The following is a 72,089-nucleotide window of genomic DNA, read 5'->3' as shown; positions in this document are numbered from 1 at the left end:
AATGGATTGTTTACTCACATTTCCTTTTCATTTCTGGAGGAAAGTGTCCCCTGGCTAACGATTGTCCTGGTCCTGCTGACCCATTCCTCTGTCCTCCCGCCTCCAGGGTTTCTTGCTGACAACTGCTCTCTTCCTCTCTTGTACCTTTTGTATCTCATTTCAAGCAGCAACTCAGCTCAGCTGCCAAAACCCCCAACCCCTACTTTCTGAAACAGAGTTCCCTGGTACTACCACTCCTTCCATCTAGCTTTTTATCTCATCCCTTTCCTTAATCACAACACTTCTTGAAGGGGGGAGTCCTTGACACTGTCACCTCCTCTGTCATCTGGCTTCTTCTTCCTTGCCTCTCTGCCACTTGCTCTTAGTTGTCATGCCCAAGTGTCTTCCCTGACCTCAACCTACTAAAGTTCCCTACAGCATCAGACACATTGTCATCCTCTTTTTTTGAAATTCCTTTCTAAGCTCCCCTTTCTCCTGATCTTCCCTTATTCCTCTGACTGCTTTTCCATAAATTCTTTCTTTTCCCACAAGTGCCTTGCAGATAGGATCAGTGTATTCTTTAAAAAAAAAATATTTTTAATTGGAGGATAATTGTTTTGTAATATTGTATTGGTTTCTGCCATACATCAAGGACCAGCATATTCTTTTCTAGAACTACTATTGAAAGTGTATTACTGGGTAAGTTGCTTCCACTCTGGCTACTATTTTTTTCTGCACTGTCTATTTCAGGAATAGTTTGATTTCAATGGCTATTTACTGACTAGTTCTTCTGTGCAAAGAATGGCTTTGGGAAATGCACTCAATAAGTTTGAATGACATCAGGAGCCAAAGTTACTCTACCATCTGTAATGTGACAATGACCCAACCAGCTACTGCAAACACTTAGTGGAATGAGACAGGGTTAGGGTTCTACAGAAAAACAGAACCAATAAGATGTGTATAGAAACATATAAGAGGAGATTTGTTATTTGAGTTGGCTCATACAGTCATGGAGGCTCCAAAGCCACCCCACCGCTGCCACCGCCCCAGTCTGCAAACTGAAAAACCAGGACAGCCAGTAATTCAGTCTGAGTCCAAAGGCCTACAGAGCAGGGGACTGATGGTGCAACTCCTGGTTCAAGGGTGAAATTCTAAGGCAAAAGTCCCAGAATCTGAAGGCCAGAGAACCAGGAACTCCTATGTCCAAGGGCAGGGAATTTTCCCCCCTTTACATTTTTGTTCTGTTTGGGCTGTCCAGGGATTGACTTATGCCCATGCACCTTTTTTATCCCCATCTATTTGCTATGAAGTGATGGGGCTGGATGCCATGATCTTAGCTTTTAAAAGCTTCATGGCAAACAGATGGGGGAAAAATGACAGACTTTATTTTCTTGGGCTCCAGAATCATTGTGGACCATGACTGCAGCCATAAAATTAAAAGACGCTTGCTCCTTGGAAGAAGCTATGACAAACCTATTAAAAAGCAGAGACATCACTTTGCTGACAAAGGTCCGTATAGTCAAAGCTATGGTTTTTCCAATAGTCATGTACAGATGTGAGAATTGGACCATAAAGGAAGCTGAGTGCTGAAGAATTGATGCTTTTGATCTGTGGTGTTGGAGAAGACGTTTGAGAGTCCCTTAGACAGCAAGGAGATCAATCCCAGTTAATTCTAAAGGAAGTAAATCCTGAATATTCATTGGAAGGACTGATGATGAAGCTGAAGCTCCAGTACTTCAGGTACCTGATGTGAAGAGCTGACTCATTGGAAAAGACCCTGATCCTGGGGAAGACTGAGGGCAGGAGGAGAAGGGGCGACAGAGGATGAGATGATTGGATAACATCATCGACTCTATGGATATGAGTTTGAGCAGACTCCGGGAGATAGCGAAGGACAGGGAAGCCTGGCGGGCTGCAGTCCGTGGGGTCACAAAGAGTTGTGACTGACCAGCATGCACATTGGTGAGGGTGTCTTCTTCACTGTGATGATTCAAATGCTCATCTCTCCAGGAACACCCTCATAGACCTCACATAGAAATAATGCTTCACCAGAGCTGTTTACTTAACATAGAAACAGGCAGCATATAAATAAGCAAACAAATACATGTGACCAGCATTGCTCACCTTTATTTAGCCAGCCAGCAACTGTTCATTGAACACTTATTCTGTGCCAGACATTATGCTAGCTATACAAATATAATCATTGTTTATAATCCTTACAAAACCTCAGAAAGCATTGTTATTATTTCTATTCCAAAAATTAAACTGAGGCTCAGAAAGGGAAATGAATAGTCATAGAAGGAAAAAAAAAAAAAAAAGGAGAAGTTGGGACGGTATTTTGTAATCTGCTTCTTCATGTACTTTTTGACAATGTCTATTTTCTCTTCTAAACTGTAACCTCTTTAGGACAGAGGATATGCTAACTTTGTTCATTCATGAATCCCTAGCATCTAAAAGAGAGGCATGAGGTAGACTATAAGCTAAGTAATAAATTGATCAAATTAAACTTCAGGGTCTCTTGACTCTAAAGCCCATGCCCTTTTTTGTTGAGAAACTTGGTCTTTATGAATGCTCTGTGTCACAGACATGTATGTATGTGCATGTGTCACAGACTTTTGGGGAACACAAAGGAGAGCCCCATTAATGAGTTTGGGGGAGGGTTTCTGTGTCATTTTTGGCTAGGCCTTGCTAGAGAGTATACAGTCTAACAGACAGGGCCCAAGATGGCCAAGCAGCATTGGGATTGACTTTAGAATGCGTGGGCAGGGGCTGAGAGACAATACTACAGGAGAAAGTTCTAAGGAGTTAAGGAGATGGATTCAGTGCCTGGCAAAAAGTGATCAAAGGAATAGGAAACTCACTCCCTTACAAATACCTCTAGGGCCAGCTCTGTTGATCTGGAACAGCATTATCCAATGGAAATGTCATGCTAGCCACATGTGCAAGCAATAGATGTAATTTTAAATTCTCTAGTAACTCTATTTAAAAAATGTAACAAGGAACAGGTGGAAGTAGCTTAATAGTATGTTTTGTTTAATCCCATATTTCTAAAATGTTATTTCAAGATGATCTTAAGATGAAATTATTCATGAGACATTTTGTCTATTTTTCCTATTGAATCTTCAAAATCTAGGCATGCATTTTATATGGACAGTAGGCATTTATTCATTCTAGCCACGTTTCAAGTGCTCAAATAGCCATGTGTGGCTAGTGGCTACCGTATTAGACAGTGTGGGGCTAGATATACAAAGTATGTTCTGTGGACCAGCTACATCAAAGTTTCTGGAAAGTGTGAGGGAATGAAGAGGCTCCAGTATCACCCCTGACCCCATGAGTCAGAATCAGCAGTTTAACAAGATACCCTGGGGAATCTGTGTGTAGTTGAAGCTGGAGAAGCTTTGGTCTAGAGAGCAGGCAGGAGCTTCCAGTCTGCTAGAAGCCAAGGAGGATGAAGCAGAGAGCTGTATATTCACAGTCAAGCACTTCACACATTCCTGATAAAGAGCCAGGAAAACCAAAAACATTAGGCAGCTGCAAAAATACAGTACATTTTTATGTCCCATGCGGTTTTGTGAACTGTGACCTCTTCATTTCGCCAAATCCACTCCTTAGGCCCTTATGCTGAGATCTTGTAATAATTCAACTGTAGGTCGATTAACTTGGGAAAGCAAAACAAGGAATAAATAACTGCAACAAGATGTCACCATTAATTCTGGGATTTAAAATAGCTTTCTTAATGCAGGACAGAACACTGGGAAAGCAATCTGCATTGACTGTGGAAGCTCCTGATGGGCTCAAAATTCAGGATGTTTAGATAAAGATTAAATATGCATTTGTGGGGGAGAGTGAAAATATTCATATCTTTCTTCCTTCAGGCTAAATGGACACAAATCAGAGGCTTAGAAACTTATCTCAGGTTTATTTTTGTATTTTCAATCTCTAGATTGCTTTAGATTTCTAAAACTAGACGCTTTACTGCTTTTTTCTGCTTTCTCCTAATAAATTATAGTGGAGGGGGGGGCGGGGGGGATTTGTTTTCCTTCATTAATAATCATAGCTTAGATTTTCAAATAATTTTTTTTTCTATCCTAGATTTATTTGGTGTGTAGTCATCACCGTTTCAGAGTAGTTTTACACTCTTGGAAATGAAGGCATTCAAAGATGAGGTGCACTCAATTTAGTGTGTCTTCTGTAATACAGGAAAGGAATGGAGCTGTGTTAACACTCAGTAGAATGTTTATTTCCCAGGTCTTGCTCTGCTCTGTCCACAAAAACAAAGAAGGTTGTATTAGTGTATTAGTCAGGGTTTTCCATAGAAACAGAACCACTAGTATGTGTGTTTGTATGTATGAAGCGGTTTTGGGGGGGGGGGGTTGTTTTAAGGAAAAGGCTTCTCTGGTCATTTGCTCAGTCGTGTCTGACTCTGTGACCCCATGGACTGTAGCCCACCAGGCTCCTCCGTCCATGGGATTTCACAGGCAAGGATACTGGAGTGGGTTGCCATTTCCTTCTCCAGGGGATCTTCCCAACCCAGGGATCGAACCCAGGTCTCCCGCCTTGCAGGCAGACAAAGGCAGATGCAGGCTGACGCTTTAACCTCTGAGCCACCAGGGAAGCCCCTCTCTGGTCATAGAGGCTGGCAAGTCCATAATCTGCAGAATGAGCTGTCACTCTGGAGACCTAAGAAGAACCAATGTTGTGTTTTAAGTCCAAAGGCCATCTGCTGGTAGAACTCTTTCTTTTGTTGGCAGAGGGGGAGATTAGTCTTGGTTCTGTTGAGATCTTTAACTGGTTGGATGAGGCCCACCCATATTATGAAGGGCAATCTGCTTGACTCAAAATTCACTGATTTAAACATTGGTCCAAGCCAATGAAAGACCCTCACAGAAATATCCAGAATACTGTTTGATCATCTCTCTGGGCACCATGGCCAAGTCAACTTGACACTTGAAATTAACCATCACAGATGGAGATTGCAGCAGCTCAAAAACACAAGGGAAAAGCTCTGCATCATCATGAGAGAAGAAGGCACAATCTGCTCCTCATACTATGGGATCAGAGAAACTCATCTTTGGGGATCTCCAAGGTTTGAGTACAGTGTCTCTGAGCATGTATTAAAACTCAACATTCAAAAAACTAAAGTCATGGCATCTGGTCCCATTACTTCATGGAAAATAGATGGGGAAACAATGGAAACAGTGAGAGACTTTCTTTTCTTGGGCTCCAAAATCACTGCAGATGGTGACTGCAGTCATGAAATTAAAAGATGCTTGCTCCTTGGAAGAAAGGCTATGACAAACCTAGACAGAATGTTAAAAAGCAGAGATATTACTTTGCTGACAAAGGTTTGTCTAGTCAAAGCTATGGTTTTTCCAGTAGTCATGCATGGATTGAGAGTTGGATCATGAAGAAAGCTGAGTGCCGAAGAGCTGATGCTTTTGAACTGTGGTGTTGGAGAAGACTCTTGAGAGTCCCTTAGACTGCAAAGAGATCCAACCAGTCAATCCTAAAGGAAATCCTAAATATTCATTGGAAGGACTGACGCTGAAGCCGAAGCTCCAGTACTTTCACCACCTGAGGTGAAGAACTGACTCATTGGAAAAGACCCTAATTCTGGGAAAGATTGAAGTCAGGAGGAGAAGGGGACGACAGAGGACAAGATGATTGGATGGCATCACTGACTCAACGGACATGAGTTTGAGCAAGCACTGGGAGCTGGTGATGGACAGGGAAGCCTGGCGTGCTGCAGTCCATGGAGTCGCAAAGAGTTGGAAAAGGCTGAGTGACTGAATTGGGCATGCATTTGAACTCACTAAGCTTCCCCAAGGGCTGCTACCAGATCCTCTCATACTTGATGCCCTCTGCTCTGGCATAAAAACAGTCAGCTTTTGTCTGGGTCAGAGTTGCCCCTCACAGGGATGCAGCAAGACCAGCAGCATGACTGCTTCCCTCCCACCCCATGCGTGCAGGCCCAGCATCTGACAACCAGACTGAGCTTCAATGCTACCTCATTTCTGGCTGCAAAGATTTCAATAACTCCTTTCTGTGGCCAAATTCTGTTCTAGTCTGTTTATCTCATGAAAACAAAAATGTTTGGAATTGGCAACATTTCTCCTGCTTGACCAGTCCTTGCCCCTCTCTGCCCAAATGTACCTTTCCCAATCCCATAATCAAAAGTACAAAGAAATAATTTGTAAACAAAACAAAACCCCTCTCCTTGGCATATGTCCAGAAAAAAAACTCTTATTTGAAAAAATACATGCACCCCAATGTTCACAGCAGCACCTATTTACAATAGTCTCGACATGGAAGCAACCTAAATGTACATTACTGGATGAATGGATAAAGAAGGTGTATACACACCCACACACACACACTACTTGGCCATAAAAAATAATGTCACTTGCAGCAACATGAATGAAATTAGAGATTATCATATTAAGTGAAGTCAGACAAAGAAAACAAATATCATATGAATTCACTTATATGTGGAATCTGAAAAAAGATACAAAAGAATTTATTTACAAACTAGAAGTAGACTCATGGACCTAGAAAACAAAGTGCTGCTTACTAGGGGGATATATTAGGAATTTGTGATTAATATGTATACACCACTATCTACAAAACAGGTAAACAACATGATCTACTGTATAGCATAGGGAATTATACTCAATATCTTTTAATAACCTATAATGGAAAAGAATCAAAAAATTAATGCATATTATATATCATTTTCCATGCACTTGAACTAACACAGCCTTGTAAACTAACTATGCTTCAATAAAAAATTAATATCTAACGTAAAAGCAAAAGAAAACAACAAAAATTTCCAGCCATCTCAGTCTTCCTTTTTTCTTCTTTTCTTCCTCCTTTCTACTTCTCCCTTATTTCTCCCAGAAGTAATCTTAACGATTGGAAGATGGGAAGTGGGAAAGAAAAAATTTGAACTTTAGGGAAAGCTGTAACAAATTCTAGGTAGGCTAGAAACAACAATTTGTAAAATATTCTGGGTCATCTTGGAGAGTGCCTAAGTCTCTAGCTTTTCTAGTTCCTACTTTGGAGAACTCACATAATACATGAGGACTGGGACTGTGCATTGACAGGGAATCAGAATTTTGTTGTCATTTCTGTTCTGTGCGTAATACAGGGAAAATAATTCATTGGCCTGGTTGATGTCATTAATGCAATTTAAAGTTCAGATGAGAAGTTTATCAAGTAGCAGTAGTTTTCCTAGTTTCTGAGAATGGGGGGGAAAAAAGGCAAAGACATTACTTTGCCGACTAAGGTCCCTATAGTCAAAGCTATTGTTCTTCCAGTAGTCACATATGGATGTGAGAGTTGGACCATGAAGAAAGCTGAGCACCGAAGAGTTGATGCTTTTGAACTGGGGTCCTGGAGAAGACTCCTGAGAGTCCCTTGGACTGCAAGGTTATCAAACCAGTCAATCCTAAAGAAAATCAGTCCTGAGTATTCATTGGAAGGGCTGATGCTGAAACTCCAATACTTTGGCCACCTGATGTGAAGAACTGACTCATTGGAAAAGACCCTGATGCTGGGAAATATTGAAGGCGAGAGGAGAAGGGGATGACAGAGGGTGAGATGGTTGGATGGCATCACCGACTCAATGGACATGAGTTTGAGCAAGCTCCAGGAGTTGGTGATGGACAGGGAAGCCTGGTGTGCTGCAGTCCATGGGGTCACATAAAGTCAGACATGACTGAGCAATTGAACTGAACTGACCTGAAAGAGAGGGGAGACAGTTGTTGGTTCATCCATACCCACTACGTCACAGGTTGATCCATACATCAATAGTTGAATGAAATAAGCTCCAGCACTCCATTTGGCCACTCTTTGATCCAATCTCTCTCTCTTAAAATTCTGAATTTTTGTGAGCTGAAAGTTTATGGCATCCATTCATCCATCTTAAAGATTCCAACTTGAACTAAAAATGTCATCAATTCCAATAGAGACTTTTCTCTTACCTGTTTAACACCTTGAAGTGACTTGACCTGACTTGAATTCATTTGAGCACCTACTATGTGCCAGGGGTGGTACTGCAGGCCCACTACTCAGCATACAGAGAATACTTAAATTCACCCATAAAGGGACTCATCCACCACATTTGTACGTTCTTGGCCCTCGCAAGCCAAGAGTGCAATTCTAAAGTGGTTGCTTTAGCAATCACGTAAATCAGGGGACTTCACTGAACATTCCGCCTAGGTAGGAAGTCTAGTGGGCCATGGGACTCCTTCACAGAACAATGGAAACAGGGCTTCTCAGAGTGCTGCTCCCCATCTTGCCCAGAATAGAGAGGAGAGTTTCCTTTCAAAGCATATCACCCAGCTCCCAGGAACATGAAAAACGTAGTTTCCAGGCACAGGTCTTGATGAAATGCCTCTTTCTGGAAAAAGCTGTTTATTGACATCGGTCACATGTTGGACAATAAACACTGGCCAAGCCCTCTGTTGGGCTTCCCTGGTGGCTCAGTGGTGAAGAATCCACCTCTCAGTGCAGGAGACAGAGGTTTGATCCCTGGGTTGGGAAGATACCCTGGAGTAGGAAATGGCAACCTGCTCCAGGATTCTTGCCTGGGAAATCCCATGGACAGAAGAGCTTGGGGGGCTACAGTCCATGAGGTCACAAAAGAGCTGGACATGACTTATTGACTAAACAACAACAACAAAGCCCTCAGTTGGGAAGCTGAACAAAAGGAAACAAGTGCCTCGAATACTCTAAAACAGAAGATGTTAAAAGGGAAAGTGAAGATACCTCCATTCTGTTGGAACAGTGAAAATAATGAGGGATATTTTCCTAAGTGTGGAAGATGAACATAATGTCAATAATGCTGGCAAATGCAAAAATACAACTATTGTGTGGATTATAATGAGAAAGCTGATACTTTCATAGATGCTAGCGGAAAAGAAACTGGATTTAAACTGTAAATGGGATAATATGGCAACAAACAAACAAGAATGATGTGTAAACAACAGGGATCCCCAAAGACAGATGCTTGATTAACATCTGCATGAATCATTCAGGAGAGGATTGAATTTAGGGACTTCAGAGGTCCCTCAAGTTTCAGCTATCTGGGAGAAGGCAAAATGAGTAATGAGAAAAGTGTCAGATGGACCCGGATATGTAGCTAAAAAAACCCAACAATTCATGGCGCATATAAGAAAAATGCTATTCGTTCATTCATTCATTCATTTGCTGACTCACTCATTCATTGATTCAACGGAGCTTCTGCGCTCACCCCGTGCTGGCTCCTGTCCTATGTTAGGGATGGGACAGCAACAAGACGTGGTTGGCAAAAGAGAAGTCATTGGCCCTTCCTTGAATCTGTCAGTCGAGCCTGCAGTGAAACCCTAGCACTGCTAAGTTTACGGCACTGTTAGAGAGGATTCTGGAAATGGAGTAGAAGTTTAATAGGTCCCAAGCATGGAGGATCCAGTGGTGAGAGAGACCACATGAGACATAGTGGACTCTGGGGAGTTCGGGAGAAAGCAGAGGAAAAAAACAGTGAATTCTTCCAAAGAGGTAATTAAAAATAGCCTGGCAGCTGGAGGCTGAGGGGGATATGATAGAAGTTTATAAAACCATAGAGACCGTGAATTAAATGACACAGAATTGTTAAAAGCAGATGCTCTGGGGCCAGATTGTCTGGGTTCAAATGTTGCCTCTGCTGCTTTCCAGCTGTGTGACTGGGGCAGATGACTTAATCCGTCTGTATTTCTGTTTCTTCACCTTTCAAGTAAGGCTAACAAAAGTAACCGACTTATAGCATCCATACGGATATGAAGATTGAAATGAGTTCACGTCTGTGAATCTCTTTCAACAGTGCTTGGGACAAAGCAAAACACTAAGAAATGTTACCCGCTATTACTTTTTTTCTCCTTAGAATCAGTTTAATCAATGTTTAATTGTGAAGGACGTAAAGCTCAAGACACACTCCGTAACCTAAAGGGAACTGTAGGATCCAGAAGTGGTACTGTCTTAATCCACTAGGCGATGCTGAGAAGGTTAGATTAATTCCTTCATGCTAGACCTGCAACAAGTCCTAAGGGGGTTTAAGAATGCTAAAGGTGTCTGTTTATCTCTCATCTTTGCTTCCCACAATATGCACAGCACAGCCTGACACAGCCTCCTGCGGCTGAAGGTCTCTGGGCCTGACGGCATTGCTTAATGAGGAAATGATTGTTCAGTTTGGCAAAGAGGAAAATGGTAAGTTTTTGATGTAGCAACACATAATAATAATAAGCCATCCACTGCACAGCAAGGCATTGCCAGAGACCTAGGGCCAATGAGTTAGTGTTTGTTATTTTCACAAGGAAATAAGTTGGTGTCAAGATCCACACACTTGGCCCTAGTCAGAACCCTCTTGACAAAGAACAGGAGGAATGTGTGAGACCACAGACGGTGGGGGGCGTGGGGGAGGAATAACTAACTGCAGAAAGGGCATTTCTCACTGCAGCTGAGACAATTGTTTAGTCCCTAAGTCTTGCCTGACTCTTTTGCAACCCCATGGGCGGTGGCCCTCCTGGCTCCTCTGTCCATGGGATTGAGAGTTTCTTAACCCCCAAGCCAATAGGTCAGTCACCTTCTCTACTGCCAGACTGGACTTTGAAATGAGGGCTGATGTCAAGCCTGGTGTTGGGCCCTGCCCTCTGCATTCACTGGGTCTCAGATTGGCTTGCAGGTAAAACAATGGACCAGGGTTAAAAAATAAAGAAAGAAAGAACAAATAAAATAGCCAGAATCTGTTGTTTCCTTCCAGTGAAATCTTACTTTGGAGTTTCAGGAGTAATATATGTAGATACATCTTAAGAAAGGAGCATTGGGGGTGGGGTTGGTCTTAGAACTCTACCAGCTCTCTGCTGCCTTGGATTTAGTCACCCCCAGTTGCATCACATCCCTTCTCCCTCTGGCTCATCCTAACACTGTTTGAAAACCACTGGCCTAGATAAGCTCTCAAGTCCCCTCCAGGTCAATGTTCGACCTAGCTCTGTGGTTCTGGTGCCTTTGGCACCAAAGTGACCTCAAATCAAAGGAGCCATTTCAGGTTCTAGAAAAGCACTGTCCAATAGAAATATGTAAATGGCATGTCATTGAACATCTTCTAATAGTCATATTCTAAGAAGAAAAGGAGAAGGCAATGGCACCCCACTCCAGTACTCTTGCCTGGAAAATCCCATGGACGGAGGAGCCTGGTAAGCTGCAGGCCATGGGGTCGCTAAGAGTCGGACACGACTGAACAACTTCACTTTCACTTTTCACTTTCATGCATTGGAGAAGGAAATGGCAACCCACTCCAGTGTTCTTGCCTGGAGAATCCCAGGGACGGGGGAGCCTGGTGGGCTGCCGTCTATGGGGTCTCACAGAGTTGGACACCACTGAAGTGACTTAGCAGCAGCAGCAAGAAGAAAAAAGAAATAGGTAAAATGAATTTTATTAGCATATTTTATTTAACTCATATTCAAACTATAGACAATTCAGTATGTAATGACACAAAAGTAACAGATATTTTACATTTTTTATACAAAGTTTTCAAAATCCAGTGTAAACTTAGAGCACATCTCAAATCAGATTTGTCACATTTCAAGTGTTCAACAGTCACATGCAGCAAGTGGCTATCACACTAGTACAAGCAGATAAAGAAACTTCAGTGCCTCAGAACCTTTTTCTGAGTCCCAAGTGCACTTACTCGTTGTTTTAGTTGCTAGGTCGTATCTGACTCTTTTGGGACCCCACAGACTGTAGCCCGCTAGGCTCCTCTGTCCATGGGATTTCCCAGACAAGAATACTAGACTGGGTTGCCATTTCCTTCTCCAGGGGATCTTCCCAACCCAGTGATCAAACCCAGGTCTCCTGCCTTGTGAGGCGGGTTCTTTACCACCGAGCCACCTGGGAAGCCCCAAATTGCATTTTACCCATGAATTTAACGAGAAAGATCTGCAGGCTTCCTGTGTTCAAAACTCAGAGACAGTGAAAAGCGTAGACGGGCCCTCTCTGTTTCTGTTGCCCCCATAAGCACTGAGGTGGCTCGCTCTTTCAGGGGATCCTTCTCCTTAGCCTTCCTCAAGGCCTAGAAGTGTCACAGGATATTTCAACAGACTGGTCTCAATAGCTTCATCTGCTCATCACCTCACTTTTCTATCCCACTGCTCATCCCCCACTGCTTATTGATTTAACGTCACCTTTATCCTGCAGTTTCCTCTTTCTAAATGTTCTCTAAGCCTTTCTCTGCCTTAATTCTAGTATCTTCAGGAATCCACTTCAACCTTGAGTACTTTGAAAAGCTAACTCTCACCAGTCCCAACACTCTGCCATCATCCCACACACTTAACCGTTTGTGTGCACATAAAAGCAGTCATTTAATTAATACATCCCTTTTTCCTTTTGGTCAAGCCTTACAGCATTTTCGACCTTAGTTCCCCACCAGGGATAAAACTTGTGTTCCCTGCGGTAAAAGTGTGCAGTCTTAACCACTGGACCACCAGGGAAGTCCCTTAATACATTTTTTCGATATTATCCATATTATGTCTTATATGCTGGCTTAAGTTAGCTTCACCTTCTTGCTTTAACACAGTGCTATGCACTGAAGGAAATCATATTTTTCTCACAATGTTTGTTTGTCGGAACAAAGATACAGCTCAGTACAATCATGTTAGAACACTCAAATGCAGTGAAGATGCATCACTATTTCTTTGGGACTAAAATTGAACATTAAGGCTTTGCTGGATATTTGTATACAGATCAGATTCACAGCCACTGGTTGGATGATATTACTAATTTAAATATAAGAGTAGTACTTCAGATACTATTCCCTCATTTATGACTCAAAAAAATGGAACAAAATCAACTCTTTTTTGTACAAAAGAATCTGTTTTTTTTTCCTACCACTATAATTTGAATATAAACTATACACTTAGAGATGCTTAATTTAAAAAATAATTACATCTGTGTATATGTTAATGACATGTTTATTCCAAGTTTTAGGCTTGATAACTGATGAGGAATTTTGCCATCTTTCCCAATTTTTCAGTAGAACTGGCTTAGATTCTTAGCCAACTAAATTATAATAATTCACTAGTTTGAAACTATAATAAAATAATCATCTCATTAAATGAACTGCTTTCCTTTTGAAGTTACTTTCCCCTCTGGGCCTTGTAGAAAGGCTGTTAAGAAGTATTCCTCAATTGCATAAATTCCTGCTTTGTTTGGACTTAGATACTGAGGTGTCAGCAATGAATTCATAACTTATAGATGGTGAGTACCTTTAACTAGAGGCACAGCATTTCCTGAAACAAAGACAATACTTTTTTACTGAACGCCCTTGATCTGCAGAGAACCTCTCCCCCCTCACCTTTCCCCCTACTCCCTCTACCTCCCCACTTCCCACCACCAAAGCACTTACACTGGAACTTTTTCCTTTTCTTTTGAGCTGGAGTTTTGCTATTTTACAGACATATAAATAAACATAGTGTTTCTGAATGAACAGTATAAGAGATGAGAGTCAGAATCAGGACTTATAGTTAGAACTCTCCAACCCTGGATTAGTCAATATTTTTCCAATAATTATCTACAGTTAGGAAAAGGCAAGTTATTAAAGCTGCAAATAGATCCAGGGTTAGAGCCTCTGGGAAGTTCTTTTCTGATTTCTGTGGAAACTACCCAGAACCCACCTTTCTTGGCCAGGATCTGCTGATCCCTAAAAATGTAAGGACTAAATGGTGTCTCCAAGCCAGTCACTGGTTATCATTAAAGGGTAATGTGTATGTGTGTTAGTGTGTGAGTGGAGAGGGGGGGCTACAAAAATCCTTTCCTGTTTAAGATCATTGCATGCATTCACTTCAGTTTGAAACACTGCTGTGAAGCCTAGACTGTGTGCATATGTATATATGGGATCTCTCAGCTCACTGAACATAGCTGGCCAGTAGGCCAAGGTTTGGCATCTTCAAATTTCAGGTCTGTACTTAAAGCAATGACGTGAATATGTCCCCAGGTCACTTAACTCGCCTACCAGGCTTGCAACCTGAAGTACGTCCAGACACCTTCAGTCTGGTAAGAGAAAAAGATCATAACCAAATAGTCTATAGTGCTCAGAACATATTACTCCACTGTAATTATTTCACTCTTTCACCCGTGCCTCTCTCAGACAGGAGATGGAGGAAAACGAAAAAAAGCTCTATTTCTTTAGGGTTCCTTGATGCAAACTCTCTGCAGTTTATCTCATCATCTCCACTTCTTTTCCTACCCCAAGACTTTCCCGCAGTTTCTCTGATATTTCCTGACGATGAACAGGCCAGCTGGCAACACACCCTCCTCCAAATCCCCTCTTTTGCTCAGATGGGCGCCTCTGCCCGCGACCCCTCCGGCGACGAAAATCAGGAGAACCCAGAGAGGCGGCGTCGGCTCCACTCAAGCTGGTTATTTCTTCTCAGCTCCAGCTTCCTTCCTCCAGCAGCTGCTGTTCCAGAACTCCGGGCTGTTGGGTCCTCGGCTCCTAGGGGCCCTACAGGGTGGCGGGCAACTGTGGAGGGGCGAGGGGAAGGCGGGCCTCGGGCCGGCAGCGCGCTGCTCTGCGGAGCGCGGCGCGGGGACCTTACTCGCTGGGTGGAAGAGGGGGCGCTAGCGGGCAGGAGGCCTTGCCCGGGTGCCGGGGCGGGCGCGCGGCGAGCCCCAGGACGCCCCGGCTATGGGGCGGTGTCTGTGCAGCCCCTCGGGGGCGCGCCCTCTGTAGCTTTTGGCTGGGAACCAGGCTGCCGCCTCCGAGCAGCCCTCCGCAGCGCTGCCTTCGAGCTACGGGTGGAGGCCCGGGAGGCAGGCGAGGGAAGCGGGGGCGTGACTGGGGCGCTGAAGTAGGCAAGCCACAGGGCGCCGCGCCACCGCCGCGCCGGGCAGCAGTAGGGCAGTCGGAGGGGCAGCGACATCTGCGGGCGGTCGGTCGATGCTTCCTGGCGGCGCGGAGCAAGCGGGGCGGCCTTGAGGACTCGGGCGGCGGCGAGGCTGGCGGGCCTCACTGCGGGTGGATGGACGGCAGACTTGCCAGTCCCACTGGAGCCCAGGCCTCCAGCGCGTGGCCCCGGGCCTAGACTGTAGAAGAAGCAACGTCCCTGGCCGCGCGCTTACATTCATTCCCCCGCTCGGCTAGCTGGGCGACGTCCGTGAATCTTCGGTTTATCAAGTCACCTCGAGGGACTCAGGGAACCCGTTTTCCCAAATGGGGATAGTGATTATTCTCGTTGCCTCTTGCCTTTGGAAAGTTATTCTAACACGGTTGATCAGCCAGCCAGAGTAAGAAGGAAAAATAAGTAGCGTGGTCTGTCCCTTGGTGAGGGGATGTAGAGGGATCCCGCCAAGTGGGCAGAGCCAGTTTTAGGCGGAGCGGCAAACACAGAACATTGACAATTCAGCCCCGGAAAGGGTTAACTGCATCCTGCAGGTTCGGTTTACATGTAAATAGAGAGCAGCTGCTCCGCGCGGGCCCCAGTTGGCCCTTTTAAGTTTTTGATTGGTTGCCAATGACATCACCGCCCGTATTATAACACAGTGGACCCAAAGCGGCGTCGGATAAACCCTCCTTAAAGAGCCATGGCCACGCCCCGGCTCCGCCCCCTCCAGGTGCCCATTGGCCGCGAGCTGCAGCGAAGTAGCGGTCAGGTTTCTCCGGATTCCTATTGGTTCAACCTGCCGTCGGTCGGCAGCCGGCCCGCCCCCTCAGAACCTTACATTTACAGTGTAGCAAAAGAGAAAGTAACTATGTTGCTGCTGGAGATCAATGAAGCCTAGTGAATGAGGGCTGAATGTGCGAATCCCTTGCTGAAGCGGAGCGCCAGATGGTGGAGGGTTACACTTATTTATGAAGTAAGTGGAAGTCACTGTGGCTACTCCTGAGAGTCCAGGGGTGTGAGGCGGTGTGAGTGTGAGTATGTGTGTGGTGTGTGTCTGCGCGCGTGTGTGTTGCGATGTTTACGGAGGAGCCACAGCAGGTGAGGTTAAAGTGTTCCCGCTGTTGTCTCACGCCGCCCTGTGCGTTTACTCTCTCTGCAGTCTACTTGGATTGGGGGCGAAGGAAAAAATGAGGTTTGTTGGGATGCTTTGCGGCAGTTTTAAAGGCCAGGGACTTGTTAGTGCGCTGTGTTGCGAAGGAGGATGTTAAGTGCCCCGGAGTGGGGAAGCAGCATTCTCTGACCACTTAATTTTCTTTCCAGCCGCTGACTAGAGGTGGAAGAACGACTAGAGTGGGAGGGGGATAGCTCAGTGTTTTTCGGGGAGGTTTCCTAGGCTGTCTGGATGGTTTCACGGGCAATATAAACGCCCGACCCTCTGCTGCAGGGATGCAGGTCTCTTTATACACTCCGTGCGTGCGTGCGTGTGTGTGTGTGTGTGTGAGAGAGAGAGAGAGAGAGAGAGAGAGCGTGTGTGCGCGCCGCGCACTCTGTGTGGAGGTGGGGGTCCCAGCTTGTGTCTCCGTGAGCACGCTTCTGCGTCCCTCTCAAGGGAAATGGACTGTTGATCCTGGGACGTATCCTACCAGGTAACACAATAGCAAAGACTTTTCACCGCTGGGTCCAGCTGGGAAACAGTTATAGCTTCTGGAATAGTACTCGCTCTTCAAAAAATACTACGCAAGGGAGGAAGGGGAGGGGAAGGGAGGGAGGGAAGAAAGGAGAAAGGGAGGGAGAACAGGGGTTGGATTCTTCTTGCCCATTCAAAGGTGGTGAGAGAAAGCTGAGTCTGTGGGGATATGTGGATGTGATAGGTGCGGTGTGTGTGTGTGTGTGTATTCTGCCTGTGATATTTTGGCTCTGTGTCTGAGAATGGTGACAGTCGTGTGTAGACGGATGTTGGATGACATTTTTCCAGACATCTCTTAAAGTTGGTTTAGACGAGCTCCTCTTGCATGGCGTTTGGTTTCTCCTCTGTGTGTATGTCTAGTAGGAGAGGAGCCGGCAGGGCCCAGGAGTGGAGTGCCTCTATGACTATGGGGAGGATGGCACTGTCCCTTTGCAGGTACCCTCTCATGAGACAGGACATAGACCCTGTGGGCAACTCTTTACTTCTCACTGGGAAGTCTTCTTTATGAATCCATCCTCTCGAAGAGGGGGCACATCTGTGTGAGATCAAAAGATTATGCATAGTGGCTGCCTTCCACTGAGAGAAGCTCTAGGATGTTCCTGTAGGGAAAGGTGGAGAATGGAGAGTTGAAGTGGTCCTTTCCTTAAAGGCAGGAGTGGAGGGGGTGGTGTGGCAAGGGAGCCATCTGAGGGATGGATCTGTCAGGATCGGGGTTTTCAGACCTCCCTCCCTAGCTTAAGGCTTTGTTTTAGGGGACCAGTATGTAATGAAAGAGGAAATGCAGATTAATTTATAAATAAGAGGGCAATAGGAAACATGGGAGGTTTTAATATGACTCTGTTGTGGTTTTCAAAGGACTTGGGAGAAAGAAAAGTAAGAATAGCTCAAAATTAAAGAGATTCACTTAGAGGGCTACTTTCATTCTGATATGCAGAAAGTTGACATCTGCCCCTGATGTATATTTAGCTGCTGTATATTCCCATGAGCCTTGCCAGCACTCTTGGTCATTCCTTTGCCTTTGCAGTGGCTGAAGGAATTACATGGAAAGTATGCAAGGGTGGATGTATGGGTCCTTCTCAGATGGTTGCAGTATACTTCTGCCCTGGAGATGAGGCCCAGAAGAGATGCCTCTTAACAACCTTCCCTTCCATCTTGAGCTTTTCTGATCCTTTGTGCTTGTACTTTTTCTAAGGCTGAACTTGGATGTGGGTCCATGAAAGGTTGTTCATCAACATTTGCATAGACTTTACATCTAACCTTAGACTCAGCAAGGACAGGGATTGGGGAGGGGGGTGGTCCTCAGGTGTGCATCCTCTTGGAATCCCTAGTGGTGAGAGTCAAGCTTTGAGTGACAGGATACTGGGCATGTAGGACGACTTCACTAAGAGGGATGCAAAGTCCTTTCCTAGGGATTGGATTCGACTGCTTTTTGTGTCACATGACTTTATTCTTTCTTTCCCCCCCCTCCCCTTCTTTACAGACTGTCTTGAGTTCTTCTTGAATTGCCAGTTTTCAGCCTCCTCATGCCTCCGTCTCCTTTAGACGACAGGGTAGTGGTGGCACTGTCTAGGCCCGTTCGACCTCAGGATCTCAACCTTTGTTTAGACTCTAGCTACCTTGGCTCTGCCACCCCCGGCAGTACCAGCCACCCTCCTGTCATCGCCAACACCGTTGTGTCCCTAAAGGCGGCGAATCTGACGTATATGCCCTCATCCAGCGGCTCTGCCCGCTCCCTGAATTGTGGGTGCAGCAGTGCCAGTTGCTGCACTGTGGCAGCCTACGACAAGGACACTCAGGCCCCGACCCAGGCCACTGCCGCTGGCACCGTCGCCACCGCCGTCGGGAGCTCTGCCGCCTGTCCTGCCAGCCAGATGGTCAACAGCAGTGAGAATGCAGGCTCTCTAAGTCCATCAGGTGGGGTGGGCAGCCCTGTGGCAGGGACCCCCAAACAGCTAGCCAGCATCAAAATAATCTACCCCAATGACTTGGCCAAGAAGATGACCAAATGCAGCAAGAGTCACCTGCCGAGCCAGGGCCCTGTCATCATTGACTGCCGGCCCTTCATGGAGTACAACAAGAGTCACATCCAAGGAGCTGTCCACATTAACTGTGCCGATAAGATCAGCCGGCGGAGACTGCAGCAGGGCAAGATCACTGTCTTAGACTTGATTTCCTGTAGGGAAGGCAAGGACTCTTTCAAGAGGATCTTTTCCAAAGAAATTATAGTTTACGATGAGAATACCAATGAGCCGAGCCGAGTGGTACCCTCCCAGCCACTCCACATAGTCCTCGAGTCTCTGAAGAGAGAAGGCAAAGAACCTCTGGTGTTGAAAGGTAATGCCCCCACCCCTTCCCCAAGCACAGCCCTGGGGTCACCCTGGGTTTTCTCTGAGAAGTACCAGCATCCTCCTTCCGCTGGCTGCAAAAGACCAGAATTGCCTTTCTTCTTCTTATCTTCCCTTCTGTGCCCTCTCTTAATTATTTTGGGGTTGGGAGAGAAACCCAGCAACCTTGAACTGAAAGCCAGAAGATTTGGGCTCTAGTCTTTAATTCACCTTCTCATTTGCATTGTGCAAGTCATTTCCCCCTCTCGGAGATGGTTTTCTCATCTTTCTAAAGAGGGGCTCTATGACACCAGATGGCATCTGCAGTCATGCCTGCTCTGGTACCTCTGTTCCATTCAAACTAGCTGGAAAGTTCTTGTCTCTCAGACTTAACCAAAGCTGATGGAATGGAGAAAACCGCAAGTGTGGTGAACTGCAAGTAAACCTCCAGGTACCCAGTTCTCTCTGTGGGAAATTCTTCCTCTTTCTCACCTCTCTGAAAGTGACCTTCAAAAAGGGCAGAGATCCTTATTTTAGGACCTCTTAGAGAGTTCACCCCAAACATCCGTTCCATTGCCAAAACTCCAAAGGAAAGAGTCATTTTTATGAAATAATCCCCAACACTCTGTTTCTTCTGGTGTCACCTGACAACTGTTGACATCATAGCTCCTTCCAAGATGGGGTGGTGGGTCACTTGCCCCAGGACACTGAGCATGAATAACCGGGATGTCAGTGTCACTGAGCCCTGGCAGGAGGAATTAATTGCCCACCCGTCTCTGGGCTCCTTCTGCACAGCGTTGCCTAACCTAGAGGGAGTCCGCATCCCCTGTCCCTCCCAGATGTGCCTCTTTGCCCTTGGATGCCATCCTTTGGGACACTGTACACCACACTTCATCTTTAGTGTTTTCTGTCAGGTGGTGGCAGTGATGGTGGTAGTGAGAGACAGTCATCTTCTTTCTTCTCTTTCCTTGCGTGTTGGGTCAAGGCACACAGTCTGGGCCATATTGGCAGCCAGTCTCCTGCACTGTGTAGGCCAAAGGCATTGCTGGGTTCCTTTGAACACCTTGCATATTTAAATTGCAACAGGCCATTGGAATGAGCAGGGTAGTTGGTTTTCCGTTGTGGGCTAGTTCTGCCATTCTTCTTCTCTTGCCAATGGTGCGTTCTGCCTTTTGTTGAGGAGTGTTCTTAGAAATCCATTTCTAAATTTCTTGGACATCATCTCCCCTGCCCACCCTCACTGGCCTCAAGCCTACTCTTATTGGGCTCAACTAGCACAAAGGTACAGCTTCCCTTAAGGAAGGGCTGGTAGGCTCTCAGGGGAAGGAGAACATCATGGAAGTTACATCCAGAGTGTTCCAGAAGCACCCAGGCATTTTATATTGTTTTTGATGGGTTTTTTTGTGGTTACTGATATGCTCATATTTCCTCTGTGTATCCTTGTATTTTGTCATTTTGTATTCTTGTTTGGCTGACTTTGCGTGATTCCCAGTAGGTTTACCCAGCTAGCGTTCTGTCTCTGTGATCCTGGCTTGTCTCATCTTTTTCAGATGAGAAAATACACTCTACCAACTTCTCATTTGTAAGAGTTTGTATTGGGGAGCCAAGAAGTGGAGAATCAATGGAGTGATCTTCAGGGTGGTCTCTTGCTCATGTAGAGTAGATGCCGTTGAGGGAAAGCAGGCCTTTTGTGTCCAAATGATCTGAGAACAGGCATCAAATAATCCACATGAAGATGACCCTGGACTTAAATATTGAGAGTGTTAAGGAGGAGCTGTAGATTCTACCCTCTACTTTGGAGTGGGCATTATTGTGTATGGGGGTGGCTTGTCAGTTGCTGGGAAATGAATCTCCTAGGTGTTGCTCATCAAAGTGGGGTTCCTCTCCCCATTTCCTGTGGATGCAGCTGAGAGCCCAGGCAGCCTGGGCTTGTTCCTCGGTGTCAGTAAGGTTGCCTCAATGGGGCGGGGCTAGACATGCTGCTGATGTCACCGCTGGGCGCCTGCCGCCACCACCGCCAACAGGGCTCATCATTTTCGGGTTGGTGAGAGGCAGCGGCAGTCGACCTGGAAGTTGCACTGGTGGTAGAGGTTGTATTATTTGTAGTTTGGGCTCTTTCTTCAAATATCTGGGAATCTCGTTGAAGATATGTAGTTCGGGAGCAGAAGGATCTGTAATGTACTTTATTATTTTTGTCATTGTGATTTTAGTTTCTTTGGGGGGGAATGGCCTAAAATTGGGGCCATGATGGTAAAGAAGGGAACTAGATCAATATTAGAATTCCCCTCTAGCTGCCCTTTCATCTGGGTAAACCAAAGGTTAATACCATAACACCACTGAGGTGAAAATGGGGTGGGTACCTCTGAGAAAGTATGGCCAGCAACTTCTCCTAGGTTCCTGAGTGGGTCTATCAGACCATTCTGATCTGGCTTTTCTGCTGAGGTTTATTTTGGTAATCCCCACCCTTGGTGATGTAAGATTTTATTTTAGCAAGAGTAGTAGAGGTACCATTTTGGAAGGAGTGGTTTTCGCAGGGAAGATGTGGTGGGGGTAGGGGTGGGGGTTGGTTAGCATCTGAGGTAGATGCTTCTAAGGCTTCAGGAATTCATTTTCAGAGATTTCAGTCCAATCTCGGGTTAATTGATGGCTGACCCCTCTGATTCTCTGGTTTATGTTTGTAAACACTGGTTGCTACCCTCCCCGTCCAAGTTTTACGTCCCCCTGTTTCGGTGCCATGTTCTCCATTTTTGGTGCTGCCTGTCAAGCCGAGTGGCCGCTCAGACACTGTTTTAGTAATGCTGTGTCAGGCTGGGAGGAAACTGATGATAGGCGCAGAAGCCCCTGGGATTAAGTGACTGCTCTAATTTACAGTCCCCTCCCCGTTGTGACCTACGTCTGAATTTGTATTTTATTCTCATCCTCCAAAGAAGAAATGGCATCAGACCTGTGCTTCTGTTCCACCTGGCAAACCATGAGTCAAATGCGTACATGTGTAGAGACTTACAAAGGTTTAGAAAGGATTATAATCTGTTTCACACAAAGTTGATTATTAATGTGATTTTGTACCCAGCTGAATAAGGAGGCTAGATGATTCTGGGTTTTCCATAACGAGAGCTACCATCTTTGCTATGATGTTTATAAGGTTCCCTTTCTTTTCAGCAAGGCTGAGTCCGGGAAAGTAATTTGTCATTTACCTATGTAGGAATGGATAGTCTATTATCACCTCCTCTTTAAAGACAATCTGTGCCTTTAAAACTTTTATTTCAAATACAGAGAAACATAGAAAAGAGTATCATGATCACCATAAAAGAGTATCATGATCACCATAAAAGAGTATCATGATCACCATATACCTAGTACCCAGATTAAACAATTGTTAATGTTTTCCCTCTCTGCTTTCTCTTCCTTTATTGGTTGTTGAAATATACTAGAATACAGATAATGTTTGACTATATTTCAGTATGTTTTATGTTTAAACTTAATGTTTTCAAATTAAGAAGGATGGGCATATTTTATAGTACAGTACGGACAACATTTTCACTCCTAAATATTGGTGTCATGTTCCCTTGTTGACTTTCTCAAACTTGGAATTCCACTTTGACTAACTGGCTAGTATTGAATCTATGGGAGTGCCCCCCCACCCCTGGCTAAAATTGAATCTATGGGAGTGCCCCCCACCCCACCCCACCAACACCCACCCACTCCCCCAGACTGGGAGGGATCTATAGCGTCCTCTTCCACAGGAGTCTATCAGGTCCCATACCTGTACTTGCTCTGTGCTGTCACAAAACAAAGAGTGACTGACAGGTCTGCCTCTGAGTCAGCAGTATTTATTGGGGGGAGGGCTGGCGGGGGATGAGTGAGTACTACTTCAGGAAGCTGATTCAGTAGCAAAGATTTGATCACATAGAAAGATAACTTTTTATGCTAGAAAACTTTCCATCAAAACTCCTGAAGTGAGCAACATAGATGGCACATCTTCCCATAGTCACAAAGGGCTCTGAAGTCAATACTTGTAGGCAGTACTGAGTCTGATGACAAAGTGAAGGGCTGTGCTTAGACATCAGAGACCCCCGAGGAAATATGTTTTCTCTTCTGCATTGTTTTGTGGGGGAAACAAAAGTCTTCCTCTTGTCCGTCAGGGATGTTAGGAGGATTTTTTTTTTTAAGATATGCGAAACAAAGGCATAATCTATATTCACAGGCTTACTGTTGTGATTCTGAGCTTCTGTTTAACATTCAGACATACTGAATATTAGCTGTGTAGCAAACGGTGGAGAGATTCAGGCAAGAGCAGGGGGCCAGCCTGTCTGAGCTCTCGTCTTGGCTCATGTGCCCTTGGCCAATGGCCACTTCCCTTATGTCCTTATTTTCCTTATTTACAAAAAGGATGTAACAGCGGTACTCTCCTGGTAGTAGTTTAGGTAGTAAATGAATTAATGTGTACAAAGTGTCTAGAACACTTCCTCATACAGAGTGAGCTCTCACTCCATGTAGCCCAGTAGTATTACTGTTGGTTGAACAGAAATGATGGTGTCAGTAAAACTGGAGTTTTGGCCTTTCTTCCAAAGGAGTGCAAATAACAAGTTAGGTACAGCCGTGTGTGTGTGTGTGTGTGTGTGTGTGTGTTGCTATGGCCTAAAAATAACTTGATGACTGTTACCTAATTTAAGTAGCATACAGTTGGAGTGCCAAGTAATTACAAAGACATGCTGGGTCAGAAGGCCAGAGTAATTTCGGCATATCCTAGAATTATTTATTCAGTGGGGAATTTGTAAAAATGTGATGATAAATCTGTCCAACGAATGTCCCTTAACTAAATAATGAAAGTATAAAACTATTAAGCTTTGCTTTTTCTGGCCTCTCATCAGGCTGATTTATTTTTGGAATAAGGATTGTAGTCTGACTATAAAAGGGGAGGTGGAAGGAGTGGGGAGTATGCTTCATTTTGAAAAGTTCTCGAAGCTCTGCGTTTTGATGAGATGGAAGGCCAGGGAAAAGGAGGGAATTCGTGGAAAGGCCTGCTCATGTCTTTCAGCGAGTCTTGAACTTCCCCTCGAGCTGGTTCAGAGTTGCCTGTATCTTCCTTAAGCTTTTGGATATACTGTGCTTCTTCCTAATTAAAATGTCAGTGAAAAGCCCACTCCTTGTGTGTTCAGCAGAGTTTAGCTCACTTTCAGCTGAGCTCCGATCGGGACTTTGCCACTGACCAGCCAGAGGTGTCCTTAGGTAACTCAGCTTACCACTCCAAGCCCGTTTCTCTTCACTGTAAAACAGGGATAATCCCAACATCAAGGATGAAAGACAATGTAAATAGAGTGTCTGACATATAGATAGCTGTCAATAAATCAGGCCCCTGGGCTCTGCCCCACTATCCCCACGCCCTTTCAGAATTTCATCCATGAGACTGGTGGGGCGGGCAGTGGGATGGGAAGGAGGGGTGCCCCCTTCCTAAACACAGCCCTAGAGAGCATGTTAAGTAGGAACCACTGTCCTCACCCATTTAGATCAGTTAAGTTAACCATCTGGCTTGTCAAGGACAAGTTCAAGAAACTCCTTTTAGATGAGAAAAAGCAGGGTAGAGGAAGGGAGATTTGGCAAAATTACAGGAACCGAAGCATTCTCTAGACATAGCCTTGTGGTGTTCCTGCTCTCAGGAGCCGGCATTAACCTCTGACCAGGAGCTGGCCCTGCTTCCTTTATTCCAGCATTAGCACCAACCAGACTGCCGGGCCCAGCATCACTGGGGAGCGCTAGTTTGGGCATAAGTTTGCAGTCCCGAAGCAATTTGGTTCAAGCAGCTACAGGACACACGAGGGGCAGCAGTTCTCATCCCAGTAGAAGTCATCTCACCTCTTCTGAACTCGAGAATCCCGGGGCATAGAAGAGGAAGGAGGCTTAGAGGTCACTAGTCCAGGAACCTTCACTGCAGGCTGCGCCTTGAAATCACCTGAGGCAACTTAAAGCCTAGGATGCTCTGTTCCTACCCCCAGTGATTCTGATTAAATTGGTCTGGGGTCCAGCTGAAGTATCAAGACTTGTAAAAGCTCCCAGGTGATTCAAACACGCAGTGAACTGGGACACCATCAATCTCATCCAGTCTTCTTATTATGCAGTTACAGAATTGGGGCCTAGAGAGGTTTACTGCTTGTCCAAGGTCACATGCATGATTAATTTCAGAGCCTTAGTGCAAAAATAGGCCTTTCCAGGTCGATAGGTTGATTGTGTGTCTGTGTGTGTGTGTCTGTGTGTGTAGGTGTGTACTATAATCTAATGATAACAGTATCTACTATATTGTATGCAAATATAAAATAATACATATGTAATTTTAAAGATATATCTGTTTTAAAATCTTTATTGAATTTGTTGCAATATTGCTTCTAATTTTTTTTAATCCATCCATCCTGTTTATTAAGTTCACTATGTTTTTTTTTTCCCCAAACTTTAAACTTTTTATTTTGTATTGGGATATAGCCGATTAACAATGTTGTGATAGTTTCAGGTGAGCAGTGAAGGGACTCAGCCATACAAGTACATGTATCACTCTCCCCCAGACTCCCCTCCCATCCAGGCTGGCACATAACATTGAGCAGAGTTCCCTGTGCTGTGCAATAGGTCCTTGTTGATTATACATTTTAAATGCAGCAATGTGTACATGACCTTCCTAAAGTCCTTAATTATCCCTTCCCCTTAGCAACCATAAGTTCATTTTCTATGTTTTGTTTTTTTGGCCTCAAGGCATGTGGGGTCTTAGCTCCTCCACCAGATATCAAACCCAGGTACCCTGCATTGGAAGGCAAAGTCTTAACCATTGGACTGCTAGGGAAGTCCCTAAAATAATATGTTTAATCGAGGATGAGATGGTTGGATGGCATCACTGACTCAGTGGACATGAGTTTGGGCAAACTCAGGGAGATAGTTAAGGACAGGGAAGCCTGGTGTGCTGCAGTCACAGATTCGGACATGATTTAGTGACTGAACAGCAATAACAATCAATCATTTTGAGTATTGCTACCTTTGTTCTTGAATTTTGGGATTTCAGTCCAGAAGTATAAGGACTTAAGTCTAAGATATTATGAAACCAGCAAGCTTCATGGCCCTGATATTTACCTGGGTCCTAGAAATATGGAACAATACTCATGATTATTTGATCCCATCTTCCAGGGAACTTAATGGTTTCAGAAAGAGCTAGAAAACAATGATCAAAATGCACCCCTGTAACTAGATGTCTAAGGACTTATGGATTGGTTGGTTTCTGTGCATGTAAAGCCCTGTGGCTATGGGAGATTCATTCATTTCTTTAAATTTTCTTTCTTGTTTTTTTCATTGAAGTATAGTTGATGTAGAATATAGTGTTGCATTAATTATTGCTATACCGCAAAGTGATTATTCATCAGATATCACTGAATGCCTTCACCAATGCTCAGCACTGGTCTTCATGCAGAGGCATCTGCCATCATAACTAGGAAAGTTTGAATGTTAGAATGAGATCATATGTGGACCAGGCTAATATTCCAAATTCATTTCACCTTGCGGCTCATGTACCTGTGTGGATTCTTCATTCTCTTCTGCAGCAAAATCTTGTTTAAGAAACAGTTTATCTGGAGGAAATATCATTCTCCTGGGAAATCCATGTTTGTGTGACCTTTGGCTTTTTTTCTCCTTTATTTTTCCCTTTCAAGATAGAGTCTGGCCTTTTCTAAGCACATCTTCTTGGGCCAACACATTTTTTTTCCAAAGTCTTGATCCAAAAAGAGGTGTGTTTTTTTTTTTTTTTTTTTTTTAATTTTTTGGTTTTTTTATCAAAAAAGGAAATGCACATACTCTCTCTGTCTCAAGAAGCTCAGGGCTGACAGGCCTCCTCTGTGCATTGGAGTGGAACTGTGTCATTTGAACCTCACTAATTTGGGACATGTTGCTGATAGGAATAAGACCTGTGTTTATTTTTTCCTGCAAGCTCTCTATGAAAAGAGGACATGCAAAGCAAACAAACATTGTAAATGGTATTTCAGAGACAAGGTTTTGCCCTGCTTAGGAAAAAAAAGAGTTTCCAAGTACAATTAAAAACCACTCCAAGGGACCAACTGAGCTATCAGGGAAGCCTACTGTAAGGGACAGGGCTGCGATAAAAACACAAGCATTTATCTTTTGAAGCCTGTGCTATTTTCCCTAAACTGTGTGGGTCCCTCTTGCACAGATTTTCTGTGGCTACAGATCCATGTACTGTAACCTTACTAATTAGAAAAATGGGAGGGAAGGAAAAAGTGTGAGTGTGAACCACAGTCTGAATTTTATTGTAGAAGTATTTCAAAATATACATTTTATATTCATGTTGATGTAGTATCCTTTCTAATTATGAAGTCCTTGATTCTAGATGCTTTTATGCATAAGTGAGGAGGAAAGTCTCAGCATCTTTTTTTTTCAGCTTATATCTGTATTATCTATTATTACTTAAAGTTGGGAAATATATCTATACTTATGTAAATATATTTACAAATACATTATATATATGTGTGTGTAAATATAAGTATATTTATAAATATATATATATATGTGTGTGTGTGTATATATATATATTTTCCAGCCCCCACCCCAACAAGACCCATATTTTATGTAACTTAAAGGGAAAACAAGCTTGAACCTATGCTTTTGGATACAGAAATGAGCGTGCAGCCTGGTATTTTCATATAAGATAAAGTCTGCTACTCCGTGCTCTGCCTCTAGATCACTAATGGGAAGAAAAGTTTTGTGGACTCATCAAATTATCCATATTGCCATGTTGTTTTATTTGTGATAGAAGTCTACTTATCTTTCTTTCACCACCCCTCCCCAAGTCTGGAATTTCATGGACATCGAAATCAAGCTAAACTCTTCCAGAGCTCTTCAACAAAGGGTGTGGTTTGGCCTTTCTACTTCCCAGTGGACTCCCATCAGGCATCTGTTGCCCAATTCTCAATTAAGTAAATAGATGGAGCTGCCCGATGCAGGGGGCATTGTCAGGCCGTCCTCCTTTTGAGGAGTGTAAGCTTTTCCCCTTATGATGTGAGCTCATGTGAGCTTACTTTATGTCCCTGGCTAAGGAGGCTGTCACCACTTTAGGCAGAACTTTACTGTCCAGCTCTTTAGTACTCCGTGCTTATTCTATGGGAGAAATAATCCCATATTTTTTGAACTGTGGCTCTGGGGTTTGCTACCACTGGGCTAAGTATCACCAGCTGTTGCTCCTGGCAGACAGGGAAGAAAAAGCAGGTTGGGAGGAAAGGAAGGAGGGGCAGGGGTGCAGAGGAAAGAGAACAGTGTGAGGGCAGAGGGTGCTGTCAGAGGCAGAGACCGGATCGTCAGGCTCCTCGACTGGAGTCCTGGGTTCCAGTTTTCAAGGCAGTGAATTACTCTCATTAGTTATAACAAAATGTCTGTGTCCCTCTTAAAATAATAAGACGGACTTCTCAGAAGGGCTTCCTTGAAGGGATCCAGGACTTCTTCCTCAGCCTTGTATTTCTTATTAAATAGCATATTTTTATGCTATTTAAGATCTATAAGATCTGTAAGATCTATAATGGTCTGATGATTCTCCTGGAGTGATATTTTACTCTGACAGTGGAATACTATGTAATCACATATAACTGACCATCCTATCATCCCTAAAATTAGAAAATTATTTTCCATATAGTTTCGGGGGAAAAAAAGCGATTGAAAGCTTTCTATGTGCTGGGCATTGGGCTATCACATCAGCGTGTTAGTTAGTTCCCAGCACAGCTTCCTGAGAGAGGTTTTAGATTCCTAGTTTTACACAGGGAAAATCAGAGGAGGAGATTCAATACCCTCCCCTGCCCCGATTGTTAACCAGTGAATTTCACTGGTTAACTGAAATGAGAACTGAAACCCAGTTCTAAGGATCTCAAAGGCTCAGTTCTTTCCAGGCTGGCCACATGTTTATTTACAAGCAAGCTATAGATCTCATTCCTTAGGGTCCCTTTAGCTGTGCTTTGTCTATGAAGTGTCCTTGGTTACGATATCCATGCTGCCCCACACCCCCATTTTCTTGTATTTCCTCAACTGAAAATTCCAGTGCTCAGAGTGGCTGACTATGTCCTCAGAGAGGAGCTGGCTGCTCAGTGACCTCATCCTGAATTATATCCCAACTTTGGGAAACTTCAAATTTTGGTCACGGCAGAGGTACTAACTAGAGCAACCAATCAATGAAAGAAATGTTTAAAAACTGCAATGATTATTTCTGGCATTTATGAAATGTTTGCTATCTAGTGGACTCTGACATGGGAGCACTATTTCTCATAACTGTACTCTACGTATGAGTGACTGAGACTCAGAGAGGTCCAGACACTTGTCCGGGGTCACTCAGCTGTACCTGGTGGAGACTGGGCACAGTGTTCCGAAGCTTCTGCTCCATGTATTTTCAACACAGAGATGTTGAGAGTGCATCCTTCTAGTAGCCTGTGGATCTGAGGATGAGGCTTCCTTCTTTTGTTCATATGAATGTATCACTTTCTAGAGTTGGGAGTAGATAAGGAAGAAGGAAGACAAGTATGAAATTATATATAGTGAGTAAGAAGGCATGTTTGATAGGTATATATGACTATATCCCAAAGACTCTAAGACCCGACAATATTTGATTATTTGTGGTTTATATTCATTATCTGTTCTATTAATATGGATAATAATATTAACTATGTTTTTTCCCCCCTCAAGGGTGTAAAGAATTTCTGTTGTTACCATTTCCACCTCTGGGAAGTGAATTTTCTGGGATTAGTGAATAAGAATTTTATCAAAGTATTTACTATTTATTGTTGTCCTCTTCTACTTTCTTTATCTTTCTTCTTCTGTTCTGTAATCTAAGCTTATAAATACAGCTCACGTAACCTGAGAGTGTGACAGGGACAGACCCCAGAGAAAGCATAAATAACATTCCTGAAGAATAGCAGAATGGACCCCTGGGAACCATGTGCTTGAAGTAGTATTCATTCAGGCAGAATTACTGAACTTTTTTTTACACTGTCCCATTTTACAGATATGGAAACTAATTACTTACCCAAGAGAACGTCAGTAGTTGGTAGCAGCACTGGCATAGAATCCATATTTCCTAACTCTCTGTTTTATTAATTATCCTTTAAATCCCAGTGGGAGTATAATGCTTTGGTTTGCATTTGAGTCGTTACTAAATAAGCAAATTTTGTGGGTTCACGTGTTTGGCCAGGTTGCTTCATGTTTTCCTTCCCTTCCCCTTTGTAAGGAGCTGATTAAGTGACTTCTCAGTGAATTGATTGGCTGATTTGCATTTGTATTCAGCTTTCCTATTAGAAATTTGCATCTTTTCTAGCAGAGGGAATATATTAATAGTAAGTTAACAGCACAGATTCTAAAGTCAGCCTGCTGAGTTTGAATCTCAACTTTGCCACTTATTAGCGGCATGAAGTTGAGTGAAATAAATTTGGTGTGCCTCAGTTTTCTTTTCCATAAACTAGGGAAGGGAATGACAATTTTCTCATGCATTTCTTTGAGGTCAAATTAGATAATATATATATGAACAATGCTGGACACATAGTTGCTAACATTTATTACAAATGTATCATAATTATAATACCATATATCTGTAATAAAGTTCATCATCATAGATTTATCTCCAAGGGATATATGAGTAATATATTCAGTCAAATAAATTGACATCGCCACTGGTGAATGTAAGTAAAAACAACTCTTTGATGCTTGGCAGATTTTTTATGTTTAAAGGTTTGGAAAAACCCAGCCTTTCTAGTGGGGTGGATAGGTAACTACATCAGGACTTTTTTCTGAATCAGTGCTACTCTGGAAAATTATATACTATTTCTATGTAAGGAAATCTTATAAAATTAAGTCTTAGAAAGACTCAATTATATACCCACTGTTGGACTATTAAGAAAATTTTAGAAAGAAAAATTAGATGATACGCTAATCCCCTGGACTGGCCTAGTTTCACTTTTACATATTCTCTGCATTCCTTACCCATATATGTGCATATTTTGCAGAGTTTTTCATACAGAAACTGAAATTCATTTTCACTTTATATTGCATATGCTTTTACTTCCTGTAGAGTCATCACAGGTTCTCTTTGAATGTTATAACGTGTCTTATTTTATGGTTGTATCACTTTTTACTTAATTCGTTTGTCTACTCATGAAGTTAAGATTATTCCCAAATGTTTGATATTATAAGAGAAATCTCTGGAGGGACCCCCCTGTTTGGGAGTTTCTCTACTTTTCCACTGAGGAATAGAAGCTCTGGGCCAGCCACCTTGGGTTTCTTTTTTCCCTTTAATCCTCCTTCATTTTTTCATTCCTGCGTGTCTCTTCAAAAACAAGCTCCAACTGCCTATTAGAGTTTATTAGGTTTGTAGGGAAGTCTTTATCTTTCATCACAAAGTGTTTGCACAAATTTTGTGTGTGCCACACACGTGCCCTAAGGCATGTACTGTAAATCTCCAATTTCTGTGTTGGTGGGCAGAGTAAGGGAGTGTAGAGGCACCCAGTCAGTACTATTAAAAACCAGAAACTATTGTGGACATGAATGATCTGGCAGGACCAACACCACCTCCTTGTTTCAGAAATCTGAGTCACTGAATCAAATAGCAGTTTGATGCTATTGATAAGACATTTTGAAAGGAATATCCTTGCAAATAACAACAGAAAGAGTTAGATTTTGTGAGAAGCTATTAAGTGTTTGTGCCCCTGCCCCTTTCTCCTCCTTTCTTAAAACACTGGGGTTTTAGTGCAGCTTGGAAGTCTTTTGAGTGCTTAAGCAGTCAGAAGAATACATCAGGATGGAAAGACAATTCCCATTAGTTCGTTTGCCAAATTAAGGTAAAATGCCCTTTAAATAGGAGCTAATTCTCTGACAGATAATTAGCTTGTCTTTCTTGATAAAGTGTGTGAATTGGATTGAGTTTATTATAATTAATCTTGCATATTATGTAAAAATGCATTTGTCTGCCCTTATTAGGCAAATCTCTTCATTCCTACCTTAAAGGTGGCTTGGAACTTCTATCCCACTCCAGTGAGAACTGACTGAATTGGATGAATGCCAGGGTGATGGGCAGCTTTGTTATAACGGTTGGGAGAGGCTGAATGTGGGGTACTGCTATTCAAAGACAGGGCTTTCTTAATAATGTGTGTGTGTCCTCAGTCACTCAGTGGTGTCCAACTCTTTGTGGCCGCATGGACTGTAGCCCACCAGATTCCTCTGCCCATGGGATTCTCCAGGTACGGATTCTGAAGTGGGTTGCCAATACCTACTCCAGGGGATCTTCCAGACCCAGGGATCGAACCTGTGTCTCTTGCATCTCCTTCACAGGCAGGTGAATTCTTTATCATTAGTACCACCTAGGAAGCCCTTTCTTATTAATATCTACATCTAAAAACAAACAAAAAAACAAAAACTTTGATTATGTTTTGGGTCCTGAGAAATCAGATGCTACAAAGCTGCCTAAATAATTGCCTTAAAATCAATCTCCTATTCATGACACTCTTTTGGATTTACAAAGCAGAGCATTTTCTACGGACTGAAGAGAGGGGTGATTGGCAAGTACACTTGCTGGGGTCTAAGCGGTGACTCTGGGAGGTGGCCTGAGGGGGAGCAGAGGGGCTACCCAGTCACTTCATGAGCGCGGTGTGCCCCCCACCCGCCCTGTAGCTTTCTTCCTCCCCACCCTCCAGCTATTCAGAGTTTCTTGAGACTCCCCATCTGGCTGCTTTCAGGGCTTCTTTTCTCATCAAAAGCTATTGTCCATGGCTACTTGATTTTGCCAAGGGCAAATGTGGGCTGGGGAGATGGAGTTTGGGATTCAAAGGACGCACTGTAGATGATTCACCCAAGATCCTCTCTCCTCCAAGCTCAAGTTTTTCTTTTCCAGAGAAGATATTTGATGTTGTGTGGGAGTTGCCTGACACAGAGCTTAGACCACCTTAGGGTGTAGCCTTTGGTCACTGTGTGTGTGTGTGTGTGTGTGTGTGTGTGTGTATGTGCACACACATATGTTAGTTAACATTTGCAAAATGGACACTCAGCATTACCTCATTTAATGAAGACAGCAATAGTCATCTCTATCTGCAGCTGTGGCTCAATATGATGGCCATGAGCTCCATGAGACTTGAAATGAGGTGAGTCCAAACTGAGGTGTGCTGTGTGTGTAAGATACATGCTGGATTTCAAAGACTTTGCATAAAAAGCATTTAAGATATTGCGTTGATCATTGTTTTACTGTAGATTACACATTGGAATGATACTATTTTGGACATGTTGAGCTAAGTAAAATATATAATTAATGTTAATTCTACCAATTTCTTTTTCCTTTTTTAAAATATAGCTATGAGAAAAAAGATTTATTACATAGCAACTGGTATCATACTTCTATGGAATAGCATTGATCTCTGTATAGTGATAACAGTATTATTATCTCTGCTTTTTAGACGAGGAAACTGATGCTCAGAGAGCTTAGGTAAATTGCCAAAGTCACACAGCAGCAAGTCAAATTCCTACTGCAAAGCCAATGTAAAGCAATGTGATTATAGGGTAGGGACTTTGTAATTTGAGCTCCGCCTAGGAGGAAGTGGGGGCTGGAGACTGAGTTTTGTCACGTGACTAGTTCACTCAGTGGGGCCTAGTAGTGAAGCCCTAATGAAAACTCAACTCCAGAGCTGCGTTCAGCTTTCTGATTCATGAACACAATGGAAGGCTGATTAGTCCACGGGACGCTGAAGGTCCTTGTTCAGGACCCTCTCAGCTCTCTCTCTGTGTATCTCTTCACTTGGCTGGTCCTGATATGTGTATTCTTTGTAATAAAAACATCAAGCTCTTTCCTGCATTCTGTGAGCCATTTAGTGAATTATCCAACCTGAGGGGGAATGTGTGGGAAGCCAAGAATTTTAAGCTGATTGGTCAGAAGTGCGGGTGGCCTGGGAACCCCTGGGCTTGTGGCTGGTGTCAGAAGTAAGGGACAGTCTTGTTGGGTTTCATGCCCTTAGCTTGTGGAGTCTGTATTGACTCTGTGTTGTTAGGGACAGTTACACTGTGGTTTTATAAGAATAGACTGCTTTCCATCGAGATGTATGTTTTAGGGGTACAGTGTCCAGGAAAACAGAGTACTGTAGCTTAACTTGCTTGTTTCTCTAACCCCACATCTCAGGTGATAATGGCCAGTTATGCTCTAGACTTGTGAAATGACTCAGTCTTCTGGCAACTGCTGTTGACCACGAGACTTGGCCCTGAGACAGGGTAGCCTCTGACACCACCATGCCCAGAACCTTCCAGCCTGCAACTCTTGGGGTCCCTCTGCTTCTTCATGTCCAACAATACCACATAAAGGGTGATGACATATATATTACATATCACTTTGATAACAGAGATTTTTAAATATTGGTATTGGGATTAAGTTCCTTACAGGAAACTGTTGTAGGGTGATAACACAGGTAGGTGTGTTTTATAGTTGTTGTTTTTTTTTTTTTTTCTCTTTTTAAGTAGTTTGCAATGTCTGGGGCTTCCGAGGCTCAGTAATAAAGAATCCGCCTGCCAATGCAGCTGACTCGGGTTTGATCCCTGGGTCAGGAAGATCACCTGAAGAAGGAAATGGCAACCCACTCCAGTATTCTTGCCTGGAGAATCCCATGGACAGAGGAGCCCGGTGGGCTAAAGTCCATGGGGGTTGCAAAAAAAGTCGGACACGACTGAGTGACTGAGCAGCAGCAGCAGCAGCAATGTTTTGAATCACACTTTTGTCATACGTGTCCTATTGACATCTCCTAAATGCTGTGTTCAGATCTTTTCTTTAGGGGCTTTGGTTTGGATTTTTAAACCATCATTCCATGTGTTTTCTTTTTCTTTTTCAGTTTGGTTTCGCCTTCCTTCTTAAAATAGACACTCTGTCTTCCCTGTGGTCCTGCTAACTGTCACCCTTCTGTTACCGCTGAGGCCTGGCTCTCTTCCTGAAGGCCCTCTTAGGTCACCAGCTCCTAGAAAGTGGACTCCTACAAGGGCATCTTGGGGCTGCCCTAGAAGGCTCATTTCTAAGAAAAGACAAACTTAAGCTGTGTAGTTCCTGCAAGGGGAGAGTCCTTTACCAATGAAAACGAGGAATGAAACAAAGACTGTTCTAGAATTGGAAAAGAAGTCTCTTGAAATGCCCACGGTGACTTGATTTCTACCTACTTGGGCCAGCTCTGGGCACTCTGCATGCTACCACTATGCCAGCCTTGCTCTTTAGGACTGTTAGGCTTTGAGGTTGCAGAGAGTTAGGTAACTGCCACTCTCAGTAACTGTGGGAGCTAATTCCCAGTTCCTAGGAAGGTTAGAAAGAGTTTGTGAGAACCAACCAAAAAGGCACAGAAAACTGGGCATTCTCTTCCCACTCTGTGTCCCTGAGTCTCACCTTCCAGAAGACCAGTGGCTCTGAGAAGTGCTTTGTCTCTGTCACTCAAGAACACCGGTAACGTGACCCCTGCGGGAGAACCAGGGCTGGAACAGTCTTTTTTAGAGAAGAGGAAACTCCTGTGTTTGAAGAAAAAGCTCCTAAGATATGATTATATTTTAAAATGGCTGCTGAGTTAAGTAACTTGCGCAAAGGGGCAAGGTTGGGAGGGAGGGATGGGAGGACCCCGGAATTGCTGATTTTACACCCAGCCTCTGTCCCTTCAACAGGAGGCAGAAGAAATGGCCCTGGGGCCGGTGAATTCACATCTTGTGACTCATCCATCTGCTAACTCAGCTTGTCTCAGTGGGCAAGCCAGTTAGCTGGGAGGGGGCCCAATTAGATCTCAGTTCTGTCCCCACCAGCCCACATTTCATGCTTAATAAATGAGTGTATAAATGGACTTGGGGGGGGGGGGTCTCTCCCCCTGTTCCCTGACTTCCCGCAGGCTGAGTGCTCCCTCCTAAGTAAGCTTTTACTTGTTCATGGCTCTTTCTATTCATTTATCACTTAAATAGAATGTCCAAGACGGAGGCATGGAGAGGGGAGAAAAGGTTAAGGGCCACAGGTATGATCTGTCTTTGACCCCAGCCATCCTCTGGCATGGCTCTTGGTCAGTTCTACAGGCTGCCTCTTCCCATGAGCCTTTCCAGCCCCCCTTCCCAGTCTGGGAGGGGGCAGGATTTCTGTGTCCTCACGCTAAACTCACCTGGCTGGCCCTGTACCTGTCCTACACAAGTCTCAATGGGCTGGCATCACTTCAGGTGTTCTTTTTTAAAAATTTTATTCAAGTATAGCTGATTTACCGTGTCATGTTGATTTCTGCTGTACAGAAATCAGCAAAGTGAGTCAGTTACAGCTAGACAGACACACCTTCTTTTTCATATTCTTTTCCAATGTGGTTTATCACAGGGTATTCGAGGAATCTTAAAACATTTCTTCTGCCAGGCCTTTTGCTAAATTTCCTTGATTTTTCCTTCATCGCTTTCTTTCTCTCATTTGACTTATCTTCAGAGACCATATATTTTTAAAAACTTTTTAATCTTTTAAATTCCTAGCATTATATATATGCTAGGAATTTAAAAGATTAAAAAGTTTTTAAAAATATATGCTGAGCAACATATAGTACATCTTTACAATGAACTGGATCTTTTCCCTCTCATTCCAAAGCTCATTTAATCTAGAAATATTTTTAATAAATATGTAACCATACTGCTTATTGTTTGTAATCAATGTGTCAAGAAATTCTGTCATTCATAGTCAATATTTCTCTTCTTTACAAGGAAGTTATAAGTTTTGTTGCTGCTCAGTCACTAAGTCCTGTCTGACTCTTTGTGGTCCCATGGACCATAGCCCATCAGGTTCCTCTGTCCATGGGATTTCTCAGGCAAGAACACTGAAGTGGTTTGCAGTTTCCTTCTCCAGGGGATCTTCCTGACCCAGGCATCAAACTCATGTCTCTTGCATTGCAGGCAGATTCTTTATCACTGTGCCACCTAGGAAGTCTGAGATATAAATTAGGAATAGCTATTTACCTGTAACTGACACTCAGAGAAGTTACAGTATAAGGACTCTCAGCTAGTAATTGGCAGAGATGGGATTGGAATTCAGGTCTCCTGACTTCAAACAGGTTATTCTTCCATCCTCAGTGGCATTTCCTATCTCAACTAATATGTCTCTTCTTTAAACTCTAGAAACATTTAATGAGCACCTACTATAAAAATCAGGTATGGCTCTAGGTGCCAAATAGTGCACACTCCCAATTTCTATGAATAACTCCCAGTATTAGTTCATTAAATCCTTGAAGTGACTCCATTGTTGCCTGTTGGAGCTATTATTAGCCCTGTTTTGCAAATGAGGAAGCTTGGGTGCAAGGAGGCTAAGGAACTTTGCTGAAATCATGCTGCTGGAAAGTGCAGCGGCTGCCTGAGCCACAGGGCAGTGATGTTGTTTTTCCTCTAAGATGCACAACAGCTCGGCTTTGTTGGGATCCGCACTTTAAGAATAAACAAGGGAAGAAATTAACAAGTGATTTCAGATAAGCGATCAGTGAAGACTATGAAAGTTTAGAACTTCACAATATAGTGAAAGAGATCTGTGGGAAAGTTGCTGTAAATTAAAGGAAGACCTTTACGACGACGGGATCCTGTTTGATCTGAGGTATGAATCACCTACACGAGAACCTAGGGGAAGGGAGTTCCAGGAATAGGGAACAACACGTGCAGAAGTCCTGAGGTGGGAGGCAGGTCACTAGGGTTCATAAATCCCATGATAATGGCTCTCGTGGTTGTTCATCGATGTCCAGTTTGTCCACACTGTGCTGAAATTATAGAATGCTGAAATTGGGAGAAACTTACAGATGATCCAAACCCCTGGTTTGCTAGAAGTGGCATGAGGGGTCACAGAGCTAGCACCCAGTACAACTGCAGCATGGAAGCAGGGGCAGTGTTCCAAGTCCCTGCTGTCAGGATGTCTGTTCCCTGAGCATTGTTAGGCCTGGCTTCAAGGGAGGGGGCTGGCACCCTGCCGGTGCCAGACGTGGGGTGCATCTCAAATTTCCTCTCCTTTTTGCCCATCCCAGGTTGAACCAACCATCACCTGGCCAACCTTCCACTAAACCTCAAGTCTACTCTGGAAATATATGATCCCAGTCCTCCCTGCCAGAGATGTACTGGCTTCCTGGTTTAGTTTTCCTTCCCTTTCATCCCAGCAGGTGATCCATGACATGGGGGCACACCAGCTTTTGACCTGGTGCAAACTCGTGTATCTCTCGGCACACCAAGGCCCCTCACCTGGCTCTAGGCTGATCTTTCCAAGTTCAGCCCTCATGTGGGGCTTAGACCACTGGGCACGGCTGACTCAGTGAATCCTTGAGCCAAGAGAGCTCATGCCTGCTCTTTCTGGCAGTTTATCCTTAATGCTCAGACTTGCTTAGTATTCTTGCCAAATATAGAATTCAGCTCAGTGGCTTGAGGAAGTTGTTGCTATGCCTTTTGTGAACTGAAAACTCTGGTTCAGTAAAACGACTCATGGTTTGATGTTGACACTTGATCCTTTCCCCTGCCACTTCCTGAATTCCCTAAGCCACAGCCTTTTGACCCCCAGATCATATGAAAACACATCCTTGTAAAAGCTGTTTGTTTGGACATGGGAGTGTCACCCACAGCTAGCGGAGATGCTCACAGCACTCTTTGCCCGGCGCTTCCCTACACAATAGTAAGGATGAAACCCACCCTTCACTTGCAAGACTCCGTCTCGCTTCCTGCCTTTCTTCCCCTCCTCTTGTCATGGCTGTTTGTAGATGACCTTTTACGAACATGATTTCCAATGGGAATGTTTCACAGTAGAAATATGTTCTCTCCTGAGGCCTGCTCTTGATATTTCTAGAGATTTATTTAATTGGACTCTACTTAAATCCCTCTGGGAAACATACTTTTGCCATGAAGTTGTGATGTGTTTAATTTGGGGTCTAAGATAAATGCTGGTCCTCAGGGGAGGTGGATCATTAAGCAACAGTTTTCCTTTTGTACAGTGGGCTTGTTTAATGAATAACTTTACTGGGCTTTCCTCTGTTTGTTTGTTTAGCAATGCTTCATTATTTAAACTCCTGCGCTGCAAAGCAAAGAATGCTTTCCCCTCTCTTCAGAGACCTAAACAAGCGTGGAGAGTATCTGCTTGAGCTCTTGGGGAAAACACGGCTTTGTGTTTTATGGCTCTCTTCTCCTGTTAACATTCTCCCCTCTCTAGCCTTCCAGCATGATCTCATGGATTTTTGCCCCCCTTCCTTAATCCTTCCTGATGGATTAACTGGTATTGAGCTTTTTAGTGAACAGAGGAGGAGAAGCCCTAACATGGTATCGAGTGGCCTCCCTGATACACAGAAAGTCTCCAGCTAAACCTTTCTTCAACCCAGAGAGAGGCTGCAGGAAGGACATGGGTCAGCACTGCTCCACGGGGAGAGTATAACTAATGAGGAGGCATGTGTTTTGGGGAAGAAATGGGCTCCTCTGCTTGTAGCTGGCTGTGGCACAAAGGTTCCGGAAGATTCCACAGGCACGCTTTAGGCAGCTTTCCCATCTTGACCTTGGACCACTTCTGGCTTGAATTTGAGATATGGTACCTACTTGGGCTGGCTCCCAGGGGTCAGATTCTCAGGCAGTCCGCAGCCGTGGGTATGGTACTTCCAAAGTAAGCATTATAATTTATATTTTCAAAAAGTAAGCTATAGTGGGAATTAAAAGCATTGTTGTGTTTGTCTGCTTGGGTTGCCATGACAAAATACCATAGACTGGGTGCCTTCAAGAACACACATTTATTTTCTCACAATTTTGGAGGCCAGAAGTCCGAGATCAGAATATAGGATGGTCAGGTTCTGGTGAGGTCTTCCTGGCTTGCAGATAGACACCTTCTTGCTGTGTCCTCCGTCTGAGACACACACAGAGGGACAGACCAAGGTATCTGCTGTCTCTTCTTATAAGGGTTCTAACCCCCTGTATAAGGACCCCGCCTTATAACCTCATCTAAACCTAATTATTTCTCAAAAGTCCCATCTCCAAATAATATCACATTAGGGATTAGGGCTTCAGCATGAGAATTTGGGTGGGGACAGGGAGAGACACAGTCAGTCCATAGTGGGTACAAAATGTGTATTCTGCAAAAGGAAGGGTATGAATTTTGCCCAGGTTTGGAGTATAGATAAACTGTACCATCTGCCAAATTATTAATAACTTTTTTCTCACTCTTCTCTCTCTTTCCCTTTCAAATTCATATTGATCATGTTTTATGGACTTCTAAACATTCAGGAGTTTCCTGCTGAAGTTAGATTAACATCCCAATTGCTTAACGGCTCTAAGAGGCCCTCTGCAGACTCCTGGGCCTCCTCTGATCACTCTCGCTCCCTCATTCTGCTTCATCACATTCTGTCCCTTTGAGTCATCAAGGCCTCATGAGTGTCCTGCCTTGGCCTCTAGTGCAGTCCTCTCTGCCTCAACTGTTCTCCTGGGTCCCCTCCCCTCTAGCCGTTTTCCAAACCGGTCAATCCCTTCTTATCCCCAGAGAGGCTGCCCTGAAACCTGATCTAATCGGCCCCCTCTCACAGCATCCAAGACATGGAGGGCACCTCATGGCCCTCATTGTCATTAATCATTATCTTTTTATTTGTGTTTTATATGTTGATCATCCATCTCCTCCCATTGGACCCTGACCGATGGGGAGGGAGGGAGGTGGGGAGAGGGAAGGGGCATCGTCAGCCTGTCACTCAAATCTTAAAATATCTGGGAGGGCTTGCTCTCAGATAAAAGAGATTTTCTAAATATTTACTTATATATTTGACTGTGCTGTGTCTTAGTTCAAGTTTCCAGGCTCTTAGTTCCCTAACCAGTGATTGAACTTAGGCCCCTTGCACTGGGAGAACAGAGTCTTAACCGCTGGACTGTCAGGAAAGTCACTAAAAGAGATTTTAAAAGTTGTGTTCATGTAACAGGTGTGTCTGTTTAGAAAACCCATAGGCCTGAGCTGTGTGTTTGTGATGTGCCTTTCTCCCTAGGAACTGGTTGGCCTGGGATGAAATAGGTAAAGTTTAGATGTGGAGGGACCAGAAGGAAATCTGAACTTTTCACGTTTTCAGGAACAAGAGGCTTGAACTTGGCTGTCTTTTCTATCAGCCCCTCTATATACTGTCTGTAGTTTGATAGGTGCACTTTTTAGCAGAAAGCTGTTCCCTTGATTGAATCCCAAAGCTCTGTCTTGAAAAGAAGAGCTATTGCGTTAATTTCTTTAATTGGCATTTTTGTGAGTGGGTGTGAAGGTCAGTCTCACGGCAGATGAACTCCCAATGGAAATGAAGTCCATAACGTGGGACTTTGGACAGACTGGGGGGAGAAGGGTGCAGCTGGACCCATAGAGGTCAGCTCCAACCAGTCCAGGCTCGGCCTAAGGGAGCATGGACAACTTCTCTTGCCCCTCAGGCTGAAGAAGTGACTTGGAAAAACCAATTATGCCTGCCCTCTGCCTTCCAGGTTGCTGCTGCTATTGTTCAGTCCCTAAGTCATGTCCCACTCTTTGAGACCCCATGGACTGTAGCCTGCCAGATGTCCCTGTCCTTCACCGTCTCCTGGAGTTTGCTCAGATTTCTATCCATTGAATTGGTGATGCTCTCTAACCATCCTCTGCCTCCCTGTTCTCCTTTTACCTTCAGTCTTTCCCAGAATCAGCATCTTTTCCAATGAGTCTGCCCTTCCCATTGGGTATGCCAAAGTACTGGAGCTTCAGCTTCAGTCCTTCCAATGAATATTCAGGGTTGATTTCCTTTAGGATTAACTGGCTTGATCTGCCTTCAAGATGGTGCTTCCTGAAACTTTTAGGAGACAGAATGGGGAGGGTGATGTAAAGATGGTATTCTCTACACTCAGGGGCCTCGTGGTGTGTGTGTTGGGGGTTGGGGGGACAGGAGGGAGGCTTGACCACTTTTCCCATCTTCGCTTCAACTCTTTAAAAATAGGTTTCAAAAATATTGTGTGGATCCATTGGACATTTAAGCATCAAACATGTTCCAGGTAGAATCTCCCTTTTGTTTTCTTTCCAAAGTGTTTTATGAGAGAGGCAGGGGGAGGGTGGGGAGGGAGAAAGAGAAGCTAACAGAGGTAGGCTAGCAGGACGGGGGTCAAAGGGTGTTTTTCCTTAAAGTCATAGTGACTTCTGCCAAACCTGAGGGGTTCCTCCTGGCTGTGGGAACTCAGCGATCTTAAGTTTGAAGCCTGCTCTCAGAAAAGTCATCTGCTCATTAAAAGAACACAAAGCTGTTTAATTGTTGTCTTTGTGGAAAATTGCATGACTGTCATCAGCTGTTGCTTCTGGCAGTGCTTTCTGTTCTAATGTAAATAAATGAGGTAACAGATTTAAAGAAACAGGCTGTATTTACATACTTGGAGAGCGAAGTATGCTCTCAAACAATCTGCCCCTGTTCTTCAAATACACACAGATTAAACTGCTCTATCCTAAACACTAGTTACTCATTAAAGCCTTAAAGTACGAATGCTAAGGAGGGGGCAACGCAAGTGCAGCACCCTTCAAGGGAAGTAACAAGAAGCTGCTTTTTTTGTGCAGTTGAGAGCTACTTCAGCAGGCTGAAATTTAATCCCCAGCTTTCTTCTCCACCAATTCAGTAGTGAGGCAACTTCTTAGAAAATTTCATTTTATTGAAATATAGTTGATTTACAATGCTGTGTTCATTTCTGCTGTCCAACAAAGTGATTCAGTTACACCCAGACATATGGTCTTTTTCGTATTCTTTTCCATTATCGTTTATCACAGAATATTGAATTTACTTCCCTATGCTATATCGTAGGACCTTGTTATTTATCTACTCTATGTCTAATAGTTTGTATCTGCTGATCCCAAACTCAAAATTCATTCCACGTTCAACTTCATTTTTGTTGCTTTTTTGTTTGTTTTTGATTTGTTTTTAAAGTAGCTTTATTGATCTATTATTTGAATACTATAAAATTAGCTCCCTTTATGTTTTGCTGAATTATAATTGCCATATATTACATTAGCCTCAGGTGTATAACATAGTGATTCAATATTCTTGTACATTACAAAATGATCACCATGCTAAGCCTAGTTTCCACCTGTCACCATACAGAGTTATTACAATATTATTGATGTTCCCTGCGCTGTGAATTTCATCCCCATGACTTACATATTTTATAGTTGGAATTTTGTACCTCTTCATCCCCTTCACTTTTTTGTCTGTCTCCTAACAAACCAAATAAACAAACAAAACAAAACTGAAACAGACTTATTAGAATCAGAGAACAAGCTGATTATGGCCCGAGTGGAGGAAGCAGGGACAACTTCTGAGCTGAGGGTAGGGCGGTAGGGTTAGAAGGAGAAACTGAAACTTTGACAACAACAGGCCAGTGTCAGCGTTTCTTGGAATGCATACAATTAAAGCTTCATTTTCAGTTTTTATAAGTCAAAGTTCCTAAGTCATTGGATCTTTCTGACTCTGTTTGCTTTCTTGAGGTAAATATTTAGGCAGGAATTAACAACAAAAAAATTCTTTCCATTGAGGGCAGTACAAAGATTCTATCTGTCAAAGAAGGAAGTGATATATTTTAAAACACAAGAAGTCAGAGCCCCCAAACAAGTTAATAATTGGAAGTAGTTGTAGAAGTATGTAGAACCAAATATTTAGCGGTAAGCACACTGCATATTATATAAAGATTTAGGAAAGAGCAAAAATTATTGCTTTTAACTCTTGATACATATTATAGCGAAGTCTTAGCTGATCCAGAGTGCTAGAGTTTATAACCTACTGAGCTGTTGCAGTAGAAAGGATGGCAAATAATCTGGAATGTTGATTTCAGGTAAGCATTAATAGTCTAAATTATGATTTTTGTCCAGCAGAAAATTCAAAGAAAGGACCATATTATTAACTCAAAATTTGAGAATATTCTAGCATAAATTTTTGAAGACTTTTCTGTTTTTTTTTTTTTCCTCTCAAAATATCACCAAATATAACTTTGTTAAATTACTATTAGGTGTAAAGATAGGGGTAATATTTATTTTGTGAGGGGCATTCTTGAAGTAATTTCCACCTATGATTTGTCACTAGGTAAGACAGACACCAGAGAGATCCTTTTACATATCTTTTAACTTACATAAGTTATTTCCAAAAAGAGATTGATCACCCATCCATGACTGAGAGATTGATCTCTTCCCTACAGTTATTGGTATCAAAACATATCAACAAATCACCTATCTTCTTATAACATGTAGCTAAGTCCTGTGTACAAAGGGATTTAAATCGGGTTATTCCTGCACTCTTTCCCTGATGCCTGATATATAATAGACTGCCTTCTACACTTGGCTTTTAAAGTACATCTGTAGAGAACTTGTATCTCCTACTAAAGAGACCAAACAGTACAAAATCCATGAGGCAAGGGACTAACAAACGAACAGATATATCTTCCCAGAACACAAATACTGCCCAAATAATCAAAATGTGCTCCTTTGAATTCAAGGTCCTAATTTTTCTTAAAGAGTTTTAACCTTTATGGTAACTTGTTGCTTATGTTTTTTCACACATTGGACAGTTCACATGTAAGCAATGAAATGACATCATTTTAAGGGTCATAGGGATACTCTTCTCTGACTCGCAGTCTCTACCAGCAACACTGTTGGACTCGGCCTTCTAAGTTTCTCTCTTCCCCCGGTAACAAAGTTGTTTCTTTATCCCTTTTGTTCTTACCTTACACCTGATGACACAGTACTTTTGACTCATTCTCCCTCTGTAATGCCACCTCACTTAGGAAAGGATATGCATTCCCTGGGGACACAACTGATCATAAAACAGTTTAGTGATACCTCCTGGTATTGAACTTGAAACCATTCCTACTATAAAATCCCCTCTTGCATCTATGACTTATGAAGACAATTTCTGAAAGAATAAGAGGTAGAAGTAATCTTTGTGGATCTAGATTATATGCCTAATATCCTATAATATTCTAATATTCCTCTCTCCTGTTAAGGTGGGTGATTTTCTTCCCTGAAAAGTATGAAAGAATCCCCCACCCACCCACCCCATCTTCTTTGAGACTTTCTACTCTGGAAGCCTGACGTCAGCTCCAATTTATTCAGGCTTTGTGAGAATAGGATCTTGAGAATCTGCTCAGATGGACTCCAGTTTCCACAGAGAACCCACAAAATAGTATCCACAAGGACCCATTTTCTAACAGTCACTTTCTCATTTATAGTGGTAATAACTCATGTAGCATCTTAGCCATATTAAGGGCTCTATGACCTAAACACTACTGTTAGCTCCACATGATGGGTGTGGAAGTTGAAATGCAAAAGTGTTAAATAACTCACCAAGGTAACACAGCTAGTTAGGAGGGAAACCACGATTCTCAGCACAAGCAATAGGGCTCCAGAATCTACGTTCTTAACCACTATCATCAAGCACCACTTTACTTTAAAAAACTAATTACCCAGTAAGAAAATCTAGACAACAAAAAGTAACAATGAATATGCTCACAGCAGGCTTGTAGAAAAGTCCATCTTGCATTCCTTTCCACTTTTGTTTGGATGTTCATGCCATTTGCTGACCTTCAGTGAGCATTTTCATTAGATTTCTGGAAAATACTCTTTTCAACTTAGCGTACAGCCAAAAAGCTGGGGTGCTAAAGTGCTGGCCATCTTTGGAAGATGGAAATGTTTTGCTTATAGATTCTGCATTTGGATGTAGTTTCTTTAATTTGCCACCCAGAGCACTGCTTCTGAATCACATTACAGAGGGCTCTTGTGTTTCTAGAGCTGGGATAGCCAAAACAGCTACAAGAGCTGAAATGCATCTATAAAGAGAGGTTTCCCACTTCAACTAGAATCCATTGCTTCAGTAGTACTCTCACCGCACTGACCTTCTGTTGGAGGAAACTCACCAGTTGCGTTTTTACATATTTTGTGGGGGTACTGTGTATTCTTTGTTGTTGCCATTCAGAATCCACATGCTGACCATACTCATTTTGGCAGAGAACCTGGTTTTGAGATAAGGTTTGAAATGTCTGCCCCCAGGACTGTTGCTCATGCCTGGGAAATATTTGCACTGATAACTGCGAGGAATTTTGTGTCTGGAGAGATCACTCAGTCTGTGAGACTTGGGGGCACAGGGGAGAGAAGCGAAGGGAGGGGAGAAGAGGCATTTGATTGAAAACACTCAATTCTCCTCTGGCAAAACCAGGAATCCAAAGACATGCAGACTTTTCTTGGGAAAGCTAGGATGAAGAAAATGAAATCAGATGCTTTGTTTAGGAAAGACAGGATGCTGTTGCTTTCTTTATAATAAAAGTATATTATTTAAACTATAAAATTGCTCAGATACCTTGGTTCCTAGTTCCTCTTCGATAAACTTTTAAAATAAAAGCTCTCGAACATTAGCTTATCTATCATTTAGAGTCTTTATATTAAGCACAATTTTTTTCTGGGTTAGAACCTCATATCTTGAAGCTCTTTTATTAATTCAGTTTGTACTTTATTTTTCCTCCTTTTCTGGCTTCTTTAGAAATTTTTTTGAGATATCTAGTTTTCTTTTTTTCATGAAAGTATAGTTGATTTACAATGTTGTATTAATTCCTGGTGTATAGCAAAGTGATTCAGTTACACCTATATACACATTCTTTTTTAAAATTTTCTTTTCCACTGTGGTTTATCATAGGGTATTGAATATAGTCCTCTGTGCTATACAGTAGGACTTTGTTGTTTATCCATTCTATATATAAAAGTTTACATCTGCTAACCCCAACCTCACACTCCACCCCTCCCCTAAATTCCTCCCCTTTGGCAACCACCAGTGTGTTCTTTATCCATGATTCTGTTTCATAGATAGATTCATTTCTGTCGTGTTTTATATTCCACATATAAGTGATATCACATGGTATTTGTCTTAGAATTTTTTTTTAGGTCTTTAAAATGGTAGTTTCCCAAAGTAATGAAAAAGGTGCTTAATATGTGCTATATATTGTTTCAAAATACTTTATTCTTATAAATCAGTTTAATTCTCAAGACTGTCGATAAGGTAGGTGACCCTGTTTCACCTGTGGGGAAACGGAGAAGCCGAGAGGTAAGGACCTTGTACAAGGTCTCGTTGCCAGTGTTTGGCAGTGCTGGGATTCAGGCTGAGCAGTCTGGACTCAGAATCACTGCACTGCGTTGAGGGTTCTCACAAACTTCAGAGTCAGCAGATCTGCTGAAGGTGAGGGCAGCAGCAATGATGACATTGTAGTAATGAAATATTATTTATCAAATGCCCGATCATATGTTTACATAGGTATCCTATACCATGATTCTTTGGGTGGGTGATATTATGCCCACTTCACAGATCAGTAAACTGAGGCTTAATGAGGAAAAGAGATTTGTACCAGGTCTTACAACTCTCGTGAGACAGAATCACAGTTGCAATCTGTATCTGACTGCCTCTTACCCTTCTCTTAACCACCATGCTACATTGCCTCTGTCATCTTGTAATGTTCCTATGTTGTCCTAGCAAATACAAGATAATCAAAACTCCTCATGAAGTGACCAGTCTGTTTGGCTTCTATGGGATGTGGTAAGGTAGGGAGGAGGGAAAGTCGTTGGAAGAGAGAACCACATGAGCCCTCCTCCTTCCCTTCATTTCCAAACCCCTAAGGGAAGAAAACAGTCCTCCCTACAGACATCTCTCTCAAAGCCACTACTATAAGATTCTACTGGTTCATTTTGCTGTAAGCACCATCCTCAGAGTTCTTTAACTGCAGTATCTTGATGTGCATGACCCTTAGGGAGAACTGATGCTGACATTGGTCAGCAGACTGGCAGTTGAACAGACTGTTTGTTCATATCCTTCAATGAGCGTTTCCTTGTCTAGTTAATATGTGTGAATTAGAATATTTCCTTTTCTATCCACTCTGCCTCCAAAGATTCGATGAACAGAGTTCCCACATGGCTTAAACATACACATAATTTCGCACGTGAGCACCCCCTGGGATCCGGAGCATTTTGTGTCTGTCTGTCTCCAATTCCCTCTCTTCCCCTCCCCTATGGGTTTTCTCCCCCCATTAGGCAAATGGAAGGCTCATGCCACCTGTTAGCATTACGTCATTGGCTCCCCAGAACACAGTTGCACCAAAGGCCTTAAACAAAGTAGTTCTTCTTGTATTGTTTGCACTCAAAGAGCTGATATCATGCCAACTGATGTCATTGTATGTCTTTGTGTAACTGCTATGGCAACTGGGCAGGTGGGGAGTCTCCAGCTGATGTCATTGGGGAAGGAGGTGTAGAGACAGAATTTTAAAAAGCTCTATGCTGCTTTTTTTCTGTGTGTGTGGTTTTCTGGCGTGCAGTTTTTTTTTTTTTCAAACTAGCTGCTTTTAAGACAAATTACAGCTTGAGTACCCGAAATAAGAACACAGAGAAGCCTCCCCCCCTCCTCCACCTACCCCCTAAAGGCTTCTTTTGAGTTTGTTTTGTTGTTCTGTCCTCTCATCTTATATGGAAAACTGTAACAACTGTCTTTTTCTTAAGGAAAAAAAAGTGAACTAGGTTCCCATCACAGAACTGGTGTGGAACTGTTTGCTAGGATTTTATGGAGCCAGAGCTGAGCAGACTTCTAAATAACTCTTCAGTCTCTTTCGTGGAGCTTGTGTTGGTGATGGTGGGTAATTTCAAATTCTTGTTTAGATATTTCACTAATGAAGTTTTTTCTGGTAATCTCCATTTCTTCCATCTGCTTGAAAAATGATCCCTTTGGATCCAGACAAACTTTTTACTTTAATCATTATTTCATAGCAGAGTGAACTAATAAGATGTAAAGGCAGAATTTAATTCTAGAAATTAATTAAAATGAATCTGTAGCTCTTGTTTTTCTTTTCAAATATGTTTAGACACAGATGGTCATGATAGTACTCCTTTCAAATCACCTTTGAGTCATGGCTGCATCTTAATGAAAATAGTGATTTCCCGGGTTTTTACAACTTGTGTGCAACTGGCTGTGAACAGCACTGAGTCTTGGTCTGGGTTACAGCCTGGAGCTTCCTGATGCGGTTGGCAGAGATGAGACTTGAAATGGAGCAGGACATAGATTCAGAAACTGGTGAACAGTTCGACTTCCTGTATTTATTTTAACACAACCATATCCTGTTCACACTTATGTTTCCTCTCTTATCTCCTCAAACTATCAAGAGAGAAGTAAGGCATCTGTCTGGAGGACAGAGGGAGTGGTAAATGTTGTGTTCTGATGACTTTCAGCTTCTAGGAGATCTCCAGCTTCTGCCTGTGTTCAAAGGGAAGGCCAGAGTGTATCTGATTGATAAGAATTAGAGCTCGCTGAGTAGGTAATACTGTCAACTCTGATTTCATAGCCCTTACATGCACATTGTGTAACTTGACCTTCATAATAATCCTTTGGGCTTACCCACAAACACATCTACCAAATATTAAAGAAAAAGTTTAAACAACAGACTATAATCCATACATTTCCTAATTTAAACGAGTGCTCTTTTTTGCATGGTTCTTTAGCTTTTGATCATGTGGATGGTGAACATTTTTTAATCAGCTTTTTTCATTTAATATTAAATAGAAACATAGTCTTTATTTTCATATGCCTTTCACAACTTTGAATGGCTACATAATATTGTACCTGGGTGACTGACAACTTTTCTCTTTTCAAAAATGTTTTTGTTTTTTACTTGGCCTTTCTAGAAAACAGATACTGCTGTAGTGAACATCTTTATGCATCTAGCTGGATATCTTTGGGCAGAAGATTTCCTTAAAATATATATTCCCATAAATGATACTGCATTTGATGAGGGGGAGGTCTGCATATTTTGTATGGATCTCTGTATGCTGCTGCTGCTGCTAAGTCGCTTCAGTGGTGTCCAACCCTGTGCGACCCCATAGATGGCAGCCCACCAGGCTCCCCCGTCCCTGGGATTCGCCAGGCAAGAACACTGGAGTGGGTTGCCATTTCCTTCTCCAATGCATGAAAGTGAAAAGTGAAGTCACTCAGTCCTGTCCAACTCTTAGCGACCTAATGGACTGCAGCCTACCAGGCTCCTCTGTCCATGGGATTTTCCAGACAAGAGTACTGGAGTGGGGTGCCATTGCCTTCTCCGGATCCCTGTATACCAGATTCCTAATCACACTAAGAGGTATATGTCATTACCCTCATTTTACAGATGGGAAATTTGAGGCCGAGAGAGAGAAATTAACTTATCCAGATCACAGACCCAGGAAGTGGTGGAACTGGGATTATAACCAAGATAATCTGGGTTCTTCTAAGGTCCTTGCTTGTAACCACTCTCTTGTTTGGGAGCAAACTTGGCCTTCTGGGTGAGGTGAGCTTACAAAGGGTGCAAGTCACACACCTCCACTGCCCAGTTAGTTACTGGCAGAAATTCTACACCCGAGGAAGTCATCTGTGCCTTCCTGGGCTCCTAAAGTGCAAGGCTGTATATAGGCCACTGAGCATATGACTCTTAGGGGCAGATCAAATGTGCGGCTAATGAAATTGCCTGATGCTTCGTGGAACTCTTTCCAGGGGAACATGCCCCAGTTTGGATAAAAGGCATAAACCCAAACTACTGCATGCAGCCTCCGAAATTTGCCCTGGGTCTCCCAACGGACTTTCATTTGTGTTTTGATTTTCTTTCTAAAAAAATACAATAAGCAACTACACACATTCATTCTTCCGCCAGCTCTGAAGTTCGAGGGGGGAGTCATTCTCACTTCCTATGTTTGTGTTCCAGGTGGACTTAGCAGTTTTAAGCAGAACCATGAAAACCTCTGTGACAACTCCCTCCAGCTCCAAGAGTGCCGGGAGGTGGGGGGCGGCGCGTCTGCGGCCTCGAGCATGCTACCTCAGTCCATCCCCAGCACCCCCGACATCGAGAACGCCGAGCTGACGCCCATCTTGCCCTTCCTGTTCCTTGGCAACGAGCAGGACGCTCAGGACCTGGACACGATGCAGCGGCTGAACATCGGCTACGTCATCAACGTCACCACCCACCTGCCCCTCTACCACTACGAGAAAGGCCTGTTCAACTACAAGCGGCTGCCGGCCACCGACAGCAACAAGCAGAACCTGCGGCAGTACTTTGAAGAGGCTTTTGAGTTCATCGGTAACTATCTCCCACGGGGAACTCTCATCTTCCACCTTCCTTTTCCCTCCAGCTTTTTGCTTTGATAGCAGGTCCAAGATTTCTGCCTGAGCTGCAGAAAAGCTACGCGGAAGTGTTTTTGGGCTCCACCATCTGGTGCAGAGTATTCTCCTACGTCATAACCCGGCAAGTGTTTTGGAGCCATGGTTATCAAAGTACAGTCATTCAGCTGGGTTGGGAATCCATTCAGTGAGACCTCCTCATCTCTCCAGTTCTTAGTGAAAAAGTGGCAGGGGTTAGCATCGAGATGTTCTATGACATCATCTCAAAAGAGTTGGTAGAAAGGAAGAAGTTGGTGGTCAAAGCAGGTGCAGGCGTATATGGTCTACTGAGATTCCTTGGCGTCTTGTAGGGAATAAAATATAGCCTGCCCTCTGGTGAGCTTCCCTGTGTCTCAGACAGTAAAGGATCCATCTGCAATGCGGGAGACCTGGGTTGGGAAGATCCCCTGGAGGAGGGCATGGCAACCTACTCCAGTCTTGCCTGGAGAATCCCCATGGGCAGAGGAGCCTGGCGGGCTGCAATCCATGGAGTTGCAGAGTTGTTCATGACTGGGTGACTAAGCACAGCAGAGCACAGTATCCACAGGTTCCACCTCTGCAGATTCAGCCAACCACTGATGGAATTTCTGGATATGGAGGGCTGATTGTACTGTGCCATTTTATATAAAGGGACTTGAACATCCATGGATTTTATCCATGGAAGTAGAGGGATCCAGGAACCAATGCCCTGCAGGTTCTGAGTGCTAGCTGTATTGTAAATATGACACGGGCTTCTAAGCTCATCTGTGTCTCCCTTACCTTGAGTCAATTGCCACTGCTTGAGATCAAGGTAGCATTTGCTGAAGGAGTGTTTCTGAAGGATATTTTTCAGAAACATAGTGCTATAGTGAACATCTTTATGTATCACATCCGTGCAAAGGTGGCGGGGGGAGTGGGGAGTAGTATTCCCCTTCAGTTTTCTTTGTCTCTCCATTCTTAAAGGTTGTGTAGCCAAAGGGTGTGAAGTTGAGTGCTCATGAGATGATGCTAGATTTCCTTAGTTCACCCAGGCTCATTGAAGTAGAAAAGATCAAATAGTATAGCCCATGTAGTTCTCAAGGAGAGAAAGTTCTAGTAGCAGCAGGCTTTACTTTCCAGAAGAAAGCAACAACCAGCCTAACCCTAATCCTCAACTTTAACTTTTGCTGCTTCTAAGCCTCAAACTGTTGCAAGGCTTAAATGATCATTTGGAGAGGACCTGGTACTCAACAATTTTTTTTTCTCAAGTGACTCCAGTCTTTCTTATACAAAAGAGTGACCCAGTCCTTTTCCTAAATATTGTAGCAGGTTGTTACTGGCCTCTGTCTCAGGAAGAATGCACTCATGTTCAATGCTTCTTTGTCAGAAAAAAAAAAAAAAAACAACTTGGATTTATCAGCCATTGAAGGAGGTAGATTTGCTGTAGAGTTGGCAGCTCTGGTCACTTGGCCCAGGCATTTTCTTGCTAATCTTGCCTGGTTTTGCAGGGCTATGAAATGTTCAATCTGGAAGGAAATTCCAAGTGGTCACTAAACTCAGAAAAGTAAAGTGACTTCTCCTAGATTGTAGGAACTTGGAGAAGGGACCAGAGCCTAATGCTCTTGACTCCAAGGCCAGACACTGGGGCTAGATGCTTGGGCAGTGTTTACAAGGCTCTATTATTGGGTTGGCCAAAAAATTTGTTTGGATTTTTCTGTAAGTCAAATGTTACAATAGTTCTAATGCATAATGCTTGTGGATGTAAAGATACCTTAAATTCTTTATTAATGATATCTGAATCAAACTTTGAGTCCCAAGGGAGAAAAGTTTGCATCCAAGTAGATGAGGAACTTCCTGGTTGACATATGATGTCATGAGTGCAATTTTTTGTCTTAGTTCCAGTTGAGAGAAGTTAGGAAATTGTTTTCTGTTTAATGAGTAGCGTCAGATGTGCTTAGGGTCTAAGAGGATTTCGATCAAAGCACCCACATTCCTTATAAATTATTCAGGCTCACCTGGTTTTTTAGAAAGAAAACAAAACAAACAAAAAAAAAAAAATAAATAGCGTTAAAGCCTGGAAACAGGTCCACATCACACCCTGAACAGGCACAATTTTAAAATTTTCATTGTTATATCATTGGGTAAACTGAAATCTTACAGTCTTGCTTTAAGAAAAACACACCCTGTTTTAGAAACATAATAGCATTCACAGAGAGGCTGATGTAAACTAAGCAGAGTCTAGGTTTAGGACTTAACTATGACAGTTGGTTATTGCTGTGTCGGCTGATATTATTCCTGTATTTCCTTGTGCCTGGTTAGTATTACTCCCATTATTCAGATCGGGGGATTGAGCCTCTGAGGAGTTACAGGATTCATGCAAGTTCCTCTGCAAGGTGGAACCATGGCCAGACCTAGCCCTTTGTGGCTCATCTTCTTAATCCCCATGCTTCCCACTCTTGGGGTGGAGGCCATTAAATAGTGTGTGCTAAAAAGAAGAAATTGAAAACAGGAGATGCTTTTGTAAAATACTGTTATCTATGAGAAGTAAGTCAAATCTCTGAATTTTTAAGATGAAAATTTGCACGATGTTTGTTTTATTGAGCTATGAGTGAGTAACCAGTAGAAGTAGTTTATGTTAAAATGTGGCTCTCCTTTACATACTCCTTTCCTAGTCTTCTAATTGGTATATTTTTCAGGGATACTCTCTTTGGGATGACTTTTATCGGGTTAGCCAAAAAGTTCTCTCGGGTCTTCGTATGCTCCAAGAACCCAAATGAACTTTTTGGCCAAGCCAATAGTTTAGAAGTGTCACTAAGAATTCATTCAGACAGTGCCCACAAGCTGTTCTCCTGGGTTTTTAATATATCTGAAAACCTTTAAAGTATTATCTTTTTCAATTGCCCTGGATTCTGAGCCATCACTGAAATTCCTCTGTCTTCCATGTCATTACCATGTTAGAACAACATGCATGGATGTGAGGGGATTGGACAGTTCAGATGGAGGTCACACCCTGTGCCTGAATACTGCAAGTCTTTAGTTTTGCAACAGTAGGGCTTTTTGGTGAGATGCTGAACACAGTAACTTTCTAGTTTTGTTCCTTTAGCCTCCTTCAGCATTTCCTAAGACTGAAACTCTTTATCTATTTAATACTAGTTCCTGTACAGAGCAGTTCTACAATATAAAAAAAGAAGTGCTTTTTCTCTATCACAGGTGGGAGGGACATTGTTAATAACACTAGTTTCAATAAGTGACACAGTGTGACGATGGGAATTAGCATCCTTAATCAGAAGGGTCTACTTAACCAGTGACTTGTTTAACATTTAGGCTGATGATGTCATGGCTCCTTCCTCAGTTGACCACCATCACCTGTGAAGTCCACTATTATGGTGAATGACTCTTTCACCTAGTCTTCTGTCTAAATGTAGAAATGTAGGTTCTTATTCAAGCTAATGTGGCTTTTAGCCAGTTCTGGAGGTTGTGACATAAACAGACACAAATAGGAGATTATACTTAGTTTCCAAACCATTTTAATGTCGTCTTTCTCTACAAAATATGGCGTCATCAAGTCTAGATAAACGCTAACCTCTCTCCCTCCATCTCTCTTTCCCCTCCCCGGCACCTCTTGCTTTTCTCCCTCATTCCAGAGGAAGCTCACCAGTGTGGGAAGGGGCTGCTCATCCACTGTCAGGCGGGGGTGTCCCGCTCTGCCACCATCGTCATTGCTTACTTGATGAAGCACACGCGGATGACCATGACTGATGCTTATAAATTTGTCAAAGGCAAACGACCAATTATTTCCCCAAACCTTAACTTCATGGGGCAGTTGCTGGAGTTTGAGGAAGACCTGAACAACGGTGTGACACCGCGAATCCTTACACCAAAGCTGATGGGTGTGGAGACAGTTGTGTGACCATAGTCTGGCTGGAAAGGATGACTGTTCTCCATTAGGAGATGAAGAGGAAGGAATATGGATTCTTTCTTTTCTTTTTTCTCTTTTTTTTTTTTTTAGATGGGGGTAAAGTTTGTGAATGGAAGCAAACTTGTTTAAAAACTTTATTTTTAACCAGTGTGAGAAGAATTTAACTTTTGATGCCATTGAGATTTACTTCCCACCAACTGACAAAGCAGGGAGTCTAAAGAAATAATTTTTTTAAGCCAACAATAAAAATATCATAAAACCTGTTTCTTCCCCTTTTCCTTTTAAGCTATTTGTAGAGTTTACGATTAACTAGTCTGTGCAGGTTCATAGACCGAAGATACTACACTTTAAACCAATTAAAAAGAACCCAAAGTAAGTAGAAAAGACATTGAATCATGAAGACCTAGGATCTGCCTGACCTGTCCTTACAGAAAACAAAAACCCAACCAAACCAAGCCCTGCTGTGCTCACTGGTGCAAAGAGAAGACCAGGGCAGCTTAAGTGGTCTAAGAACCCTTCACATTCTTTAAAGAGACAAAGGATTCTGTTGATTTTGTGTGTTTCATACTCTGGATTATTTTTCTTCCCTCTCTGTGTTTAAGAGATTTTTTTTTTTTCAAATAGCAAGGAACTGACCATTATACCATATGCCTTCACTGGCTTCTCGTGCAATAATATGGTGTTTTGAGTGTGCAAATGAGTTAGAGTTGGCAGCTTAAAAATAGACAAATAGTGAAAAGTTGCCAGCTTGGAGATAGAAAGGAATTAAACAAAACCAGTTACTTTCTTTCCCACCTTTTTCCTTTTTTTTTTCTTTGATTTGATTCTGGTTATAGTGCCATAAACCTTGTTACATATGTATATCAGAATGTAAAAAAAAAAAAAGACAAAAATTTATTTAAAAATATTTTTCGCAAAAAAACTTGGTGTGTTTCTGTTGATTGTGTAAAAATTTTATTTTCATTATATAAATGAAAATCATTTGGAAATGTGTCTTTTTCCTCTTCTTTTCCTCAATTCAAGTATCTCTTACCTCTTGTAAGGTGTCCATGTAACGTAACTGAAAGTAAACACAAATTTTTGATACAGGGATAGAGAGATGAGGGAGAGGAAATATTCTCTGGCCTCAGTGTGAAGCAGAGAGAATTAGCAAGGAAGTGAAAAAGCTCTAGTCTGCCGGGTCACGGTCCCCTCTATGGTCACAGTCCTGCCATCCACTTCTGCCAGTGTAATTCCTCTTGCAAAGGGGAAACCTCAGGTAATCTCCTTGAGAAAGGTGTGAGGTTTTACACCACACCTCGGTGTGATGCCTGGGTGACCAGGTCACAGCCAGATTGATGGGTTAGAATTCTCTGATCTCCCCAGTGGCGCTTTGATCAATATCTGTGACCCCTACAATAACAATATTGTAGGGGTCTTGATATCCCCCTTCCATTGTCATTTACCCACTTGGCATCTTTGGGAACATTAATCATGAAGCATTGCAGGCCGCTTCTTTACCATCTGAGCCACCAGGGAAGACCTGGTACATACTGCAACACACCGCTGTCTCCTACTTTTCTGCCAGCAACCTGAATTCAACTTCATAAGTACAGCTTCCCCAACACACTTGGTTAATACATAGTTGGTATTCCATGGGTTCCCAGTCCACAGAGGAGTAGGGAGGGTGTAGGGGAAGAACACAAATCAAATGTTTTCCATGTTTTATTAAAAATAGAAGCATCGAGGGAATTGGCCATAGGGAGGATTCACAGCAAATTAAAATTTGCCCAAGGTGAGTAAAAAAGAATGATTTTGAAATTTCCAATTCTATATGAGTATATTTGGACATAATATCCTTGTGAACATTTTCTGACCAGTGTTATAATGAAATATTTTTGACATTTTAAAAATAGCTTTTCTATTAGAAGTGATTTAACTTTTTGTTTGATTAGAAAAGTAGAGACTGAATTTAACAAGAATTAACTGAAGGTTGTCTTGACTTAGTTTGGTTTATTACAAAGCATTAAGGTGAAAATCAAATTTTTCTTATGGTCCTTTCTACTCTTCAGTCTAACAATTTTCTTGGTGCTAGAACATATTTAAGGAGTGGGATTGATGTGTAATTAGGGATTTAAAATATATAATGATTTACTATATATTTATTTTTCTTTATTCTAAGTCCAAATATTAAAGTTCTGATAGTGTGAGTTTTATTCCCTTTTTTTTTCTTTTTAACAAAATAAGAATTGCTATGGTTTCTTGAGCTATATGGAAATAATTTATGATTTTTGAGCTTTATAACATTATGGTTTTGAGAGCAAGATTGTCCTGGGGCAGATAGGAACTCTGCCAATGAGCATACCAAGAATTCTGAGAAACTCATCTTTTTTCTACTAATCTGTTTTGAATCACGTAGCCTCTGTTTCTTCATGAGGAATGTTAACCACTTAGTGAAATTTACATGGATTAACCAAGCCATTGCACTAGAATCCAGATTCCCCAGGTTTTGTTACTGAGTCAGACTTTGGTTTGCTCACCTTCAAGTAGTAAAGGCAGTCTGTTGACACCAGGTTGTGGTGAAGGAAAGTGCAGTGTTTATTGCAAGATGTCAAGCAAGGAGTTAGGGCAGCTGGTACTTAAAACATCCAAACTCCTAGATGGGTTTCAGCAAAACATTTTTAAGGACAATGTAAGGAACTGGAGTCCCAAGGTATGTGATCAGCTTGTGCTGATCGGCTGATGGTGAGGTAACAGTGCAGCGTTACAGAGCTTAACATTATCATTGCTTAGGTGCCAGTAGGTCTGGGGGTTGTGTGCTCATGGCCATCAAGTAGTTAATTTCTTCTCTTTGATGGTGGTTTTAGCATCTGTGAAACAACTCAGGAAATGTGCATCAATACTGTCATCTAGGCACTTCAAAAATGATCTAAGCCAAGGATATGAGGGAGGAGTTTGCCCTGAGAAGGTCCCATAGGGTTCTTCTCTGTTACAGGTTCTGAGCCTCACTTGTCTCAGAGCTTTGGGACTGAGCCGGAAATTCACTGTTGTCTTCCTGAGAAGCAGGGTCTCTGAATAGCTGATGGACATATTATTCTCTGAGTCCAGCAAGAATTGTTTCATGCTGGATTAATTTAACAATAGAATGAATCTGTAACATATCTAATCAAATAAAAGAAAAACACAGGCATTGTTACTTTACATTAAATAGAATAGTAGCTTCAGCTCCTCTATAAGCACTTCCCCCCACCCACGGTTAATATGTTTTTAATCAAGGAATATTAACCCAGATGTAGAGTTCACATTTCATGGAGGAGCTCATGCTAGCAACTTTTGGAAAAGGACATGTAAGGCAGGACATGTGGCAGGGGAGCTGACAAAAGGAGGACATGTACAAGGGAAGATATGAAAGAGGAAATGCACATGTCTCCCAAACCACATGTCGATAGTAAATGAGAAAAGACAACCCTCTGAAAGGTGATAACATACGGGGAACAGGAGAAAATGGGAGTTTATAGTAAAACAAACAAAAAGAACTAGGAAAACTAAATCACACTTCAGAAGTTGAATAATTTAGAATGCTTGTAAATTGCTCTAACTAGATCTTCTGGAAGGTGAGAAATTTGGCAAGTAAAACTGAATAGAAATCAAGAAATAATGGGTGTCACCCTGACTGTGAGTAGGCTCTTATAAATAAGCCACAACACATTATATTTTATTCCCCAAGCATTGTAACATCCAATCTCCAGAGATATGGGTTGATATTTGTTTTTAAGCTCTCATTGGAGACAGTCATATTATATGGATGTGTGGAAGAGAGCATCAAAAATGACGAGTAAGGATCCAGAAAGGCAATAAGAAGGTATTTAGAAATAACTGTCCAAAACCTATCTGTAGAAGATTTTCTGACTTTATGGAGATTGTAGACTATGAATGCCAGTGCTTTCCATTGTTCCTGATTTCCTCCTTTGTGACAAACTTTGCCAGTGTTTGGTGGAAGATACACAGGGTTAGACAACTGTGTGCTTTAGTGAAGACGTCAATGTGAGTGTATTGCTTCCATGCTTGATGATGATGATCCATGTCTCTGTGGATCAACAGAGCCAACAGGGAGAAAAGGTGGCCATAAAGTAAAGGAGAACAAGGAAGAACTGTAATTATGTGGAAAAAAATAGTGCCCACATTTACCTTTTACCAACTTCCATGATGTGGGTGACTTAGAAGTATCCAGTACCCAGAAGTATCCTTTCCCATGTTGCTGACCATGTACCTCGTGCAGGACTTATGAAGCAAAGGAGGAGATCTGGAAATAGCTTTAAGAGCTGCAGTCACAGTTATGGCCCTAAGCCAAGGTGAGTTTCCAGGTCGGTGAAAATGTGCATTGATTGCAATAGTCATTGGTGTCCTCTTCATAGTATAATGGCTGCTGCTTCACTTGTGTGTTACAATCTCATGCAGATTTCTTTTAAGGTGAACCTTATCCCAGTGTGAAATAGAGAAAGGAATTCTGGGAAATGCAATTTCAGATTCAGCTAAGTTGACCTCGCACAAAACTGCCAGAGTCTATCATTTGCCAACTTGCTATCCATTTACACTTCTCTTAACCATATATATATATATATATATATATATATATATATATATATATATATATATATATATATATATATATATATATATAACTTCCAAAGAAATAAGAAAGTCATGTTTCCACCTAAGAAGATGCAGCTATCACTTCCACAGTTGAAGAGATACTAATCCTCTCTCAAAATGAGAGTGCATAGTCTCATGTGTTACTTTATTCATTTGGGGGCAATCATTTCTCTTGTACTTGAGATCTGCTCTCTCTTTGAAATCATGTAATTTAAATGCTGAGATATAAGGATATTGTAGATTGAATTGTGTTTGCCAAAAAGATGTTTTTGAAGTTTTAATTTCAGACCTTGTAAATGTGATCTTATTTGAAAATAGCATAGTTGCAGATGTAATCAAGGTTTTAAAAGGTCATATTGGATTAGGATGGGAGCTAATACAATTACTGGTATAATTGGACCAATCCCTCTTATAAAAGGGTGATTTGGACACACACAGAGGAACCAATGCCATATAACTAGGGAGGTGGAGACTGGAGTGATTCATCTAAGAGTTAAGGAGCACCAAAAATTACTGGATATCACCAGAAGCTAGGAGAGAGACATGAAACATATTCTCAGAGTCTCCAAAAGAACCAACCCTGCTAACACCTTGATTTTGGACTTCAAGCCTCCAGGCTATAAGGTAATACATTTCTATTGCTTTTAGTTACTCAGTTTTGGGGACTTTGTTATGACAGCCCAAGGAGACTAATACAAAGAATAACCACATTTAATATTAGATGGTACAATAGCTATAGGAGAAAAAAAGAATTGATTAATATAAATCAAATATATTTATACCAAAGTAAGAAATGTTTATAATTCTTACTGTCCTAATTTCTACAAGTGATCATGTAGTCATAGGTGATAATTATAACTTCCTTCTTTTACTACCCATTCTATTTACCCTTTGTCCTCAACAAGCATCTCACCTGCTCACAGTTTCCTGGCTGTTGGGATAACCTAAATCTTTATTTTTGATGGATCTGAACCTTTGGCAGTCCTACCTGCATTGGGTCCTTTTGTTGTAAGACACGAGAGTATAAGAGGTCCCTTCATCTAGATTTAGTTCTTCCTACTCCCATAGTCCTATAGTAATCCAATTACCCCTTGGTCATTGGTCATTCTCAAGGTCACAAGTCATTCCAGAAATACAGCAACCCCATCCTTTGCCTGTTTTTTTCTTTAGCATGAGGAGCCCAAATTAGTCAGCAGATAGCGTCAACTTCCAGTATAATGGAGCCATTGTAGGATCTCCTAGCAGGTGAATCTGTGCTTCGGAAACTAAGACTTCTGGACCAGTAGAGCACAAAGGTGCAGAGTAGATAGAACAAATTTTGCAAGTAGATCACCAGGAGTAACAGTGAGAGGAATTTTTTCATTTACAGCTCTTTCTGGGCCTGTGAATCTTGGATAAGGGAGAAACAGCAACATATATTTGTTGACATATATGTTCGAGAATTTACTGCATCTTGCAGGACATTACCCTAGTCCTGAAAAGTTTTCCATCCATCTAGCTCCATAACTGAAATGTCAAGAGCCCTATTTTACTGCTTCAGAATGACGGATAACATAGCAAGAGTAGTAAATTCCACAAGTGTGAGCCTGTCACCCCACTTCCTGTGCTGCAAAATAAGTTCCTTCATCAGAAACAAGGCATTGTGGAATGCTATGATGGTGAATAGATTTAAGAATTCTATAAGCCCACAGATACTAATTTTGGCAAAAGTATTGCAAGTGAAGTCTAATCCATCTGAGGAGTGTGTTTCTATAGAGTGGGAACAAAACACTTCTCCTTCCATGATAGGAGAGTTCCAGTGTAATTAACCTACAGCATATAGCTGTCTGATTACCCTAGAAATGGTTCCATTTCCAGGGCTTGGTATTTGTCTCTGCTTTGGGTGAGTTGGGTGCTCAATGTTGGCTGTAGTCAGAGTAGCCATGGTGAATGGAAATTTATGTTACTGACCCCATGCATAACCTCCGTCTCTTCTATCATGGCTACTTTACTTTGTACATGAGCCACTGGTTAAAGACAGGTGTGACTGGGAGAACCAGACTTGACAGAGGTTCACAGAATACATTTTCTTGTCCCTTATTAAGATCTTTCTATGCTGAGGTTGAGCTTTTTGAACACTCACATAGTACATCTTATGCCCATTCAGAGAGTTCTGTCCATTGACTTATTCCCCAGACTTTTCCGTCTCCAATTTGTCAATCGTATTTCTTCTAAGTCCCTGAGAAGCCATCGAAACCATTAGCTACTTCTTGTGAAACAATGTAGATCCATATCTCTGACTCTCAGGCAAAATGAACAACCAGGTGCACTGCTGAAAGTTCTGCCCACTGGGAAATTTTTCCTTCACCACTCTCAGCCTTGGCCGCCCACTGAGTGGGGCTGTAGTGACGTAGCCATTCGTTTTAGGATGATATCGAGATATCACACAAAACTCTGCAATCAAGGTCAAATATTTTTCTTTCAGTCCACTGGTCACAGAGAACATTCCATGAAGCCATAACTGTGAGTTCAAGAAAGTGATGCAGCAGGAATAGATCACTTATTTATTTAACTTACTTGAATCTGATTTCACATAGTGCAGTTCCACTTGACAATCAAATGTTATTCCTGCCCAATTTAGAGACTTAGTGGGTCAGTAACACATTTCTTCATGAACAATCCAGGTTGTGTTATAAAATAATGATCTATGATTAAGCTTTCAATTTCAAACTGTTACTCAAAAAAAGAATAGTATTTTCCTGAAGAAGCTGTCAGAGTTTTGTTCCAAAATCCTAAATGGCTGCTCTATCATTCACCTAACAGCTTCGTACATGATCCCTGTCTAATAAAGACCCTTTTAGCACCATGGGATGTACTAGGTATAGATATCAGAGCAGCTTTCAGAACAGTCTTGAAATATTGCAGACACTTCTCTTATTCTGGAGCTCAGCTTCTACACCCAGTTCTAATGTGTGGTTTTTTTTCCCCACCATACCAAGTTATTATTGGAAACCAGTTGGGTGTCCTACAATTCAACTAGATTCTGATACTATCTATTTGGAGATAGCATCAGGTGCCACAGGTTAAGGATTTAGTCCTATAAGACTATACCCTCCCACTCCAGACATCAATCACAAGTCCAGGTTATTACCAGTGTTTCTGAATGACCATCTGAAGATTGTGAGTTCCAATGACACCCTCCCTGGATTTAATTTGCTAGATGGCATAGAGGACTCTGAGGAACATTTGACTTACTAGATTACCAGTTTATTAGGAATGGCCAAGTAGAAGAAATACATGGGGCAAGATATAGGAAAAGGGCACAGAGCTTTTATGCCTTCTTAGAGCACACCATTCTTCCCAAATCTCCATGTGTTCACTAGCCCAGAACCTCATCAAGTCCTGTCCTTTTGGGTTTTTACAGAGGTTTTGTTATGTTGGCACAACTGATTAAATCATTAGTGATTGAACTAAATCTCCAGCCTCTTTCTCCTCTCCAGAGGTCTAAGGTGGGACTGAAAGTTCCAAATATTTAATTACATGGTTGGTTTCCCTAGCGCCTAGCCCCCATCCTTAGGTGCTTTCCAAAAGTTATCTCACTGGCATGACAAAATGCACCGGTATCACTCTCATCCGTGGGAAATCCCAAGGGTTTTAGGAACTCTATATATCAAAAGCAGGAACAAAGACCAAATATTTATTTGTTACTGTGAATCATAATACATCAGGAACCTTACTCCCTGGTGAATCAGACGGTAAAGAGTCTGCCTGCAGTGTGGGAGACCCAGGTTCGATCCCTGGGTCGGAAGACCTTCTGGAGAAGGAAATGGCAACCCACTCCAGGATTCTTGTCTGGAAAACCTCATGGATGGAGGAGCCTGGCAGGCTACAGTCCATGGGGTAGCAAAGAGTTGGACATGACTGAGCGACTTCACTTCCTTTCTTTCTAATTAAATTAATAACCTTTCATGTTACTTGGTAGATTGGATTAGCGTGCCCAGTGAGGATATATGTTTTCTGTAAAATTCAAGAAAACCTATTAGACACTGTGCCTCTTTCCTTAGTAGTAGGAAGGATTAGCTGTAACAACTTATCCTTTATCTTGAAGAGAATTCCCTAAAAGCCACTTGTCTTTGGTGCCAGGATAAAGTTGAGGCTACTGAGCCCTCTAAAAACATATATGATTATATAATCTTTGTAAGTTGTGTTTAAATTATAATTATTTCCTTCTGAATCATTTCATGATTGAACAAACCTGAAGCTCAAAAGAGGAAGTGTGCACTTAAGTCAGCTTTTTGTTTTTTTCACTACCACTATTTTCATATAAGGGGATAAATATGTTTTCTCCTCAGGACAAATATGAACTGGAATGTCCTGGAACAACAAACGGTACATACTATGCTTAAGGATTCCTCTTATATAGTTTAAAGAGATTTAGGTCTAATGGCCTATCCCACCAAAGGGCTCAAGACCCAGCACCACTCACCCATGGATAAGCACAGTCTTCAGAAGGAACATGTTTCCAACAAAGGAACAAATTAAAATCCCAGAGAAAGAGCTAAGTGAAGTAGAAACAGACAATCTATATATGAGGATAAGTTCAGGGCAGTGACTAAAAAGATGATCAAAGATCTTGGGAGTAAAATGGATGCACAGAGCAAGAAATTAGACGTTTTTAACAGAGAATTAGAAAATAAAAAGAACAGCCAAATGGAGATGAAGAATATAATATCTGACATTAAAAATACTCTGGAAGGAATCAAAAGTAGGCTAAATGATACAGAAGAATGGATCAGCAGCTAGAAGACAGAGTAATGGGAATCAGTGATGCTAAAGAGAAAAAAGAACAAAGCATGAAAACAGAAGTGAGGACCATCCCACGTTGATGACTTAGCCACAGGAGTTCAAGGTGGCCCTCTCTGGGACCTACTGTGGGCCCTGCTGCTGGGCCTGACTTTACTCTCCATACTTCAACTTTTAGAAAATAAAGATGGCCATAAAATCTTAGAAATGGAGGTAACAATACCTGTTCTTTATCAGCCCCTTGGCAATCTCATGGGAAAATTACTTAATGGCTGCTAAGAATTTTCAAATCCAGAGTGCCGTTAGCTCCTGACTTAAGAGTACCTTTTCACAAGGACAGAAAACCACTTCATAATGACCCAGTGTCCACACAACTGTTTGGCATCAGGTGGTTGCAATGATATGGATGCATCTTTGCTCACCCCTGTCCATCAAGTTGTTCGTGTTGAGATATAAGGTTGATCAACTTATGCAATACTTCCACGCTCTCAGTTCTAAGACGAACTGCTCCTTTTAATGGTCTGGTGGCAAACCTGTGGGCTTGGCTCTTCAGGGTCCATAAATATCAGGATGCTTTACTGGGGCTGACATGGTTTTTCACTCCTGAATTGTCTCTGACAGCCCATGTGTGGCTAAAAGGCCAGGGCATTTTTAGCTTTAGTTAAGCAACACCAAAATCCTCCAGGTTGCTGGTAAATCCTTCTTCTAGTGCTCTTGGAGTGCTAGCTGAGGGCACTGTGTATCCTCAGCACCCAAGGCGCCAGCACAGATGGGGCTGCTCTGGGCTGATTCTCCTATATTTAACATAGCCCTAATTACCCACAGGTCTCTGAGTGAGGAGGGCTGATGAGCAGTTCAAGTTCCCTGCATAGAAATAGCCTCAGAATAGTTCCAGTGTTGTTTCTAATTGCAATGGATGAGCAGACTGTCTCATTAATCCTCCCCTATCAGCGTGCAAACTGGCTGCCCCAGAATAGCCCTGAGCTCAGTCAGCCTGCAGCCTGCGCTGGGGATGGTGGTTTTGTACATATTTGGAGAGGGAAGGATCTTCTCCCCAGGGATGGATGCAAGTGTTTGGGGGTGAGAAACAGTCTATGAATTCCGGAGTCTTGGGTAAACACAAAGACAGGATGCAGAAAAGTAAAGATTATCACATCAGGTTTGGATGGGCTTGGTTCAGACAGAGAAGCTATGAAGTAGCAGAGTGAGACCTTCAAGTGTGCTGGCAGGTTCTTATGCCCTTTTACCTCTGTGCCTGAATATTTGACTCTGTTCCATTCTCCTTGTTCCACCCTTTCTTCCCTAATCAGTGAAGGATCTGGTATCAGTTATAGACACTTTGTATGAACGTCACTAACAGGTCTTCACATGTTTATAGCTTTAAAATTATCAAAGGTTATTTTCCTTTACACACTCATACTATGAGACCCTCACAGCAATCTTGCAGAGTTAGCAATGGCAGGCATTATTGCTATTACACAAAAGAGGAAACTGAGGACCAGCAGGTAAGTCTGTAAGCAACCCGAAATCACATAGTTAGTAACCGATCTTAGACAAGAAATCAGATCTTTTCTCTGATAGTTCTGTTTTCTTGTTAAAGAAATAGCAATATTTGATGGTCAGGATGCCATGGAAACAGAAGACTCTGGAATCAGACTGGGATTTCAATGTCTGGGACTTTGGGCATGTTGTGAGGATTAAATAAGATAACACACACAGAAAAATCCCTAGTCAGAAAACTGCAAGTCTCAGGGGGGGAAAAAAAACACCTTAATTCCACAACACTAAGTTATTTTGCCCTTTCCCTTGGGGAGAAGGAGATAACTCTTCAGGGCACAGTTCAGTTTGGTTGCTCAGTCATGTCTGACTCTTTGAGACCCATGGACTGCAGCATTCCAGGCCTCCCTATCCATCACCAACTCCCGGAGCTTGCTCAAACTCATGTCCATCGAGTCGGTGATGCAATCCAACCATCTCATCCTTTCTTGTCCCCTTCTCCTCCTACCTTCAATTTTTCCCAGCATCACCGTCTTTTCCAATGAATTAGTTCTTCACATCAGGAGGTCAAGGTACTGGAGCTTCAACTTCAGCATCAGTCCTTCCAGTGAATATTCAGGACTGATTTCCTTTAGGATGGACTGGTTTGATTTCCTTGCAGTCCAAGGGATGCTCAAGAGTCTTCTCCAACACCACAGTTCAAAAGCATCAGTTCTTCGGGGCACAGCTTTCTTTATGGTCCAACTCTCACATCCATACATGACTGCTGGTAAAAACATAGCTTTATGAACCACAGGGTTCATAAAGTAGTATATGGACCTTGCTTTCTTCATCTCTGTCCTTCCTCTGCTCCTTCTCTCTCCTTTCCATCCCCAACCACCCATGGAGCCCTCTGTATGTGCTAGAATCTCTGGGAGATACAGTAATTTGGAAGTCAAGTTGCCCTGAAGTTTCAGACCATGAAATCCAATCACAGATCTTTAGGAACACATGTGGTTGTTTTCTCTTCTAGAAGATCGAGTCCTTCACAGTCTTCCAGACCCATCTTCAAAGTCACTGTCTCCTTGAAGCCTTTCCAGATCCTCCTCTTCCTCTCTCCATTCTTTGCCCATGTAGATGGATCTTTTCCCCCATGTGCTCCCAAAGTGGGTTGCACACACAGCATAGCTTACACTGCATAACTTCACTGTAATTTAAAAGTTCTCATGTCTCACATTTATCTCTGGCAAAATCCTTCAGGGGAGGAGGCAACTGCAATGCCTGATAGATCAACTAAGAAGTAAATAGAAAGAGCCCACATCTCAAGAAGTGGAGGTACTCTGTAGTGCTACCTGGGCTTCACTGAGTATTGGCTTCCCAGATGACTCTCTGGTAAAGAATCTGCCTACCAATGCAGGAGATGTGGGTTTGATCCCTGTGTTGGGAAGATCCCCTGGAGGAGGAAATGGCAACTCACTCCAGTATTCTTGCCTGGGAAACCCCATGGTCAGAGTGTCTGGCTATAGGAGACTGGGCTACAGTCCATGGGGCTGCTAAGAGTCAGGCAAGATTGAGCGGCTGCACGTATATGCATGCAGTGAGTTTTTAGTGCACCCCAAACACACCTCCAATCCTTTGCATAAGCTTCTCATCTGGTCCTCGTAACCTCTCTGAAAGGTAGACATTAGTACCCCCCCACCTTTTTTTTAAAATAAATGATGACTTTGCCAAGTCTAATACCTAACTCTGTCAAGGTCATCTCAGCATAGTGGGGAGACAGGAGTGTAAGCCCAGCCTGTGTCACCCAAAGCCCTTAGTCTTTAATCTCAATGTCTGATGTTCTCCTACATCAAAGGGTATTGGCTTCTTCATTGCTTGGATAACTGCATGAATGAATAAAAGAAGGAAATAAATGAAGGAACTTAATCTGTTCCCTCTAACTTTCCTATTCTCTCAGCATCCAAAATTCCATCAATTATGGTTGGTATTGATCTTCTGAAGTTTTGAATAACCATCCCAGACAACACGGGCACTCAGGAACACTGGTACCACCACTGTAAGCACTGCCTGAAAGCTGATTTCTCAAAATATTACTCTTCATGACCAGACCTGCCTGTGCAAGGGTGCTCAGTCATGACTGACTGTGCAGCTTCATGGACTGTAGCCCACCATGCTTCTCTGTCCATGGGATTTTCCAGGCAAGAATACGGGAGTGGGTTGCCATTTCCTCCTCCCAATCCAGGGACTGAAACCCTGTCTCTTGCATTGCAGACGAATTCTTTACCACTTGAGCCATGGCTCTCTGTAAATGCCTAAGATTTTATTGTTAGGACATTCCTTTTGACAAGGGGCTAGTAAAGTAAAAATTTCCAGGGAAAGAGCTGTGTATTTATTCATTGTTGGGTATTAACATCAACATTTCACCTCCACAAATGTTTCAGGAATGTACTTGTTTCCTGTGGCTGTTCTAACCAATTAGTACAAACTTGGTGGTTTCAAGTGACAGAAGTATATTCCCTCACATTTCTGAAGGCTAGAAGTTAAAAAGGTTAAAAACCTTCATGATAAAGTTTCCATCAGGGCCACACAGCTTTGGAAGGCTCTCAGGGCATATCCCTGGAGAAGGAAATGGCAACCCACTCCAGTATTCTTGCCTGGAGAATCCCATGGAGGGAGGGGCATGGTGGGCTACAGTCGATGGGGTTGCAAAGAGTTGGACACGACTAAGCAACTAACAAAACCTAAAAGATGATGCTGTGAAAGTGCTGCCCTCAATATGCCAGCAAATTTAGAAAACTCAACAGTGGCCACAGGACTGGAAAAGGTCAGTTTTCATTCCAATCCCTAAGAAAGGTAATCCCAAAGAATGCTCAAACTACCACACAATTGTAATCATCTCACACGCTAGTAAGATAATGCTCAAAATTCTCCAAGCTAGGCTTCAGCAATACGTGAACCGAGAACTTCCAGATGTTCAACCTGGTTTTAGAAAAGGCAGAGGAACCAGAGATCAAATTGCCAATATCTGCTGGATCATCAAAAAGCAAGAGAGTTCCAGAAAACATCTATTTCTGCTTTATTGACTATGCCAAAGCCTTCGACTGTGTGGATCACAAGAAACTGGAAAATTCTGAAGGAGATGAGAATACAGGATCACGTGGCCTGCCTCTTGAGAAACCTGTATGCAGGTCAGGAAGCAACAGTTAGAACTGGACATGGAACAACAGACTGGTTCCAAATAGGAAAAGCAGTACGTCAAGGCTGTATATTGTCACCCTGCTTATTTAATTTATATGCAGAGTACATCATGAGAAACGGGCTGGAAGAAGCACAAGCTGGAATCAAGATAGCCGGGAGAAATATCAATCACCTCAGACATGCAGATGACACTACCCTTATGGCAGAAAGTGAAGAGGAACTAAAAAGCCTCTTGATGAAAGTGAAAGAGGAGAGTGAAAAATTTGGCTTAAAGCTCAACATTCAGAAAACTAAGATCATGGCATCTGGTCCCATCACCTCATGGGAAATAGATGGGAAGACAGTGGAAACAGTGGCAGACTTTATTTTTTTCGGCTCCAAAATCACTGCAGATGGTGACTGCAGCCATGAAATTAAAAGATGCTTACTCCTTGAGAGGAAAGTTATGACCAACCTAGATAGCATATTAAAAAGCAGAGACATTACTTTGCCAACAAAGGTCCATCTAGTCAAGGCTGTGGTTTTTCCAGTGGTCATGTATGGATGTGAGAGTTGGACTGTGAAGAAAGCTGAGTGCTGAAAAATTGATGTTTTTGAACTGTGGTGATGGAGAAGACTCTTGAGAGTCCCTTGGACTGCAAGGAGATCCAACCAGTCCATCCTGAAGGAGATAAATCCTGGGTGTTCACTGGAAGGACTGATGCTGAAGCTGAAACTCCAATACTCTGGCCACCTCATGCAAAGAGTTGACTCATTGGAAAATACCCGGATGCTGGGAGGGATTGGGGGCAGGAGGAGAAGGGGGCGACAGAGGATGAGATGGCTGGATGGCATCACTGACTCGATGGGCATGAGTTTGAGTAAACTCCGGGAATTTGTAATGGACAGGGAGGCCTGACGTGCTGCTAATCCTGGGGTCACAAAGAGTCGAACACGACTAAGCGACTGAACTGAACTGAACTGAACTACTCCTTGGAAGGAAAGTTATGACCAACCTAGACAGCATGTTAAAAAGCAGAGATATTACTTTGCCAACAAAGGTCTGCCTGGTCAAAGCTATGGTTTTTCCAGTGGTCATGTATGGATGTGAGAGTTGGACTGTGAAGAAAGCTGAGTGCTGAAAAATTGATGCTTTTGAACTATGGTGTTGGAGAAGACTCTTTCGAGTCCCTTGGACTGCAAGGAGATCCAACCAGTCCATCCTGAAGGAGATAAATCCTGGGTGTTCACTGGAAGGACTGATGCTGAAGCTGAAACTCCAATACTCTGGCCACCTCATGCAAAGAGTTGACTCATTGGAAAATACCCGGATGCTGGGAGGGATTGGGGGCAGGAGGAGAAGGGGGCGACAGAGGATGAGATGGCTGGATGGCATCACCGACTCGATGGGCATGAGTTTGTGTAAACTTTGGGAGTTTATGATGGACAGGGAGGCCTGGCATGCTGCAATTCATAGAGTCGCAAAGAGTTGGACACGACTGAGCAACTAACACACACACACACAGGGCATATCCATCTCTTGCTTTTCCAGCTTTTCTTGGCTCGTGGCTGTCTCATGCCTTAGTCTTCTCATCTCCTTCCCCTCTGTGTGTATCTAATTTCCCTCTAACTTTCTCTTATGAAAACACATGACATATTTAGGCCCACCTGCATAATCCAGAATAATCTCCTTAAAAGCCTTCATATAGTCAAATTATGGACACCTTACCATATAAGACAACATCCACAGGGTTCTGGAACTGAGGTCTGATACCCACTGGCATGGGGTTCCCAAGTGGTGCTAGTGGTAAAGAATCTTCCTGCCAATGCCGAGGACATATGAGACGTGGGTTCAGTCCCTTTGTCTGCAAGATCCCCTGGAGAAGAGATGGCAGTCCACTCCAGGATTCTTGCCTGGAGAATCCCATGGACAGTGAAGTCTGGCAGGCTACAGTCCAGAGGGTTGCACAGAATCCAATACTACTGAAGTGACTTAGCACTCACACTCCCACTGGCAGGGAATTCCTTGAGTTTATCCAAAATTTTCTCTCCAGCTAGAACTCAACATTGTAAATCAGCTACATTTCAATTAGAAACAAAAGAAATATAGTCTGAGCCTGAGTTCAGAATATTGATCTAAATTACTTATTTACATTCTCAGGAAAAAACATAGGATAGAATTTTTATAATCTGCTGCTGACAGATGCACCATAATATCTTTCTTGACAAATGTGATTGCATTTCAGTTCAGTTCGGTTGCTCAGTTGTGTCCGACTCTTTGTGACCCCATGAAGAGCAGCACACCAGGCCTCACTGTCCATCACCAACTGCCAGAGTCCACCAAAACCCATGTCCATTGAGTTGGTGATGCCACCCAACCATCTCATTCTCTGTCGTTCCCTTCTCCTCCTGCCCTCAATCTTTCCCACCATCAGGGTCTTTTCAAATGAGTCAGCTCTTCGCATCAGGTGGCCAAGTATTGGAGTTTCAGCTTCAACATCAAGTCCTTCCAATGAACACCCAGGACTGATCTCCTTTAGGATGGACTGTTGGATCTCCTTGCAGTCCAAGGGACTCGAAAGAGTCTTCTCTAACACCACAGTTCAAAAACATCAATTCTTTGGCACTCAGCTTTCTTCACAGTCCACCTCTCACATCCATACATGACCACTGGGAAAACCATTGCCTTGACTAGACCGTCCTTTGTTGGCAAAGTACTGTCTCTGCTTTTTAATATGCTATTTAGGTTGGTCATAACTTTCCTTCCAAGGAGTAAGCATCTGTTAATTTCATGGCTGCAGTCACCATCTACAGTGATTTTGGAGCCCCCCAAAATAAAGGCAGCCACTGTTTCCACTGTTTCCCCATCTATTTGCTATGAAGTGATGGGACTGGATGCTATGATCTTAGTTTTCTGAATTTTGAGCTTTAAGCCAACTTTTTCACTCTCCTCTTTCACTTTCATCAAGAGGCTCTTTACTTCTTCACTTTCTGTGATAAGGGTGGTGTCATCTGCATATCTAAGGTGATTGATATTTCTCCCGGCAATCTTGATTCCATCTTGAGCTTCATCCAGCCCAG

The 72,089-nt window shown here is 42.7% G+C and overlaps 1 protein-coding gene across 1 annotated transcript; it reads left to right on the top strand.

Moving 5' to 3' along the window:
* The first annotated feature begins 15,728 nt into the window (after window positions 1-15,728).
* On the top strand, window positions 15,729-55,204 carry DUSP10 (dual specificity phosphatase 10). The gene is made up of 4 exons (XM_061160076.1): window positions 15,729-15,843; window positions 18,038-18,891; window positions 50,613-50,984; window positions 54,667-55,204. Exons 2-4 carry the CDS (start codon window positions 18,081-18,083, stop codon window positions 54,930-54,932), a joined length of 1,449 nt encoding a protein of 482 aa, XP_061016059.1. The 5' UTR covers window positions 15,729-15,843; window positions 18,038-18,080; the 3' UTR covers window positions 54,933-55,204.
* Window positions 55,205-72,089: the final 16,885 nt, after the last annotated feature.

The sequence above is a fragment of the Dama dama genome, chromosome 14, assembly GCF_033118175.1.
Source record: "Dama dama isolate Ldn47 chromosome 14, ASM3311817v1, whole genome shotgun sequence".
NCBI classification, from domain to species: domain Eukaryota; kingdom Metazoa; phylum Chordata; class Mammalia; order Artiodactyla; family Cervidae; genus Dama; species Dama dama.
Note: the sequence above shows the minus strand (reverse complement) of the source record. Positions and strands in the feature narration are given on the sequence as shown.

Coding starts and splice junctions, on each gene's coding strand:
- DUSP10 (XM_061160076.1), top strand. CDS start 18,081: ATGCCTCCGTCTCCTTTAGACGACAGGGTAGTGGTGGCACTGTCTAGG. Junction 18,892..50,612: donor AGAACCTCTGGTGTTGAAAG/GTAATGCCCCCA, acceptor TTTGTGTTCCAG/GTGGACTTAGCAGTTTTAAG. Junction 50,985..54,666: donor AGAGGCTTTTGAGTTCATCG/GTAACTATCTCC, acceptor CCCTCATTCCAG/AGGAAGCTCACCAGTGTGGG.